The sequence below is a fragment of the Chanodichthys erythropterus genome, chromosome 18 (assembly GCF_024489055.1).
Source record: "Chanodichthys erythropterus isolate Z2021 chromosome 18, ASM2448905v1, whole genome shotgun sequence".
Taxonomy (NCBI): domain Eukaryota; kingdom Metazoa; phylum Chordata; class Actinopteri; order Cypriniformes; family Xenocyprididae; genus Chanodichthys; species Chanodichthys erythropterus.
In genome coordinates this window covers 1,005,153-1,062,262 of record NC_090238.1, presented here as the reverse complement: position 1 = coordinate 1,062,262, position 57,110 = coordinate 1,005,153, and the positions used below count along the sequence as shown (strand labels likewise).

General features: G+C 37.7%; 2 protein-coding genes across 4 annotated transcripts; one reads left to right on the top strand and one right to left on the bottom strand.

Moving 5' to 3' along the window:
* Positions 1–3,510: 3,510 nt before the first annotated feature.
* On the bottom strand, positions 3,511–47,476 carry LOC137006429 (uncharacterized). 3 transcript variants are annotated; one of them, XM_067367189.1, is made up of 25 exons: positions 47,345–47,476; positions 39,350–39,479; positions 39,086–39,244; positions 38,840–38,977; positions 35,607–35,758; positions 35,180–35,283; positions 34,869–35,058; positions 34,559–34,690; positions 34,247–34,390; positions 33,614–33,752; positions 33,175–33,328; positions 31,835–31,971; positions 30,904–31,015; positions 30,185–30,248; positions 28,532–28,738; positions 22,319–22,464; positions 21,616–21,734; positions 21,406–21,530; positions 21,154–21,248; positions 16,195–16,331; positions 8,286–8,410; positions 7,893–8,038; positions 6,843–6,945; positions 5,066–5,139; positions 3,511–4,937 (listed from the first exon to the last, which is right to left on the bottom strand). In XM_067367189.1, the coding sequence occupies exons 1-25, from the start codon at positions 47,354–47,356 to the stop codon at positions 4,814–4,816; spliced, it is 3,168 nt and encodes a 1,055-aa protein (XP_067223290.1). In that variant the 5' UTR covers positions 47,357–47,476; the 3' UTR covers positions 3,511–4,813. The 3 variants fall into 3 exon arrangements, with proteins under 3 accessions (XP_067223290.1, XP_067223288.1, XP_067223291.1); XM_067367187.1 differs by having other exon boundaries at positions 3,512–4,937; positions 5,066–5,208; XM_067367190.1 differs by lacking the exon at positions 3,511–4,937 and having other exon boundaries at positions 5,062–5,208.
* On the top strand, positions 23,387–24,608 carry LOC137006636 (uncharacterized). Its single transcript, XM_067367556.1, has 2 exons — positions 23,387–24,226; positions 24,597–24,608. The coding sequence occupies exons 1-2, from the start codon at positions 23,387–23,389 to the stop codon at positions 24,606–24,608; spliced, it is 852 nt and encodes a 283-aa protein (XP_067223657.1).
* Positions 47,477–57,110: the final 9,634 nt, after the last annotated feature.

The following is a 57,110-nucleotide window of genomic DNA, read 5'->3' as shown; positions in this document are numbered from 1 at the left end:
GTTGAGTAAAAATCAATGTCTTCATCACTGTGATTTGTTCTGGTGATTGGTTTGTAATGATCTAAGCTAATCATATGACTGGTCTTTGACCTGAGCATCCTTAGTCTGCATTTTCTGTACATTTCATGTTGATATATTTCTATCACATTGCATAAAATGGAAATACTCAATAAAGTAGGCTAACTACGTTTCCTCAGATGGTTGAATGGTTGGATTCCACAACTGATAAAATAAAACATATATAAGACAATACAACATTTACTGTACAATTTACTGGTGACTCCCTGTCGCCTCCATTGCCTCTGGGAGTGGATGCTCTGGCTCAGGAAAGGCCCAGGTCCAGATTTTATGCCTTCCCACCGATCTGACTGCTCTCAGCAGTTCTGCTCGGAGTACGGGCGGACAAAGTGAAACGTCTATTGCTGGTGGCCTTGTTCTGGCCCACACAGATGCGGTTTTCAGACCTGGGCAGAGTTTCCCAAAAGCATCGTAAGCTTAAGTTGATCGTAGCTCCATTGAAACCAATGGAGCTACAATCAATGTAGGCTTACAATGCTTTTGGGAAATGCTACCCAGTTCAGTCTACTAGATGGCTCTCCTTGGGGGGTTCCCCTCAGGCACGACCTGTTGACTGCGGGGTATGATTTGGCATCCCCGTCTGGATTTATGGACCCCTGAGCGGAGCACGTTGCTATGTTCTAGTCTCTCAGTTGAGATTACAAACATTATTCTTAACACTAGGGCCCCCTCTATAAGGTGCCTTTATGCTTTTAAGTGCAAGCTTTTTGCCTCTTGGTGCAGGCAGCATGATCTGGACCCAGTTCGTTGCCCTATAGGTTCACAAAGGTGAAAAAAGTACACTTCTATAATGTACTTAAGATTATCTTTTTTTAGAGCACTTTAAGAACATCTAAGTGTACTCAACTGTGCTATTTTGAGACACCATGAAATATGAACTAAAATGTGCTTTTAATATACTATCTCTGTATTTAAAAAATGTATTTAGTTACCACTCGTAGTATACTATGGTTCAAATGTACTATAAGTGGTAACTAAATATTTTTTTTTTAATACAGAGATAGTATATTAAAAGCACATTTATTTCATATTTCATGGTGTCCCAAAATAGCACAGTTAAGTACACTTAGATTTTCTTAAGATTATCTTAAAAAATACTAAAGAAGAATTTTTAGAGCACTTTAAGTACATTATCACCTGTGCAATACTGGGGCAGCCTCTGCCAATCTGGTCCTCTTCGTTTAGGGGTCACACTTGGCTCCTTCACGGTCAAAAATGAAAAATGAAGCCTTGAGATTTTACTTTTTTGTTTTTCATGAAAACCAATGTAATATATTTTTATTTTTATATTTGATATTATATTATATTATTTTTTAAATAATATTTTTTTGATTATTATTTAAAGTTTTGAGGGTATTTTATGATACTATGCAATATGTATACAATTTTTTTTATTTGCTATTTTTTCCTAATTGAAAATAATACACATTTTTTTCTTATATATATATATATATATATATACTTATTTTATACTTATTTTTAATATTTTTTATTGGATTTGGATTTATACTTAAACATTCTCAAAGAATACTTTTTGTCAAGGTTTAGATTTTTGTGTGTGTGTGTGTGTGTGTATGTTTAAAATGTTGATTTGAAGTGTCAGTTTTTGCATTAATTTTACTATAGTCAAACCTGAACACAGAGGAGGGCATTTTGTCACACATAACATCAAAATTCATTAAAAATGTAACAATAATGAACAGGTCTGTTTTATCACAGCTTAATAAATCTGGGTCTGATCTGATTTCAACCTCTTATTTGAGTCTTTTGGTGCAATTTTACCAAATTGTTAAAGCCACACTGGTTCATTTGTGTGTATAATAGTGTGTTGTGTGTGTGTCTGTGAATGTGTGTTTGAGTGTGTGTGTGTTCTGTTTGTACACTCAGTGTTTTAGAGTGTAACCTCTTGCTTGCTGTTCATTTTGTTACTGCTTTGTGGCTGAATTATTGATTTTATTTCACACATTTGAAAAACAAATGCTCTGTGTCATAGTCGTTTTATAAGTGTGGAGGGAAGGGGGTGGATGTGTCTGTTTTGCACTCTTGACATTTTTGAGTGTCACCCCTTTATTGTTGTGCACTTTTTTTCTGAACAGTGGCTGAATTGTAGTTTGTACTATCAAAATATTCTCAGAGTTTTCGTATTTTTTCATATTTCCCATTCATTTCCTATGGCAGTCATTTTTAACAGAGAAGTGTGACTATTTTTTTTTTTTGACCCTTTAATCATCCAAATCATGACCATGATAATTTGTGTTCACATAGCTAATGCGACAAAAGTCACCATGTGTCATCCCATTCCGATGAAGCAAAAAAATTCCAAAACGTAAAATTATTCACCAATGTCTCACATTGAAAGAATGTCTCACTGGGAGATTAAGGCTATCTCTGCGGCCTATGAGGCACGTGGCATGGCTTCACCTCTAAGTGTGTGTGCTCATTCCACCAGAGGAATGGCTTCTTCTCAGGCTCTATCATTAAAGGTTCTTCTTTGGAAGATATATGTTGTGACAGGATGGTCCTCTCCGAACACCTTTATCAAGTTCTACAGTCTGGACGTGAGGATGGCTCCTGGATCCCAGGTTTTATCTGCTTGAGCGGACTCTTTCCTCTGTCTTCCTTTTGGTCTTTTCCTTTCTATCTTCAGGTACATGAAGGCATTATGGTATATCATTCCCATAGCGAAAGTACGCATCATTGAGTGAACCTATGAAAGGAAACGTCTCGGTTAGATATGTAACCTTGGTTCCCTGAATAATAAGGAACGAGATGCTGCATCACCGGCCTTTCCCATACCCATTTTCGTACATAGAAATCTGACGAAATTGCACTTAGCATCCTGACAGAAGCATACATAACGTATTTCTCGGGTGGTGCTCAGTGCTACTGGCCAATAAATTGGTGTGATAGGGCTTCAGACATTTGACGTAACTGAAAGTATACAGCATCTCGTTCCCTATTCAGGGAACCAAGGTTTCATATATAACCGAGACATTTTTAAACAATTTTTCCTTGTGTTTGAAGTTCTGAACCAAATCCTCATCCAAAGCGTAATGGGTTATAGGCAATATTAGCCTTTATAGTGTACATGGATGCACACTTCGAAAATGTACCTGAAATAGTAGACCATCCAGGGACTTTTGGCATACTCTTTTCAACATACTATGCTTTGGGACACTTATTTTAATCCAACATACTATTTAGCATGGATAGTGTGGACATCAAGGAAAGAGTTGTCAGAAGCTGTAATAGTAACGTTGAAACCATGCGACTGTTGCATATTATTTATAGCCTTCATTTAGCTTTTTACTTTTGCCAATTGTATTTAGGCTTCCAAATGAAAATTTTTATGATGAAGAAAACGTGAAAAACGTGAAAAGAATCATAAACATTTGTTGGTCAGAGAGCTTTTTTTTTTGCCAACAGAAAAATCTGGTTTTGGGTTTGATAACTCTTGGGTTAAAAATAAACAAAACAAATAAATGTTGAAATAAAATTATATTTTTATATTTATTGTTATATTTTTTTTTTATTATTTTTAAGTTTTTGTGCATGATTGACAGAGAGGGTTTAAGAGATAATTACATAAATGAATAACCAAAAACAAAGTTTAAAAATCAAAACTTGAAATATGTTGTACAAACAGCATTGAGAGCAGTAAAATATGTTCAAGTGTACTTTTATTAGACCCACAAAATGTTAACAAAATAGAACAGGTCACAGGCTTAAATCTATAATCTATCAGTATTTTTTCAAAATTTGGAAACAAGGCATTATTATAATTTTAGTTTGTTAAAATATAGCTATATACAACCTATTGGTTATAGAAATTTGAACTTTTGTCTTGGAAGACTTAATGCCACGTTATTCATACATAATTATTAGGTCTGTCCAATCACTGCTTGACACTTTCACTTTTACGTTTGCAGTTGATGATGCTGATGTTCACTAAATGTTACCCATATAAGAAGAGACAAAAAAGTAAAGATAGTTTTAACATTACTTGGGCCAGATTTACAAAACTGGGCAAATTAGCGTGAGAGCGCAATTTCAAAAAAGCACAGATGGGAGTGGAAATCTCTGCACATGATCTACTGACGACATGCACATTAAAGATCGCAGACTCAGCTGGATCGTTTCCATTATGACGAATGCAATCTACCAGTTAGGCAGATTGGCTTAAGAAGTGATTTTTTTGGGAGGTAAATAATGGCAGTAACACCAATAAATTGACGAGCGTAAACCTTAGTAAACTACGTCTCACAATAATTTTTTTTTCTCCTCCCATAAATTTTGTGTCTGAAAGCTGGAAACTCCTACAAATGCATACACAATTAGGTCAATAACTGTCCACACCTTTTCAGCACTATTTTATTTTTTTACTGCATGTCTTTAAGTAAATCCTGACAGTAGTTTTTTAACCCCAAAAGAGGGTTTGCGCTGACGCAAGCTGTTAGTAAATCTGGCCCCTTGTGTATTCATATCAACAAGTTAAATCATCTAAAACTTAACATCAAACTTAAATCAACATTTTGAATTACAGACATAGTTAAAATATGTTTCTCATGGTTTAACTCTGACAGTCTAAAGTAAACATAACGCAAGCCTTACATTGAGAAAGCCTGGGATCAAAGGTCCCTTTACGAAAAAAAAACAAAAAAACAACAACATACATTGCTCGCATAATTTGCAAATTTATCATAATTTGGTGCACCTGGGATCAAATGGAACCATCTTAAACTGATGTTTCTTGAATCTGTGACATTCGATATTCCCTGACAGCCTTTCTCATATTCATGTCTCGCTTTAAGTCTGTTCTTCGTAACAGCTTATTTGTCAGTGGATCCTTAGCTCCATGCCTAAAATCAAAATACAAGTCAAACATGTAAAATAAAAATAATTCTGAAACATTTTATTTCCACACGATGCCTTTCACTGTATGGTATGTATACTGTTTCCAACACAAAGATAATTTTGGGTAGCTTACTTCTTGAGATAAGCCTCAATAGCACGGCGTTCATACACCATACCAGCATTGGTTTTCACTGGATCGACAAACAACTTTTTTGACAGAGGACAAATGAGATTAGGGGGGATGACTGTGTTGGATAACTCTGGACCTACATATTTCTAGAAAGAAAGCAAACAGATATGAATGAATATATACTGAATATATATTTCTTATTTTATTATTAAGGGCCAAGCCCCAAAGGTGCTATTGTATCCATTAGTTTTCTTATTATGCTTCCCAAAAGGGAGTCAATAGCAGCCCTATCAAACGGAACATGAGAAAGTGATGAAATTTGGCACAATTGTAGAGATGGTCATGAAAAGTCATTGGACCAAATTTGGAGTCTCTATGACCAACTCTATAGTGCCACCACCAGTTCAAAAATTCACTTTTCTAAAGGTTATAACATTTGAACCATTTGCTCTAGAAAAATGTAATTTAGTACATCTGATTTGTCTCTTCATGCTGATGCTATTCAATATTTTACATTAAGACTCTGCACATTACAGTAGAGGCCTTTTTTTAAAAAAAAAAAAAAAAGTACAGTATTCTATTTTTTCGCTACTCCTCCTTCACATTTTGTCCAAACTTTGATCAGGTGATCTTTGGACTGAGTCGCACAGAAATTACTGAACAGATTTTTATTCATCTTTGTTCAAAAGTTATGATGTCATGAACTTAACAAGGTCGACCCAAAATTGGTTCAGAGGCTGTATCTCAGCCAAGAACCAGGATCTGAGGATCCATGCCAAATCTGGGAACAGTGCCACCTACAGTTCATGAGATCTGAAAAATGCCTATTTTGGCCAAAAACTTTTGAATAGTTTGTCAGAAAATCATGAACTTGATGTCTATGGATTCCTTGGGTCATGCCAATATCAGATGAACCACGAGTCCGCCATTTTGAATTTTGCCATAAATTGCAATATCTTTTAAACAATTTGACATTTGCCACCTAGTGTTCCAGATATATAAGGATTTTTGTAACAACTTTTAAAACATTGTCCAAAATTTGTATTCTTTATGTTGTTTTATTCCCTGGCTTATGCCGATTCTGACAATGTGTCATTTGACATTTGTCATTTTCCTTAAATGTACCTGTCTGCCATATTGAAGTATATGAAATTTTGTCCAAAATTGGCTCAGATGATATTTGGACCATGACGCACAGAAATGACTGAACGGATTTTTGATATTCGCTACCGTTCCTGAGATATTCATCTCTGAATGTGACCTTGCTTGTGTTTGTTGCCTTATGTTAGTTTCCTTAGCATGTTAATTGCTTAGGATGCTAACAAGTTGCCATTATTTCTAATGTGGCTCTTCAGCTATCAGGTTAACCATAAGCTACATTAGCATTAAGTAAGCTTAGCATGGTAATCTGGTTTTATTCATTCCGTGTTCGTTCTCATCTGACCTTCTGTTCATTTTGAGTTCATTCTCATCCATACTTCTGAACCAGCTGTTTTGCATGTACATTCAATTTCTGCAGTTTTTGCTCTTCCTGCTCCGCATTGCGCTACAGCCCCTTCTGGGGCTTGGCCCCGTATTGCTGCATGCAGCTATATTTATTATTATTATTATTATTTTAATAAGGCTTCTAAATATCAAAACAAATTTCAGAGACACAATAGAGAATTTATAGGCCTTTCAGAAAACTTTGGGTAATCAGTTTGAGTTTGTGGTCTTAAAACTGATCAAAGGCATAAAGATTATATTTGGTATGTTCATGGAATTATGTTTTTGCAATTACCTTTTCCAAGTCATCCATGGTGGTATTTGCATACTTTTCTGTGTTTTTCTTAGCTTCTTCTTCATATTTGTCTTTGCTGGACTGGAATTCTTCTGCCAAAATGCTTATAAAAAAGAAAACCCAGTTATTATCAAATATCTCAGAAATGTACATGTTCAATATTGAACTTTAATCATATAAATAGCACTTCTATATAGTGGTGCTGAGATTCACTGAAGTACCTTTGCTAGTATTTTTATTGGGATATAACATATATACATATATATATAACATATAACATATATATATATATATATATATATATATATATATATATATATATATATATATATATATATATATATATATATATATATATATGTGCCCTTGTCCTGTGTTCTGTTTTCTTCATATGGACTCCATTTCCCACAATCCCCCACCTAGGAACCAATCATGCACTCACACCTGTTTCCTTTCCCATCAGTGACCCTTTATAAGCTACACACACACACACACACACACACACACACACACACACACACACACACACACACACACACACACACACACACACACACACACACACACACACACACACACACACACACACACACACACACAGAGCTGAGTATTGTTCAGCCTTTGTTTTTCCTTGTCTCCGTGTTCCTTGTCTTTGCCTAGCCTTGCCTGTGTTTTGACCCTGGACTGTTTCCTTGTTTGATGATCGTTTGCTGCCTGCCTTGACCATTGCCTGTGTTTTTGGATGAGGGGACACTAACAATAGAAAAGGGACTATAGCTAGACAGTGTTTCCAAAATACCTGGATCAGTTCATGTACGTAGATGTAGTTTGAAATTTCTGAGCATCACTAAAACTGACTTAACTTAGCTGAAGGAAGTTGGCTGTGAGGACATATATAGAGACATCATCACTGATAGAGACACATTTCCATTGGCTGTATGTATTCATTCACTAAAGTCAACAATGTTATCAGTTTAAACATAACTTTATTTACCCTTTTGTTTTTGTTTTTTTAACTCCGCTATAACCTATAAAGCCTATTTTGTTTACCTGTCCAATGGATCACTTGGTTCAGGTGCGATCAAGAGTCCAAACACAGCATCCAGAATCTCTCTCATGGTAATGTGGGCTGAGTAATTTCTGTCAAATATGTTGTGACATATTCTTCCCTCACTGTTCACATTGCAGTGGTAAACCTTTATAAAACATTAAGGAATGTAATAAAAAATTAATTGTGAATTAAAAAAATAAGTAATTTGTTTTCAATTAGTGTTATACTTGAATGAACATTTTCATTTTGTGGTGGTGACACTGGGTGGATGTGACCTGTGATCTGTAACTGCTGAAAAAAGACTCTAATGGATCTATTACTTGATCCAGGTCTTGCATGGATTTCCTAAATGTGAGGAGTGCAGGTGAGGCTCAGACATTAAAAAAGGATACAGGAGTGAAGAATCTCATAATAGGTGGTTTCACAGGATAATCGGGTCCAAACTCACAATACAGCTCAAAGACTCCATGTTCATAAGGGGTTTCAGGTGGACCTTTCATGAGAATCTTCCAAAAGGCTAAGAGGAAAAAATATATTGTATTATATAATAGCACACTAGCATTATAATACAGGTATATGAATATTTGTTTGACTTTTAGAAAGCTGTCTCTTTGATGACACATTGCTTCAAAATCTCATTTTTTAATTGTAGTGTTAAATGTTTCTTCCCCTGCGAAATGCAGAAATTCACGAAAGATGAAAGTTCAAGTACTTTGTTCTCCATGTTTAAGTTAAGTGTAGTCTCAGCCTCAGATGGCATGTTCACAGATTGCACAGTACATTTAGTAATCATCTGATGCATATTGCTCACAAAACTGAAGAGAACTTTCTCAGTCTATTACATTCTAATCTTGGATGGCTTGACACAACTTTGAGAGTAACACCACGTCCAAACCAGATGCGCCACGACACATGACAAAAGGTATCTTTTCCATGTTAATTAGAGTTTTTGTCCTAACTAGCCACGACGGCGACATGCGACAATTCTATTTTAGAAACGGTTTCTGTTTTTCTGTGACGTCGCGGCTGAACCAGCAACACAAAGTATGACAATGATAATCTCAGGTACTGTTTATGTACTTTATTTAAAGCTGCAATCCGCGATTTTTCCTTTTTGTCGCCATCTCTTGTTTGAAACCTGCAATTGCAGTCATATGTGGAACAGTTATCTGTACGTGCGTTGTGCCTCGGCACAGCTCGTCAGCGCAGATGAATCTAATGTTTGGTGTCAGTCACCGCACCGGTGTGGATACTGCACCTCAGAATCACAGATTCTACGTCTTGAAAGTATGACCAATATAAGAATTTTCACTGGAAAATATCATCTGAACAAGTAAGTAACATTTCTGCCATTTTTGTTCTGACCAACTGAGGAAAATAGCATTAGGCCTACAATAAATCACGCTGCCAATGATGATTACTAATGATATTACTGTATATTGTTCTCAATTTGTTATTGTTAACAACATCAGCATTGCGTGACTATGTGTATTTAGTGTGTATTAGTGTTACCTGTAGATTTCAATTTCTGTAGCCACTCCACAGTCCAAAGTTTTTTTGCTTTTTGGCTACGGGTGAATCTCCAGTTGTCACTGATGATTGTCATTTGGATCTTTCTGTATTACAATCCACCATCAAAATGATAAGTTTAATTATTTCAGCTGCTGTGAGAAAAGGCTATAAATGTGCCGCTACCAGCAGCATCCTCACATGATATAACTGACTAGCCTCTCGACGGGACTCCTTCCTTTCTGTTTACGGACGTGATGTAATGACGCACAGAGGTGTCCTAATCCACACCCAATAATATACATGATCTTTCAGGCCGTCTCCTAATCCACACCCAATAATATACATGATCTTTCAGGGCGTCTCCTAATCCACACCCAATAATATACCTGATCTTTCAGGCCGTCTCCTAATCCACACCCAATAATATACCTGATCTTCCGGGGGCGTCTCCTAATCCACACCCAATAATATACCTGATCTTCCGGGGCGTCTCCTAATCCACACCCAATAATATACATGATCTTTCAGGGCGTCTCCTAATCCACACCCAATAATATACCTGATCTTCCGGGGGCGTCTCCTAATCCACACCCAATAATATACATGATCTTTCAGGGCGTCTCCTAATCCACACCCAATAATATACCTGATCTTCCGGGGGCGTCTCCTAATCCACACCCAATAATATACATGATCTTTCAGGGCGTCTCCTAATCCACACCCAATAATATACATGATCTTTCAGGGCGTCTCCTAATCCACACCCAATAATATACCTGATCTTCCGGGCGTTCTCCTAATCCACACCCAATAATATACCTGATCTTCCGGGGGCGTCTCCTAATCCACACCCAATAATATACCTGATCTTCCGGGGCGTCTCCTAATCCACACCCAATAATATACCTGATCTTCCGGGGCGTCTCCTAATCCACACCCAATAATATACCTGATCTTCCGGGGCGTCTCCTAATCCACACCCAATAATATACCTGATCTTTCGGGGCGTCTCCTAATCCACACCCACTACTATACCTGATATACCGGGGCTTCTCCTAAACCACACCCAATAATATACCTGATCTTCCGGGGCGTCTCCTAATCCACACCCAATAATATACCTGATCTTCCGGGGCGTCTCCTAATCCACACCCAATAATATACCTGATCTTCCAGGGCGTCTCCTAATCCACACGCAATAATATACCTGATCTTCCGGGGCGTCTCCTAATCCACACCCAATAATATACCTGATCTTCCGGGGCGTCTCCTAATCCACACGCAATAATATACCTGATCTTCCGGGGCGTCTCCTAATCCACACCCAATAATATACCTGATCTTCCGGGGCGTCTCCTAATCCACACCCAATAATATACCTGATCTTCCAGGGGCGTCTCCTAATCCACACCCAATAATATACCTGATCTTCCGGGGGCGTCTCCTAATCCACACCCAATAATATACCTGATCTTCCGGGGGCGTCTCCTAATCCACACCCAATAATATACCTGATCTTCCGGGGCGTCTCCTAATCCACACGCAATAATATACCTGATCTTCCAGGGGCGTCTCCTAATCCACACCCAATAATATACCTGATCTTCCGGGGCGTCTCCTAATCCACACCCAATAATATACCTGATCTTCCAGGGGCGTCTCCTAATCCACACGCAATAATATACCTGATCTTCCGGGGCGTCTCCTAATCCACACCCAATAATATACCTGATCTTCCGGGGGCGTCTCCTAATCCACACCCAATAATATACCTGATCTTCCGGGGGCGTCTCCTAATCCACACCCAATAATATACCTGATCTTCCGGGGCGTCTCCTAATCCACACCCAATAATATACCTGATCTTTCGGGGGCGTCTCCTAATCCACAACCAATAATATACCTGATCTTCCGGGGGCGTCTCCTAATCCACACCCAATAATATACCTGATCTTCCGGGGGCGTCTCCTAATCCACACCCAATAATATACATGATCTTTCAGGGTGTCTCCTAATCCACACCCAATAATATACCTGATCTTCCGGGGGCGTCTCCTAATCCACACCCAATAATATACATGATCTTTCAGGGCGTCTCCTAATCCACACCCAATAATATACCTGATCTTCCGGGGGCGTCTCCTAATCCACACCCAATAATATACATGATCTTTCAGGGCGTCTCCTAATCCACACCCAATAATATACCTGATCTTACGGGGGGTCTCCTAATCCACACCCAATAATATACATTTTCTTTGTGGGTGTCTCCTAATCCACACCCAATAATATACCTGATCTTCCGGGGCGTCTCCTAATCCACACCCAATAATATACATGATCTTTCAGGGCGTCTCCTAATCCACACCCAATAATATACCTGATCTTCCAGGGGCGTCTCCTAATCCACACCCAATAATATACATGATCTTTCAGGGCGTCTCCTAATCCACACCCAATAATATACATGATCTTTCAGGGCGTCTCCTAATCCACACCCAATAATATACCTGATCTTCCGGGCGTTCTCCTAATCCACACCCAATAATATACCTGATCTTCCGGGGGCGTCTCCTAATCCACACCCAATAATATACCTGATCTTCCGGGGCGTCTCCTAATCCACACCCAATAATATACCTGATCTTCCGGGGCGTCTCCTAATCCACACCCAATAATATACCTGATCTTCCGGGGCGTCTCCTAATCCACACCCAATAATATACCTGATCTTTCGGGGGCGTCTCCTAATCCACAACCAATAATATACCTGATCTTCCGGGGGCGTCTCCTAATCCACACCCAATAATATACCTGATCTTCCGGGGGCGTCTCCTAATCCACACCCAATAATATACATGATCTTTTAGGGCGTCTCCTAATCCACACCCAATAATATACCTGATCTTCCAGGGGCGTCTCCTAATCCACACCCAATAATATACATGATCTTTCAGGGCGTCTCCTAATCCACACCCAATAATATACCTGATCTTCCGGGGGCGTCTCCTAATCCACACCCAATAATATACATGATCTTTCAGGGCGTCTCCTAATCCACACCCAATAATATACCTGATCTTCCGGGGGCGTCTCCTAATCCACACCCAATAATATACATGATCTTTCAGGGCGTCTCCTAATCCACACCCAATAATATACATGATCTTTCAGGGCGTCTCCTAATCCACACCCAATAATATACCTGATCTTCCGGGCGTTCTCCTAATCCACACCCAATAATATACCTGATCTTCCGGGGGCATCTCCTAATCCACACCCAATAATATACCTGATCTTCCGGGGCGTCTCCTAATCCACACCCAATAATATACCTGATCTTCCGGGGCGTCTCCTAATCCACACCCAATAATATACCTGATCTTCCGGGGCGTCTCCTAGTCGACACCCAATAATATACCTGATCTTCCGGGGCGTCTCCTAATCCACACCCAATAATATACCTGATCTTCCGGGGCGTCTCCTAATCCACACCCAATAATATACCTGATCTTCCGGGGCGTCTCCTAATCCACACCCAATAATATACCTGATCTTCCGGGGCGTCTCCTAATCCACACCCAATAATATACCTGATCTTCCAGGGCGTCTCCTAATCCACACCCAATAACATACCTGATCTTCCGGGGCGTCTCCTAATCCACACCCAATAATATACCTGATCTTCCGGGGCGTCTCCTAGTCGACACCCAATAATATACCTGATCTTCCGGGGCATCTCCTAATCCACACCCAATAATATACATGATCTTTCAGAGCATCTCCTAATCCACACCCATAATACAATATTTGGAGAAGTTGTGGCCATTTGAAGGTAGGCACTCAAGAAAGCTCTATAGGGAGAAAAACGCCTCTAAAGTTGCAGTTCTCACCTGTTCTCACCTGCTGGGAGTGACAATAGGGCTCATTTACATCTCATTTAGATAAGCCATACCCCCTGTAAAGCTGCATGGACCGCATACTATTAATATTAAAGGATACTAACTGAACTAACAGAGGCCAGAGATCGCTAACTATGGCTATTCAAAACACTTTTCAAGACAATAAATACACGATTGAAATGATGAATGCATGTATTGACTGAATTTGCTTCTGAATAGCGCTGGCTCCGTGGGCGTGGCCGCATTAGCGGATAATGAGCTGAATCACGGGCGTCTGACATGGCTCTCTTTTCATACAGATTACATAAACACAGAAGGTTTGTTTTCGATTTGACTTACACGATTTAAAACTTGACATTTCAACGTTTTTTCAGACATAAGTATAATTTTTTTGTGATTCGTATTCACTAAGTTACAGTTCATTTTCTGAGAACTATCAGATTGGACTGCGTTCAGAGGGAGACGAGAGATCACGCATCATGTTAGTTTTCTTTATTTTTCAAAAAGCACAACATTTTGTTTTTACTCTGAGTGTACACAAATAAAAGAAGACATTCTATAGTTTCAATTGATATATTACTTATGTCTCTATGACAAAAAATGACGGAGTATTTTAAGTCTGTTTTGCTGCAATGTGAAAAAAATCCTGCAAAATGCGCCGGCGCGTTACCCGACTCCAGAGAGGTAATGTCTTATTATGCCGCTTTCATCGTCGCTCAGATCGTCTTCAGAATCAGTGAGCGTTTGTTCATAAGCATCCGGCTTGTCGAAGAAGTACTTCAAAACATTTTCGGTGTAACGGCCACGGTTCTTCATTGAATTTTGATATCAGCTAGAGCCGGCCAGGGCGCTGCATAATAAGTAGCCACGCTTCCCAGTATGGAAATACACACAGACAATAACACGCCCCTACTGCGTGCTAGAATCTCCGAAAAACAAGCCGATTTCAACCTCAAAATGTACGCTTTTAAATATACCAATACTGCTATCTCAAACATGGAAAGGCTTCTTCATGATCTGAACTAACAGATTCTGCAAAAAAACGAAAATCACCAATTTTGAAAAAAAATGCTTCTTTCTCATTTTGCTCGAGAGTTGTGCTGCCGACTTGTGTCCCTGGTTTCCGTGACGGGTCACATATACCTGATCTTCCGGGGCGTCTCCTAATCCACACCCAATAATATACATGATCTTCCGGGGCATCTCCTAATCCACACCCAATAATATACCTGATCTTCCGGGGCATCTCCTAATCCACACCCAATAATATACCTGATCTTCCGGGGCGTCTCCTAATCCACACCCAATAATATACCTGATCTTCCGGGGCATCTCCTAATCCACACCCAATAATATACCTGATCTTCCGGGGCGTCTCCTAATCCACACCCAATAATATACCTGATCTTCCGGGGCATCTCCTAATCCACACCCAATAATATACATGATCTTCCGGGGCGTCTCCTAATCCACACCCAATAATATACCTGATCTTCCGGGGCGTCTCCTAATCCACACCCAATAATATACCTGATCTTCCGGGGCATCTCCTAGTCGACACCCAATAATATACCTGATCTTCCGGGGCATCTCCTAATCCACACCCAGTAATATACATGATCTTTCAGGGCGTCTCCTAATCCACACCCAATAATATACATGATCTTTCAGGGCGTCTCCTAATCCACACCCAATAATATACCTGATCTTCCGGGGCGTCTCCTAATCCACACCCAGTAATATACATGATCTTTCAGGGCGTCTCCTAATCCACACCCAATAATATACATGATCTTTCAGGGCGTCTCCTAATCCACACCCAATAATATACATGATCTTTCAGGGCGTCTCCTAATCCACACTATAATCCACACAATAATATTTTGGTCAATGTCTTGACCCTTTTAAATCGAGTGCTCCCTGACTTTCTGCACAGCAATAACCAGATAGACTCCAGACTATGCCTTAGAATATGCTTTATTCACAGCAGGGGGACCTCATATCAATCAAAGAGAATCCCACCAGCAAGAAGAATACAACAGTTTATATAGGATAGGAGCATGGTAAAGCATTCTACAATATGATTGGTTCTTCATATGTCAAACCCTCATGTTACTAGGTAAAGCAAGATCTGCCCAAATCATGTGTATTAGTTTGTTGGTTACTCAATATCATGGTGCTATTATATTTAGATAGTTGTCTAGCTGTTCCTAAGTTTAATTTTCCCTTTTCCTATATTTGGACATGATTCAGACACACACACTGACTTAGGCCCATGCAAAGTTTGAGAACATTTAGGTTTCAAAAGCATATAAATGTTATTTCTGCAAGAAAAAAGAAATGTTAGTTATGATTAATTAAATTCCATCACAATGACAAAGATTGTTTCAATAACTCAGTAAGTATTTTTAATAATGTTAAAAAGGTGGCGTATTCATGAATTTGGTTATGTATTTGGTTATAATTTTATCATGTCTCACAGTCCTGTCGCGTCTGGTGTGGACAGACAAATTGTTTGATACTGGAATCTTATCGCATCGCGTCTGGTTAGGACACGGGGTGAGGCCACACAGGTGTATTTAATCAGTCTAGACACAATCCACACTCTCAGGAAAAAATAAAAAACGTACAAAAGCAGACAATCAGTGATGGTGCCATGAGGGCTGCAGCACCCAAGAAAAAAAAAGTATGATTTATGAAGAATGAAACAAAACAGGCTCAGCAGAGTGCTATCTGCTTCAGTCTGTATTTGCTTATTTATCTGACATTGCATAATGTAACTGTTAGAGAATGGTGGTAACATGTACTTTCTCAGATGATGGTGAAGTAGACTTGCATGACTTGCATGACATAAATATTAATCTTAGAATTATCCATTCATACTTACTAAAATCTGCCTCAGAGGGCAGCACTGTGCAGAAAGGGTGAGGGTCACAGTGAAGATTCTTGAGTTCTGCCAAAAGTCTTTTGTCCTTCTCCAAAAAGTGCCCTGTCTTGGATTCCATGATTCTCTTTTTCAAAGCACTGCAAGGAATTTTGTATACATCAGACTCAAGTCACAAGTGTCAACTGCCACTGACATGTAACTGAACAACTGCATTGCTATTCTATGTTTATTTTTAATATACTTAATATACTTAATGTAAATATTGTTTAAACTATGCATATCTTAAAGACCTTCCTAAACTGTACAGAAATGGCAATCATAGCTCTGTTTAAATGTTATTAATTGATAAATTATTTCAAATGAATATATTTTTAGTAAGTTTAATGAATATAATGCCTCTTGCTGGAAATTGAATACTAAAGGTCCAAAATACTTCAAACAAAGTTCTTTCTCATTCTTCATTTGGGGGCAAAAAGAGGTTTGAAAAGGCTGAGCGACAGTATACTGTTTTTAAAACATTTCGACACATCCATGCTGCTGGAGGCAGATTGAGTATGTAAATTTGTTTCACACGTATCCAAGGCAAGCATCCCCTAAACACAACAAATATAGCAGCAGTGAGAGAAGAACAGTTACATCTGGCAGTAGCATTGATCTATTCAATGGCAAAGAAAAAGAACAAGCAATGTAGGTGGTGTGTGTGTCCACTTAACGAAGCACAGATGAGGAAGTGCATTTTTCATACTTCAGAATGTGCGCCTCACAATTTGACGTTCTCTTGAAAAGGGTATCACCATATGTGAAACTTGCTCAAACACACAGGATACCGATTTCCACTACGGAGAGACTGGCCTTGACACTCCGCATACTAGCATGTGGAGCTTCGTTGCAATTTCTTTCCAGGAATGAAATGCCTTCTCCGAATCTTTAAAGTCTCTCTGCATGCGATCGTACAGGTGCTGATACATGTATCAGCTCAGCTATTCTACGCTCCAATGTATTCATGTTCAGTACTGTTGCAAGGGCTGTGTCAACTGTGTGACCGCACAGGGCCTAGCGGCTTGCGCCACAGTAAAGTGACAGCTGACTTGATGATGAAAAGCCAATAGAAAAGTTCATGTTTTTGCCCTTCGAAATACTATAATACTATAAATGACATAGTTAAAAGTGAGACTATGGCCCCTATCATACACCTGGCACAATGCGGCTTCAGGCGCGATGCAAGTGTTTTTTGCTAGTTTCATCCCAACACAGTTATCATTTTCACATCCAGCTCCACATTGTTTGAATGGCAAATGCATTTGCTGATCTGAAAACGAGGTGAGCACACAAACATGCCAAATATTAAAAATAAAAGGATTACAATGTAAAAGATTATTAATGTGTGCATAAAGATAAAAATGCTTTGGTGGAATTCGGCTTGTCTCGTAGATGGTCTGTTCACACGCTTTAACCTCGTACACGAGCAGATCTGTTTCCTCGCTAGAGAAGCATTCAGTTTTTCCACTTAAATTCCACCATGTAAATAGCGAATCCGCAACTGGCTTTTAAAGGGAATGGGAGATGAGACTCTGATTGGTTTATTGCATGTTACACCCAAAACACACCCATTACTCATTAAGAGACTAGGTACAACCCTTTTGGACCATACGCCTGGAGCGCCGACCATTTTTCCGGTCGCTAAACTAGTGCTAGAGTGCTCTGTGTGCAAAGATTATTAAAATAGGGGCCTATGTGTATCGTGACTGTATTATTCTGTTTGTTAAAAAGTGTATTATGCAGTAACTTACAATATTGCTCTGTGCGCGTGACATTTGGTGTGTTTCAATCAGCTCCCTAGCTCATGAATCAGTATATCGTGTACACAAATTTGGTCACTGGTGAGGACAGTAAAGGATGCTGGTTCACTGCACATTGGAATGACACTGACGACTCTGTTTCCGGTGATGTAACATTGACATAAATATTTTGCTTGTTACATAAACGTGCAACATTTCAGCCATAAATTAATTATAAATGTTAGCTAATTGTGTTCGAATTACCTGTCCAACAATGTATGTAAATATAATAAAATAAAAATATGTTTTAAAAACATATATCGCAAGTCGTTATCAGTTGTTATGTGTAGTGAGTTGGCTCACATGATTTACGCTTCAGAACTTCTGTTAAGGGAGCATAGTGCAACCCTGGGTTTTGTGGTGCATTGTGGGATTTTTTAGGGAGCTAACGATCCAGTGAACTGGAAGGATTCTGCAATTGTGGCTGAATCCCAAATGACACTCTAAACCCTCACAATCTTCGGCTGCATCCAAAAACTGGAAAATGCTGCCTTAGGAGGACACATTTTAAGGAAAGAAGGTATCAAGGCATGTCCGAATCCAATGTTAGCTTCACTTCCTATTTCCTAAGATACCTTCATTTGATTGATTTTTGAAGGCAGCAGAGATGTATCCTTCATTGATTTTGATATCCCACAATGCATTCCATTCTGTGACAGTTGAGCTAGAAAAATAAAGATGGCGTCCAAAAGTTGCTCCTGGGCTGCACTGACGGGCTGTGGGACAGCTTCCTCTGAGGCGGGCTCTCGGCAATGGCCTCCATGGCCATAATTGGCTGAATGAGAGCCTCTGGAATGACCTTCGTGGTCAAAACAATGAGAGCATGGTGCTTGGGGACAACGTCTATGGGCGTAACATGACTAGCAGGATAAATCTTTGTGGGCATGGCATGACTGTCAGGAATGGCATCGGTGGATGCAACTAGACAAGCAGGCAGATTGGAAATGGCCCCCGTGGCCTTATTGGACAGATTAGAGCACTCAGGAAAGGTCTCCGTGGCCACAACAGGAACGGTCTCTGGAGAAATAACATGACTGACAAGATCGGCTCCTGTGGGCCTAACATGACTGACTGGAATCTCAGGGATGGCCTCTGTGGCCATAACAGGCAGATTAGGATGCTCTGAAATGGCCTCCTTGGCCAGAACAAGAACAGGCTCTGAGAACATAACATGACTGGCATGATCGTCCTCCTTGGGCGTGACAGGATTAACAGGCGGTTCTGGTAAAGTTACAGTGAACATCACAGATTCCTTCACCAGGGCAAAGACTACTGGTGAAGTGGGCAGCTTTGGATGTGGTTACAACAGACTACATGCTTCTGGGACCTGCAAAAAAGATTGGGAGAAACTGCCCAAAAATAGGTGTGCCAAGCTTGTAGCATCATACTCAAAAATACTTGAGTCTGTAATTGGTGCCAAAGGTGCTTCAAATATGGGAAAATGTGAAGCACTGTGAATACTTTCCAGATGCACTGTAGATACTGCATGAGCCCTTATATCAGAATACCCTGAATATGAGGCACCTGTTTTGAATTCCTGTCATTGTGGTGTTCAACTAGGTCCAGTAGGTCCAGTCCACTATCAGTGTCATGATCATTACTGGGAGTGCCCTTGTCTGCCACTAGAGGGCACTCCAACCTGGACTCTTGTTTTCACCCCTTGGACTTCATTTCCCATAACCCACTTCCCGGACTCATTATCCCGTTCATTGCACCCAGCTGTTTTGTGTTTCATCATTAGTGTCTGTCTATTTATTCCTGGTTTGTTTTCTGCTTTGGTTATGGTGTTTTCATGCATGGATGTTCCTGGTTTCTCTGTTTTGGTTTTCTTTGTGTTTTTCTTGTTTTTTGTACGGACTGTTTCTGTGGATTTTGACCCTTGCCTGTTTCTGGATTTGCGCTTTGGATTGCCCCATTAAAATGCTGCACATGGATCTTACCTTCTTGTCTTTGTGCATCCGTGACAATCAGTATGGGTCTTTTGTATTAGTGGGACGTAACTATCGTTCAAAAAATGTCCTGCTCAACTTAAACTAAACAGCGTTTTCCTGTTGTGAAGCACTTTATGTGGGACATTAGCTTGGTTTACGCTAAGGAACCCTTCACAGTGTCACCGTGGGACTTTATATATTCCCCAAAAGCGTCTTCCGACGCAATGTCAAAGTGACTGAAATCGAAAGGGAATGTCTCTGGTTACTAGCCTCAGGGAATCTGAGGGAACCAAAGTTACATTATTGATCCATGAAAATGTTGATTTTGCTGCTGTAAAACATGCTTTAACGCTTCTTGATGGCGCAATTTTTTAATTTGAATTCATCATAACGAGCATAGGATTTGATGTTTACGGTCTCTGCTGAGAATCACGCCAAACAAACTAAATATTACAAAAGGGTTAAATGATTACAGAAATGTTATTCATAAGTTTTTAAAGTCTTGTTTAACATTGTTTAATCCTCAGAAACGAGTTTGCAGCACAAGTCACAAACAGAGTGAAATGTTATGATTTCATATTAAGTAGATGAGTAAACCGCATTTTTTAAATGTGGCTGAAAACGTCATTGATATGACAATGAAATACAATAGAATCAAAATATTAAAGCAATGATTTTAATATTCATAAATAGGACTATGTACAAATTTGCACGTCAGTTAAGTTGTTCATACTCAAATAATTTACATTTTAGTGCTGTCAAAACATCAATATTTTACTTTTTAGTGCTGTCAATATGTCAATATTGTATGTTTGTGTGTATGAAAACATAAGTAAATGTACGTGGTACTACTACACTTGACATAAAAATACAATCTCATTCATGTGAGATCACATTGTTAGTGCAGTGGAACAGTGTTAATTTCGTTGACTAAATATTTTCGTCATTATTTTCATCACAAACATATTTTTGCGGACGAAAACAAAACGAAAACTAAAAAAGAAGTCACTGATGGAGACCAAAACTATGGCCACTGAGTGGAACCAAAGCAACAGATTAGGCAAGTGGCCAGGCCAAAATCCAGCAAAGAGCTGGCCAGCAGAGACTAAGGGTGACAATTGCTATTACATCTTGAATTATAATGTATAGGCCTAGTATATTTTAATTCAGGGTTTAATGCTAATACTTACTTCTCTGTCATTGTCACTTTGTTGTGTATCTGTGGAGGTAATTTCACCTCAGGTCTGACATCATAGCCACATGTCGCAAAAATGTTTAGGTTAGCCTGTCAAATACATGAGTAAAACAATTAGTGATAAACTTAAGATTCCACTGTTTATTTGCAATTACAGTAAAAAGGACATTTTAAGCCCATTGTGATTTTTAGTACATTTTTGCAAACATTATAATGCATGAAATGTGAGTTGTCCTATATGTTATACCACTGTTTTAATTGCTGATATATCAAAGTTTTTCTTTTCCTTCCTTTGTTCCATTGACAAGACTGTTTCCATCTCAAAGAGTTGCAAGGCAGCTTTGGCTGTTTCAGGCTTAAAACAGCAACCACCTAAAAAATAAAGAATTCAACATTAATAATTAACTAATGAAAACAATATGAAATGCAGTTAAGAAGCCTCAAATGAAAAAGTTACCTGTAACATTGCTGATCCCATGCAACACAGTATTCTCCACTTTACCAATTAGCACAGCATCAACAACAATATTTGAAGCCATCAATGTGGTCGCAGTGTCAACTGGATTCGATTTTGATCTGGTTTTTTATTAGAAGGAAATAATATTGTCATGAACCCGAATGCAGATGAAACTAAACATTTATTAATAGATGCAAAAACACAAAGAATCCCCACAGGGCAAAAACAGTCCAAAACAGGTGGAGGACAAAAGCAGCGTGGCTGGACCTTTCATAGGGTTAGGGCAGCTGAACCAAAGCAACAGACTAGGTAAGTTGGTCAGGCCAAAGTCCAGCAAAGGGCCGGCCAGCAGAGGAGAGTCAAGGTGACAGCAGGATATCCAGAAGTGTCAGGAAGAAAGCTAGAAGTGATGAGAAGCCAGAAAGCAAGTCCACCAGGAAAATGACAAGCAAAACTGTCAAAGGCCATGTTGAGCCAAGACCACCAAAAATACTTATTCACTGTGCAAATAGATTAATATAATTACAATGAACAGCCACAAGACAGAACACACAGGAAGAATAAATAACTGTTTTGCTTTCATTTCCCCCCATAGACAAGCTATATATGGCTATAGGTGCCATAGCAAGGTGGTTAACACAATTTGTTTTACTATATTTTTTTAGAAACTAAAACTGGTATTGGAGAGTGACTAAAAACACACCCAACATCATTTCCATCTGTCAAGCATATAATGCGACATTTGCAATCTGGAAATCTCTCTCTGATATGTTTGAGTTCTTGGCATCCATGATTTAATGCATCATATAAAACAGTCCTTCCATTTGCCTGAAGTCCATGAACATACTCCTAAACAAGGAAATAATGAAGTGAATTCTAAAGTAATAAATGCAATGAACCCCCCCCCCCCCCTCCTCCCCCCTCCCCTCCTTTAAACTATCCCTTTAAACTATCCCTTTAAATTAATTAATTTAAAGGGATAGTTCACCCAAAAATGAAAAATTGATGTTTATCTGCTTACCCCTTACATCCAAGATGTAGGTGACTTTGTTTCTTCAGTAGAACACAAATGATGATTTTAACTCAACACAATCTATGAGAGTTAAATAAACATGCACAGACAAATCCAAATTTAACCATGCAGCTCGTGACAACACATTGATGTCCTAAGACATGAAACGATCGGTTTGTGTGAGAAACTGAACAGTATTTATATCATTTTTTACCTTTAAAACACCACTATGTCCAGCTGCCTTGAGCATCTGGTGTGTGAGGTCTGAAAACGCGCTCTGATGCCGGATGTGATCGTCAGTGAGTGCAAGCGATCACTTCTGGCATCAGAGCGCGTTTTTTGGCAAAACTGTCAAAGGCCATGTTGAGCCAAGACCACCAGAAATACTTATTCACTGTGCAAATAGATTAATATAATTACAATGAACAGCCACAAGACAGAACACACAGCCTTGAGCCTTGCTCCTGGGATCGATTGCTCCTGTCTGCCTCTGCCTCGCTGCTGGTGTTTGCGTCTCCGTATAGCTTTGTTTTCTCTTACTTTTATTGAATCTCTTACTTTTATTCATTGTTGCTTATATTATTATTATTGCCTACCACATTAATCTGACGTCGCTAGCCTGTAATCTTTGAATCTAAATCGCTGTTACAACGCGTTTGCATCTCGCTTGTTAACTTGTCATCAGTCTCGCGCGCTCCTTTTCAACGCGTTCATCAAACAGCTGTGGTAACTCGGATCAGTCTACAAACACGGTGAGTCATGTCATCCTTTCCCACTGTTATCACGTGTTCAGTTTGTCACATGTTCAGTATAGCTCTCTCTGTCAGCGACGAGGGATTTACATATCATAAATGTAGGGAAATAGTCAGGCTGACAGAGAGAATCTCAGAATTAGAGACACGCATCCAAACTTTAATCGAGGATAGTAAGAATGCAGGGGCTTCAGATACTGTTTTGGATGCGACTAGCTTAGTGAACTCTGTACATTGTTCGGTTCTGGCTGTAGAGCCTGCGCAGCAGGGCACTTGGGTAACGGTGAGGCGGCCTAGCCGCGGAAAACACCACTCTTCCCTTCCATTAAGAACATCAAACAGGTTCTCCCCACTCAGTGACGCACCCACTGAGAATCCTGTTGAAAGTGCTCTAGTTATTGGCGATTCTATTACACGGAACGTGAAAATAGAGACACCAGCCACCATAGTCACATGTTTGCCGGGAGCCAGAGCACCTGACATCAAAGCAAATTTAAAAGTGCTGGCTAATGCTAATCGTAAATACTCTAAAATTATTATTCATGTCGGCACAAATGATGTTCGACTTCGCCAATCGGAGATCACTAAAATTAACATTAAAGAGGTGTGTGAACTCACAAGCACAATGTCAGGAGAAGTAATTTGTTCTGGCCCTCTTCCTGTTCGTCGGAGTGATGAGATAGTTAGCAGATTATCATCACTCAATGGCTGGCTGTCTAAGTGGTGTCCGCAGAATAATATAGGTTTCATAGACAATTGGAAAAGCTTTTGGGGCAGACCTGACCTGTTGAAAAGAGATGGTATTCATCCATCCCGGGATGGTGCTGCTCTTCTGTCTAGTAATATGGCACATAGTTTTAGAGCTGAAACATGACAAACTGGGGCCCAGGACAGGAAGCAGACAAACTGGCTAAACCGACCGTCTGCTAGCTGCCTCACGTTACAGAAGTCAGATAATTCCCAACACATAGAAACTCTTGCACCTAGATATTATCACATAGAGACTGTGTCTGTACCCCGAATTAGTAAAAACAAAAAACTTCCAAACCCATTAAATGGTAAAAATTTAATTGATGTTCAACAAATAAAAAATAGAGATAATAATGATAAACAAATGATAAAGCTTGGGTTGTTAAATATTAGATCACTTTCTTCAAAAGCACTTATTGTAAACGATATTATTACAGACAATAATCTTGATGTGCTGTGTTTGACAGAAACCTGGCTAAAACCGGACGATTACATTACTTTAAATGAGTCTAGTCCTCAAGATTATGATTATCGACACAATCCTCGACAGAAAGGCAAAGGGGGAGGTGTTGCTGTAATTTATAGTAATATTTACAGTATCAGCCAGAAGTCTTTCAAATATAATTCCTTCGAAGTGATGGTGCTTTACGTAACATTATGTAAGTTGACATTTGTGCTGGCTACTGTATACAGACCACCAGGACACCATACAGACTTTATCAAAGAGATTGCCGATTTTCTATCAGAATTAGTACTAGCTGCAGATAAAGTCCTTGTTGTTGGTGATTTTAATATCCATGTAGATAATAAAAAAGACTCATTGGGATTGGCATTTACAGACATTCTAAACTCTATTGGTGTTAGACAACACGTGTCAGGACCCACTCATTGTCGTAATCATACTTTAGATCTAATATTGTCACATGGAATCGATATTGATGCCGTTGAAATTCTGCAGCAGAGTGACGACATCTCAGATCATTATCTAGTCTCGTGTATACTACATTTAGTCAAAGAGGCTAAACTGCCTCTCTGCCATAAATATGGTAGAACCATCACTTCTACCACTAAAGATTGCTTTATAAATAATCTTCCTGATCAGTTTCATCGCTTTAGCATACCAGACAGCTTAGAAGACCTCGATATTGCAACAGAAACTATTGCCTCTGTCTTTTCCAGCACATTAGACTCAGTTGCTCCTTTGCGTTTAAAAAAGATTAAGGAAATTAATCCAACACCATGGTACAATGAGCACACTCGGGCCCTAAAAACAGCAGTTAGAAAAATGGAGCGCAGCTGGAAGAAAACAAAACTAGAAGTATTTCGCATTTCGTGGAGAGAGAAAATGACTGAGTACAGAAAGGCCTTAAAAACCGCTAGATCTGCCTATTTTTCAAAACTTTTAGAAGAACATAAACACAACCCTAGGTATTTATTTGACACAGTGGCTAAATTAACAAGAAATAAAGCTTCAACTTCTGATGTTTCCAAAGAGCACAGCAGTAATGACTTTATGAACTTCTTTACTTGCAAAATTGATAATATTAGAGAAAAAATTATAACCATGCAACCGTCTACTTCAGTCTTGTGTCAGACAGTGCATTGTAGTGTCCCTGAAGAAAAATTCAATTCATTTACTGCTTTAGGAGAGGAAGAATTGTCTAAACTTGTTAAATCATCAAAATCATCCACATGTATGTTAGACCCTATACCGACTAAGCTATTGAAAGAGATGCTTCCAGAGGTCATAGATCCTCTTCTTAATATTGTTAATTCATCTTTATCACTAGGATACGTACCAAAAACCTTTAAGCTGGCTGTTATTAAACCTCTTATTAAAAAACCACAACTTGATCCTAGAGAATTAGTCAATTACAGGCCGATCTCAAATCTCACTTTTCTGTCAAAAATACTAGAAAAGGCAGTTTCATCACAACTATGTTCCTTTTTAGAAAGAAATAGTATCTGTGAAGATTTCCAGTCAGGATTTAGACCATACCATAGTACTGAGACTCTCTATTAGTGTTACTGGATCTTAGTGCTGCATTTGACACTATTGATCACAATATTCTTCTAAACAGACTCGAAAATTATGTTGGCATTAGTGGAATTGCATTGGCATGGTTCAAATCATACTTATCTGACCGTTATCAGTTTGTAGTAGTAAACGATGAGATGTCATATCAATCACAAGTTCAATATGGAGTACCACAAGGCTCAGTACTAGGACCGTTGCTTTTCACTCTGTACATGCTACCGTTGGGAGATATCATTAGGAAGCATGGCGTTAGTTTTCATTGTTACGCTGATGATACTCAGCTCTATATTTCTTCACGCCCTGACGAAACTTACTAATTCGCTAAATTAACAGAATGTATAGCTGATATAAAAAACTGGATGACCAGTAATTTCCTACTACTAAATTCAGGAAAAACAGAGATTCTAATTTTTGGACCAAAAACTTCTTCACGTAATAACCTAGAATACTGTCTAACACTTGATGGCTGCTCTGTTAAGTCTTCGTCGTCAGTTAGGAACCTGGGTGTGCTCTTTGATACCAATCTTTCATTTGAAGGCCATGTTACTAGCATCTGTGAAACCACATTCTTCCATCTGAAAAATATATCTAAACTACGACATATGCTCTCAATGAAGAATGCAGAACAGTTAGTTCATGCGTTTATGACCTCAAGGCTAGACTACTGTAACGCTCTACTGGGTGGTTGTTCTGCTCGCTTGATAAATAAACTACAGCTCGTACAAAATGTAGCAGCTAGAGTTCTTACTAGAACTAGGAAGTATGACCATATTAGCCCAGTTCTGTCATCACTGCATTGGCTTCCTGTTAAACATCGTATAGACTTTAAAATCTTGCTAATTACTTACAAAGCACTAAATGGTTTAGCTCCCCAGTACCTAAGCGAGCTCTTAACGCATTATAGTCCTTCACGTTTATTGCGATCTCAGAATTCAGGCCAGCTGATAATACCTAGAATATCAAAATCAACCACAGGCGGTAGATCCTTCTCCTATTTGGCACCTAAACTCTGGAACAATCTTCCTAGCATTGTTCGGGATGCAGACACACTCTGTCAGTTTAAATCTAGACTAAAAACGCATCTCTTTAACCTGGCATACACATAACACATTATCAGTTTATATTTTCAAATCCGTTAAAGGATTATTAGGCTGCATAAATTAGGTCAGCTGGAACCGGGAACACTTCCTATAACAACAGATGTACTCGTTACATCAGAAGAAGAATGGCATCTACGCTAATGTTAGTCTTTCTGTTTATCCCGAGGTTTATCATAGTCAACCGGATCTGGGCCGTATCCAGCTGAGACCAAGGACCGTATCCAGCTGAGACCAAGGACCGGTGCCATGACACGACCACAACGCAGCCCTGAAGTATCAGCAGAGATCGAGTCAACTAGATCATCCATTGTGAAGACATCATCAACACTACAGCCAGTGCCACAGCTCCTCAACAGACCGTCCATACCGGCGTGATGAATACGATCCTCAACTGGATGGAACTGAAATAAATACTTTGATTGTTGTGATCCTATCAGACTTATGATAGCAACCTGATTCGTAACAAAGCACTGTTCGCCAGAGGAGAACTGGCCCCCCGACTAAGCCTGGTTTCTCCCAAGGTTTTTTTTCTCCATTTTAACACCTATTTGCCACTTGTTTGCCACCTGATGTCACCTGATGGAGTTTGGGTTCCTTGCCGCTGTCGCCTTTGGCTTGCTTAGTTGGGGACACTTGACATTCAACAGTATTCTTGACATTTATTCAACAGTGCTTCTGATCTGCCTGACACTATTATTTAAGAGCTGCTGTGCAGCCAAATTATGTACCAGTTATCAATGTAAAGCTGCTTTGACACAATTTGCATTGTAAAAAGCGCTATATAAATAAAGGTGACTTGACTTGACTTGAGCATCTGGTGTGTGAGGTCAAAAAACGCGCTCTGATGCCATATGTGATCGTCAGTGAGTGCAAGCGATCACTTCTGGCATCAGAGCGCGTTTTTTGACCTCACACACCAGATGCTCAAGGCAGTTGAACATAGTGGTGTTTTAGAAGTAAAAATACTATTCGGTTTCTCGTTCAAACCGATCATTTCGTGTCTTAGGACATCAATGTGTCGTCACGAGCCACAGGGTTTAATTTGGATTTGTCTGTGCATGTTTTTTTTTATAGATGAAGTTCCCATTGACATGCATTATTAGACTGCAACGGTTGGAGTTAAAAATCATCATTTGTGTTCTACTGAATAAACAAAGTCACCATCTTGGATGCGCTGGGGGTAAGCAGATAAACATCACATTTTCATTTTTGGGTGAACTATCCCTTTAAAAAAAGCTAAAATGATACAAGTCTCTTAACTTACCTTAAAGGTTTCCACTGTTTCTGTGAATGTGTGAAGCGTTTTTACAACAGAGTCAAATTTGACAAGGCAAATAACTTGGTCAAAATTATAAGCCATGCATCTGTTTGAAAAGCTGTCGAATATTTCTTTGAGGGCTTCAATTCGCTTCATTTTGCAGTCTTCGTCAAAACATTCCTCACCCATGGAGGAACTTGAATCAAAGAGGACCTTTAAAAAAAAAAGACAAATTTATATATATATATATATATATATATATATATATATATATATATATATATATATATATATACAGTTGCAAGTAAAAGTTTGTGAACCACTTGCAGAATCTTTGAAAATATGAATAATTTTAACACAATAAGAGATCATACAAAATGCGTGATATTATTATTTTTTTAGTACTGTCCTGAGTAAGATATTTTACATACAATATGTTTGCATTTAGTTCACAAGACAAAAAATGAGTATGTGAAGCATTGATTCTCAATACTGTGTGTGGTTACCTGATGATCCACGACTGTTTTTATGTTTTGTGATGGTTGTTCATGAGTCTCTTGTTTGTCCTGAGCAGTTAAACTGAGCTCTGTTCTTCAGAAAAATCCTCCAGATCCTGCAGATTCATCAGTTTTCAAGCATTTTTGCATAATTGAACCCTTTCCAGCAGTGACTGAATGATTTTGAGATCCATCTTTTCACACTGAGGACAACTGAGGGACTCAAACTCAACTATTAAAAAAGGTTCAAACATTCACTGATGCTCCAGAAGGAAACACGATGCATTAAGAGACGGGGTGTGAAAACTTTTGAACAGGATGAAGATGTCACAATTTTTCTTATTTTGTTTAAATATCATTGTTTTTCATTTAGTACTGCCCTTCAGAAGCAACAGAAGATACTTGCATGTTTCCTGGAAGACAAATTAAATACAATTTACCTTGATATTTGAATTCAAAAGTTTTCACCCCCGACTCTTAATGTGCCGTGTTTTCTTCTGGAGCATCAGTGAATGTTTGAACCTTTTTTAAAGGTGCTCTAAGCGATGTCAAGCGTTTTTAGGCCAAAACATTTTTTGTTACATACAGCAAACATCTCCTCACTATCCGCTAGCTGCCTGTCCCCTGAACACACTGTAAAAAAAACATTGTCCTCCGTGTGAAAAGATGGATCTCAAAATCATTCAGTCACTGCTGGAAAGGGTTCAATTATGCAAAAATGCTTGAAAACTGATGAATCTGCAGGATCTGGAGGATTTTTCTGAAGAACAGAGCTCAGTTTAACTGCTCAGGACAAACAAGATACTCATGAACAACCATCACAAAACACACAAACAGTCGTGGATCATCAGGTGGCCACACACAGTACTGAGAATCAATGCTTCACATACTTATGAATGGGGTTATTTTTTTGTCTTATGGATTATATGTAAACATCTTTTATGTAAAATATCTTACTCAGGACAGTACTAAAAAAAAATAATATCATGCATTTGGTATGATCTCTCTTATTGTGTTCATATTATTCACATTTTCACAGATTCTGCAAGTGCTTCACAAACTTTTTCTTGCAACAAAATACAATACAAATATATATACAATAATATATATAATATTAGTACAATAATTGATATTAGAAATTTCTGTATAACAGTAAACCTACCACAATAGCTTCTTTAGGAGTCTTAGTGACTTTTAGAGTTAGATCATCTCTGACATCTCTCAGCCTAGGAAGTCATTTAAAGTACAATCTGTCACAGGCTGTTTGTAAAGCTTACATATTAATAAAACATTGTCCTGTGATTATATTTTACAGTATGCTCATCAATTTAAACATTGGTTTACAAATTTCTTGGTGCTACTTTTTCAATACAGTAGTCATTGGTAAAATATAAATAAAACTCTACTTTGTTTACTTCATTTAAATATAATAAAATAACAAAATCATTAAAAGTTTATAAATATTTTCTTTGCCTGAGCAGTGTTGCTGCTGTCCTAAATATTTAAAGTGTAACTAAAAAGGTAATAGGCTAAATACTGCAAGAATTCAGTTATTTTTCATGGCCAGCTTCACTTGATGAATAAAACGTGCCAATAACTTCCAGCACTGATATTTACATTCCACCACATGAAATAGCAAAATCTCTAGTAATATTCATTTTATATTGCTACCACAATATAGATCTTTATACCACCCAGTCCTAAAAGTAAATGCTAATCAAACATTGAAAGTAAAGATACATGCAGATATACCACATTAGGCTAGCAAATAAGATTTGTATTATAATAAGGTGTTAAAAATATGACAGAACAAGATAAGATTGTAATCCATCATTTTGATGAAGTTGATTAGATAGATGAACAAAGAAAACATTCACTTACATGTGAGCCAGTTCAAATACATTCACTGTGACGTTTTTTCCAGCAAGAGGGTCAAAAACAATCATGTTTAGAGGTGTTGCTTTATCTTTATTAATGAACACACCAACTTTTTCTGTAATAGTAAAATATTTGTTAATAGCCCTGAATAATACTAGTGATGATCTACTAGTAATACAGTGTATAATAATATCAGTGTTAAAGGATTAGTTCACTTTCAAATAAAAATTTCCTGATAATTTACTCTCCTCCATGTCATCCAAGATGTTCATGTCTTTCTTTCTTCAGTGGAAAAGAAATTAAGAGGAAAACTCTTCTCCATATAGTGAACTTCACTGGGGTTCAACGGGTTGAAGGTCCAAATGTCAGTTTCAGTGCAGCTTCAAAGAGCTCTACATGATCCCAGACGAGGAATAAGAGTCTTATCTAGAGAAACCATCGCTCATTTTCTAAAAAAATACAACTGTATATGCTTTATAAACACAAAATATCGCCTTGAACGTACTTCTGGTTTCCGTATTCTTCAAAAAGCTTACGCTGTATGTTCTACGCCTTCCCTATTCTACTTACGGAATGAACGCAGCGCCAGTTCTGTTTTTTCCATAAATAGGGAAGGATTTTGTTTATATAAAGCATATACATTTACATTTTTTTTAGAAAATGTCCGATGGTTTCTCTAGATAAGACTCTTATTCCTCGTCTGGGATCATGTAGAGCTCTTTGAAGCTGCACTGAAACTGACATTTGGACCTTCAACCCGTTGAACCCCAGTGAAGTTCACTATATGGAGAAGAGTTTTCCTCTTAATTTCTTTTCCACTGAAGAAAGAAAGACATGAACATCTTGGATGACATGGGGGTGAGTAAACTATCAGGAAAATTTTATTTGAAAGTGAACTAATCCTTTAACACTATTTATAATGGACACAATTTACCATGACTGAGATGAATCAGGCGTGGTCCTTCAATTCCGATATCCTTTAGATGTAGCGGTGGAGTTATCATCAGATGAGGATACTTTTCCACTTCCTTTTTCATTTGGAGAAATGTTTTCTCTGAATTGATGTTGAAACTAAAAGAGTACATTGTCATCAGGATTAGCATTATGGATAAATGTTATAATTCATATGATTATTATTCATGTGATTATTTATTGTTTATGATAACATCAAAAAATAATTTTTAACAACACAAAAAACTCATTTTTATGGGTTAAATCAGGTAAAATGGCTCTTTAATGTCCTCTTCCAATTAGTAATTGCATTACACTGTTGTTGTTTTTAATATTATTAATTAACCAAAATATTTTAACCTTTGTATAATATAATCAGACAAAAAACAAATAACTTTTCTGGTGTAGTAAATTTGCCTAATAGCTGGAGAAGGGTCTGTCTGTAAACCATGCAAACTCCACACAGAAAGGACTCAAGGGATCAAACCAGGGACCTTCTCGCTGTGAGGAACAGTGCTACACTGAGCCACTCTTTCTCATTTGTTGGCCATATATGCTTATTTTAATTTAAGAGCAGATGTGCCCATTTTTAACTTCAGTGGCTTCTCGTGTCAGGCACTTCCTATTATTTTTATTTTATTTTGTGTTTTGCACCTTGATGTTGAAAACTTGTATTTGTTATCATATTATTTTAAATTGTAATCTTAAACACAGTGGTTTGTTGAGCAAAGAGTTTTGTTTATTGCCCTTTGTTTTTCTTCTAGTTAGGCTATTTAACTAAAGTAGCTTTGCACATAAAAAAAAAAAAGCTTACTTCCACTTGTAAAAGGTGTTTGCATTTCAAAAAAGCCCCCAAAAAAGTGACCTGCATTCTGCAAGACCGCAAATTTATATGAAGTGTGCCATGTAGGACACTTACGATGTGGAGTGCTCTGGTACTAGACCCATGAAACACTCTCAGCGTAAGTGCTCAAACATTTGTACAAGTGGCTGCTTCAGTAAATCTGCATTTTTTTTCTTTTTCAAGTTTTGCTTATTTTTTCACTTAATTTTATGGTAAGATTTAGTGTATTATTTTCTAAAGCAATGAGCATTATTTTTTCAGTGCCAATTACTGGGCATTTCATTTTCAAACTATATGTGATACGTGCAAGTAACGTAAACTGTTAAACGTAATAAGATATTTTCACATGCATATTCATTTTAGAAAATATAGATGCATAATTTATATAATGTTTCATTCTATGTTAATTATAACTATGTACAAAAAGTCAGAAAGTTTAAAAAAGAGAGAGAAAACCAATGAAAAGATTTGTCCTATACCTGGAACCAAGTGTAGTACCATCATAGCCAGTCCATTGAAGGTAGTAATGCATAAATGGAGGGAGACTGAGCAAAACCTTTTCAACATCAGTTGCTTTTTTAATTGATGTTTCTTTAAGGTTCAGCTCACTGCAGTTAGGAATTTTTTCACCCTCTTTAAAAACATAATGAGAAGAAAAAGAAGAAGAAGGCGGCGAAATGTTTAAGACATAAATTTTATCCTTGTCTGACATTAATAATGAACTTTGCTTGATTAAATATCGATTTGTTTCCTTAAAATTATTTATATCAATATTATCAATATTTCTGGAAATACTAACAGATAACACGTACATACAGTAGACATACAGTACATGCTGTTATGCCGGGATAATCAAAATAACTGCAAAATATATAACCTGCCATACAACACAAACAATCAAAAGGACGAGACATTTACCTCTAATTTTACTCAGCACATACATCCTTTCAAAAACCTCAGGCACACCTGGTACACGCACCGGCTCAGAGAATCGCAGATTTGTTGACTGCGCCTTCATGCACATTGAGGCGTATATTTCACGCTCTGTGCTTTCATCCTGCAGAGATTTTTTTTTTTTTTTTAAATGACTGAATCATTAGGAGTGGTTGTTAACTGTCATTGTTTTGTTGGTATGACTCTTAAAGTGCTAGTGTTAAACATCAGTAAGGTGAAAACATGTAAAGTGGAACACATATGACATGCCCCCAGAAATAATGACAGAACAAAGAGAGCAATTTTATTTAATCTTATAGGATGAACTTAATACTACTTTTTAATCATCGATTCATATGCATGTATAAGATTAATTAACCTTAAGTGTCTCACAGTTCTTCCACTTTACCTGTATTCAGACTACAAACTCTTTTATTTATTTATTTTTTATTTTTTTAACTTGTGTCTGCTTCTCATTAGTTTTAATTCTCAATATGAGCTGTTCATATTAATTTGAAATAAATGGGTTAAATTCCCTGTATAAAAAACAATAGCAATTTATACCAATTAAACAATTCTGAGACGTTTATAAATGTGCATTAATTAATGCAATTATACCTCTGATTGAGACATAAGGTAGGCCCAGCAAACTGGGGCATACTCAAAAACATCAATGTCCTCAATTATCCGGTCATCAGATCTTTTGGTAAGGCTGGGTAACAACTCCCTGAAGAGATAGTAAAGTCCTTCAACAATGGCTATCTGAAACACAATACAACAAAATTATCATTATATCTTTTTATCTATCTATCTATCTATCTATCTATCTATCTATCTATCTATCTATCTATCTATCTATCTATAACATCATTATAAATAAATGTTTCTATTGATTCTATTTGATTCTATTTAAGAGCAACATATACTCACCTTCTGGATGCGTGTACCAGCCTCGTTTCGGCAAAAAGTCTGATACAAGCTCTGGGCTAAGGCATTGCATCCACTTATTTTTCGAATATATGCAATCACTTTCTTGAACCCATCTCCACGATTTTTCATTCTCTAGAAATTCAGAGTAGGTGATTGATTTGATTAATCACCCCCAAAATTTATTTCATAGAAACACACAGAACTTTTACAGTATGGCTTGAAATAAAACATCTTGTGACATCACTATTTTGCATGTTAAGATAATTATTTTAATAATAAAAGAAGATAAAGATCAGAAAGGGAAAATTACAATGGCAGTCAAAGTTGAGAAAAAAATGCTGAGACCCTTCTCGGTTTGTTTCACAGATGGTTTGATATCACTGCAGAATTCAATCATCTGTGGTGTTTCATCATGAAATGAAGACAGAGAGAAATCCAGAAATGTGTCTTCATTAATCCCAAGATTAAACAGCGGTTCACTGACATTCCATTCATAGTCTCTATAAAGAAGGGCAACATTAAATATTGACAATTAACCCATAGACACAAGTACCAATTTCCAGGGATGTATTTGTTACAGTTTAGTACTTTGTATAGTATGTCAAAAAATATATATATTACTTCAAGAGAAGCAAATGTGATGGTATTCCACTCTCGAGTGAAAGCCGTCCTCTCAACTGAGCCAGTGTGTCATGTGCCAAGTCTACATGGATTTCATATCTGCCCTGTTTATTAAAAATAAATAAATAAATAAAAGTGTATAAATAAATTATATGCTCTGGCATATATTGAATAATTTACATAGAACACTAAGATTACAATTTTATCACCTTATAAAGTATCAAAATTAATGTATTTTCAAAAGACAGGTGTAAAAGTTAATAACAAAAGAAGCGTATCTACACAGCTTTTGACATGTAACCAATTCATTACTTAAATGCAAATAATTTTCCAGAGACATATTTCCTTATGGTTCTGGCAATAAGAATTTTCTTTTTTTTTTTTTTTTTTTTTTTTTTTTGTAGCAAAAACATTTTAGGCTTGATACTTTTAGCATCACTTGACAGAAGACAGTGTCTTCGCCTTCATTTCTTATGTTGTTTTGCAGGGTTTGGCTGGGAGATTCTCTTAAATTTTCTTTTGGTGTAAATATGGCATACAATTCACTTCCATTTTCAATGTGCCTGTCTTTCAAGGACCCTGTGAGAACAGACAAAAAATTATTCTGAGTACAATCAGTGAGAAAGTAACATTATCATTAGACAGTAATCATTGTTAATAGACAATCATTTAGACCAGGGTTCCTCAAAACCAGTCCTGGAGGTCTACTGCTCTACAGAGTTTTACTTCAACCCTAATCAAATACACCTGAACAAGCTAATAAAGGTCTTTAGGTTACTATAAAATTACAGGTAAGTGGGTTTGATCAGTGTTGGAGCTAAACACTGCAGCATAGTGGACCTCCAGGGCCAGATGTGAGGAACTGTGATTTAGACTGTAGCATTAAATAGAGAAAAAAAATATTTTGCTGAAAATTGTAATTTTGAAACAGATTGCGTTCTGATCATGGTATTATTATGACAAATATATTAAAGTGCACCATTAATAGAATTGCTGTGTTTAAAATACTTTGAATCAAATACTTCCCTACTATAGTATGTGAAAAACAGTACACCAACAGAGTAGTATGTCTGAATACATATTTGAAAAACAGGAGGCAAAAAGTACCTGGATGACCTCTTACTATAGCAAGATTCTGACATGTGCATTCAATGGACACTTTAGTACTCCATGATGCCACATGACAATGCCAACCCTGTGCATGTACACTGTAAAAGACTGTGCTGTAAATTTACAGCCCTCCTTTTTTACAGTATGTTACCATAATACTACCATGGAAATGAACTAATTTCATTTGGGAAACCGATTGCTTCAAACAGTTCAAGTTTAAAAACTTTATACAGCGTTAGTACTGTGAAATTATTTAATTTGAGTCAACTGAAAATTAATATTTCTTAACTGTGAAAACAACGTATCATAGTGAAATAATTAAGAACATGACTTTAACTCAAATCTTTGCAGTTTGTCTAAGCTAATAATAACACACATATATGTGTTTAAGTGCTTAGAAAGCAGTTTATTACTACATCAGTAACCACGCAGTAATGCCTTTAAATAAAGCAAAATGCAGCATAACATCAGTGTTTCTTAGCTCATCGTTGACTGAAGCACAGGTTCTATTCTCCAGCATAATGAATAAATTAAAATGAATGAATTAAACTAAAAGATCACTCCTATATAAACACATACAACACTTCAGTTCAATATTTACTCTCCTTATCAGTTATTGACTTTGCATAACTTTTTCTATTAACTTTCACTAATATTTCAGCAAAATTAACTTGTTTCGTTCAGAAAATCTGACTGTTATGTTTTACAGAATATTACAGTTTTTTCCTCCATTTTATAGCAGGGTTGGCAGTAAATTGCTGTTTTTCTACAATTTGTTGCCGTAAATTAATTTACAGTATATTCCCTTGATTTTATGGTAATCTACTGGCAGCTGTGGTTGTCCACACTACAGAGTGTTAGAGTAACACTGAAGCAGTGTTGAAGTTGATGAGATAATTAAGTGATTAATCAAGTGATAATTGAGAATTAGTGATGAACACCTGCTGTTAACAAACAGAATCACTGAGGGAAAAGAAACAACACAAACAGAAAAAAAGACAAGCAGAAACACAATAACTACAACAGACTTCCAGCCACAGCCTTAGATGAAATCGACTGAAGACAAAAGACATTAAATATCTCAAGATCTCAGCAAAGGAGGATTAAACAACCAAAACAGCATTACAGCTTCACTAACCAGATTGACTTTATTTCTGTCAGACGTCTACAGAAGTTCTTATTGAGAATTAACAGAGCTTCAGATGTTTTGTTTCGTTTGACGTTACCATGAGGGAGGTCAGAGTTTACTTTAGGTGGGCTCTTGACCCTTGACTTTTTAACATTAGTTTTTTTGGTGTGTTTAAGACATTTGATGTTGCTGAAAAGACAATAAAAATTGTGTTCAGGTGGTGTTACAACATAATTTATTCATGCCACAATACATGCTGGGAGTCATAGAAGATTTTTGTACCCAGCATGCATTGCAACATGAAGCTTTTGATTGTCACCATTGTTCAAGACAATTGTTGATGTCTGTATGACTCTGAGTCATTCAGTAGTTCAAAATGATTTGCAAACAAATTGTTTTCAAAATTCTTCATATTATCGAGTCACAACACTGATGGATCTCATGCTGGAGAATCACATGGATTCCATAATCAAAAATATAAAACAATGTAGTATAGATAATTAATTAGATAATGATTTTGACCATTATTAATTAGCTAACCTCATCCGGTCACATTTTATTTTGCCTTTTTTTCACCACAACAAATATGTTTTAAAGACACAGTTACAGCATGTGGGTCAAGAGCCCGACTAAAGCGAGCACTGATCTCTATCATAGTAACGTCAAATGAAACAATAAAACATCTTAATCTCTGTTAGTTCTCAATAAGAACTTCTGTAGACGTATGACAGAAAGTGAAGCTGGTAAGAAAGTGAAGCTGGTAATGCTGTTAATGCTGTGGAGTTGTTTAATAAGATCCTGAGAAATTTAATATCTTCTTTAATCTTCAGTTGATTTCATCTTTTTTCTGTTCTTCTTGTTTCTCTTTCCTTCTTGATTCTCCTTGTTAGCAGCAGGTGTTCATCAGTGTCTGAATTCACACACGTTTTTATTCACTCTGTCAAATGGACTCTATTAGTGAACTAATTAGGATATAGGGTGTGATTTAGAACACAGCCTCAGAGTGGAAAACAGCATGTTACTGTCAAAATTTGGCAGGTTTTTTTTGTTTTGTTTTGTTTTTTACAGCAATTTTTAACCATGTAGTATTTTTAAAATAGCTAAATAGCTAGGTGCATGCTTTTTGAAAAGAAAAAGTTGATGGTGTAGTTTCAAAAATGATCTATCAACCGAACTTCAGTGTTGGCATCATTGAACTGGAGTGCAAAACTCAGTTCCTGAAGGGCCACAGTTTCAGTTTCCTAATTAAAATGCACCTAATCCAGGCAACCGAGCCCTTTAGGCTTATTTGAAAACTGCTATGTGTGTTATAGCAGGTTTGGGATTGAAGTCTGCAGGACTGTGGCCCTCCAGGAAGATTTTCACTCCTGCTCTAAGGCATTAAATGCTCAGAAAGTGCTTATAATATAAATGAAACTAACATGTATTGAAAAATGGATCATCTGTCAAAGGCATTCCATCACCAGTGAACAGGCACACACTCATTTGGTTACTGATGTTCTCAAAAACTCCAATCCTCAGAATAAGATCCTCCATTGTGTTTTGGTTTGGGTCCATATCTGTGCAAAACACACAAAGTCATAATATGATGATTTCCATTTTGGAAACATCACATAAACAAATCATTATTTTCATTCAAAGTTAGACTTAATACTAGTACTACTTACCAAGTATTTCTCTTTGCTCTGGGCATTTTGGAAATGAATAATACAGGCAATATGCCTCCAGTGATTTTGTTGTTGATCCTTTTTGGAGAGGACCTGCACCAAGTTTCTGAATGTCCCTTATCATGTTTTTAAATCTATTCTTCTGAACCTTGGTAAAATCTTAGAAGACACCAAAATAATTTAATGTAATAATGTAAAAATTATTGTATTTTTATAAGAAAAGGTAGTAACTTTTTCAGAAAAAAATTTATTCACAAATCTTACTCATGTTGTCCAAGTCTTCATCAGTTACACCGTCAATGAAATCTTGCACAGTCACAATCCCAAGTTCAACAAATTGGTTATAGAACCCTTGTAGTTTGTTGTTTTCTAAAAGCTTGTATATTTTCTCCATCTGGAAAGAAAAACACATTGTTTTTAAATAACCAAGTGGATTTTCACTACTTACCAACAGGGCTTAATAAAATCAAGTCAGTACAACATCTCAGGTTATGACTGTAACCATAGTTCCCATAGTTCCCTTCTGTCAACTAGTCCAATGGCGAGACGAAACATCGAGAGCGGGTGACATTATGACCAGGAAAGCATAAAAGCACATGTGGAATGACCGGCTTTAACTTCAATTAGCTGAAGCAAGTCCATCACAGGGATGAAGGAAGTATGGCAGGGACACTTAGGAAACTATGAATACAGTCGTAACCTGAGACGTTCCCATTCGATGGAACTTGCACTGCATTGATGATGCTTTGGGAACGATAATGCCTAAACACCAAGCTTACAAGTGCCTGTCTGTGTGAATACTGAGAGCACAACTAACACATGAGCACCTGTGAACCTGGGGCAGTGCCCAGGTCCAGGTTGTTAAACCTTACAAATGTGAGAGGAGAGGACCAGCACGCCTTCTATTACAGCACACTATATACATGGGTTTCAAAGACGTCACTTCCGCTATGCCCGCCGCCATATTTGTGTCCGGTCACAGCTGCGCACCCTGTTTAAGTCTATGGTGACAGCAGCTACAACTACCAGAGGAAGGCCAACGAAACGCTCTCAGAAGGTTCACAACAAGTTTACAATATATCTGGGATATGTGGTGCTGTTAGCCGTTTCAACAGTCGTCAGAACTACAAATTTATTTGAAAATATTGTGAATTCTAGTTGCTGTGTTTCGGCGTGTTGTTACAGGATGAACAAATTCACGACACCAGCTGACTACATTACTTAGTTCAAGTACATGCGTGCATGATTCTGTGCAAATATAAGTTGTAATTTTATGTATATCTTGTATAAATATGAATTACCCTATATAGGATGTGTCCCGTTGAGTTAATTAACCTTCTAGCAAAGCGCTTCAGTTTACGGGTGTTCATTCAGCGCGCGCAGCTCAAATAATACTGTTATCAAAATGAGATGATTTGAGAAAAAAAAATCTGTTATTGTTCATGATCCTTATTATTAATCAAACTATGTGTTGATGAAAATAATACTAGAACAATATAAGAGCTAGTTATTAAAAATAATGCATTCATTTTCTAAAAGAAATATTAAAGTTTTAATATTACTGTGTAGTAACGTTAAACATTTTAATGACTTAATCATTGCTGTTTGAGCTGCGCACGCTGAAGCTGAAGAGAATAAAAAACCCATAAACTGAAAGTTAATTAACTCAACGGAACACATCCTATATAAAATAATCCAGATATTAATACAAAATAAAAATATTACACTAGTATTTGCACAAAATCACGCACAGATGAACTTGAAGTAATGTCATTGAAACTCCGAAACACAGCAAATAAGCCCAAATAATTCACAACGTTATTTTACAAGTATATACGATTATAATATCATGTATAAGAAGAAGACAGTCCCAATCATATTAATGTTTTGTCCTACTTTTTGAGCGCTCGCGCTGAAGCTATAGATGATCATCAGCTCTGTGGGTTATTTATCTCAACGAAACACATCCTTTATGAGAATAATCAGATATTTATACTTAATAAAATTAATAAGTTTTATCTGTACAAAATGACACGAATGCACAAGTGAAGTTTGAACAAGTTATGTAATCAATGTAATCAAACTCAGTCGACGCGCTCTTCCCACAACAACACGCTGAAACAACAACACAGAGAATTCACAACATTTTATTACAATAGTGTTCTCGTTACAATGTTATGTAAATGACAGTCCCAGCAGTTATTAATGTTGTGCGTTGCTGTTTGGCTGCCAGTGGTGTGGTCCCTTCTGAATAATTCTGCCGATCTAACTACTTTGGGATCAAATAAATCTGTAGTTCTGACGACTGTTGAAACGGCTAACAGCACCACATATCCAAGATATATTATAAACTTGTTGTGAACCTTCTGAGAGCGTTTCGTTGGCCTTCCTCTGGTAGTTGTAGCTGCTGTCACCATAGACTTTAACAGGGCGCGCAGCTGTGACCGGACACAAATATGGCGGCGATAGAATACAGTGACGTCACATGAAACCCATGTATAGTTTAACAGAGTTTTTACTTTCTGTTCCAGTACCAGAGCCTGCTTGGGGCCCAAGGTCTTCTAAGAGGTCTTCATACTATAACCCTTTAACTACCATTTTGAGTCACTATATTTCATTGAGAGGAGTACCTAAATTAACTCAAGCTGATTGAGCCATCTCTACCATCTGGTTGAGGTATGTTATGCCAAAAAAATCCACTAGATGTCAGAGTTTCAATCAACAGCACTTGTCACAACACTTCCTCTAACGCCTGTTTCACACATTATCCGTCTGCAGTGCGTATGCGTTGCGTATTTTTTTACGCACCCATGTTAACGTATTAGAGCGTTCACACTGCACGCGGTTGCGGTCCGTCATTGCGTTCCAGGAGCGGTGCGTCTGCAGCAGTGCAGCGATCGTTTACGTACCGAGTCTATTTTTGTGTGTGGGCAAAATGAACATGGATTGACCTGAAATTGTAAAAAAAAAAAGAAATTATGCACATTTAAACTACTTTGTATATTTAGTACATTACATAAAGGATTTTTTTTTTTTTTTTTTTTTTTTGATTTAACGCCATGCCAGCAACAAGCTATATTCATGCCAAAAGGAAACATTTCAATTGAACATGGATTGTTGGATACACAGTTCAGTTGTATCATTTCAAAACAATAATTTTATTTTTAAAAAAATGAACAGTGTTTACTTGCATAATGCGATCAGATATGTTTTTCCCCATCGTTGGAGGGAAACTCGCATCCCAGCAGGCAATGACGTGACTTGGGTAAAGTTGGTTTTATATTCACACATTCGGACATCCGTATTCAGTAGCCTTGTTAATCACACTACATTGGACATTCAGTGGACATTCACAAGTAAATATGCCATTAAAACAATACTTGACTATTTTGATCGACTGTGAAAAAATGTTGTAAGTTGACAATCGTTGGTTGTCAATATCATGTCGCTGCTTAAAATTCGCAAACATTTAATTTATTGCACATTTATTGGAAAGTCTGAATTTATCAGAAGTCCGAATGTGCGAATATAAAACCAACTTTACCCAAGTACGTGACAGGCGGACCTAAACCAACCTATTCAAAAACAAGGTGACATGGATGACACTCGTCTCATCGTTGAGGTGGAAAAACATAAAATTCTGTGTGACCCGCAGAATGTATTGTATAAATATTTGAATGCGAAGGAAAAGGCTTGGGAAGCAGTTTCGTTGACTGTTGGTGTCGACAGTAAGTTTTCAAATCTTTGTGTCATGTTTACGTGTACTAAACTACTCCAGCAACTGTCAATATATAAGCGTAATGAATATAACTTTACGCACTGCAAACGTGTGCTGTGTGAAAGCACAATGGCCGCTTCCTGCTTCAGCAACACATACGCACTGCATACGGACCGCACATGCACTGCAGACGGATTATGTGTGAAACAGGCGTAACACGTATGTCAGAAACAAAGAAATCACTCCTGCCATGTGAACTGTTCTTGGTGAAAATTTGCAAGGTAAGCCAATTTTTTTGACATATTACACTGTAAGAGCCCTAACTTTACAAAATTATGTTACTTGGTGCCATGAAAAAACTTTAGTATGTTTTTAATAATTTTTCAAAAACATGCTCAACCAAACGGTTGATTTGTCACTTAAAGGTAAATGCAGAATAGCTAAGGTACTCTTTTCAGATCATCCATTTCTGCAGTCAGAATGGACTATTTGCTGAGAAATCACCCCGTTCGAGAAGAGAAATGTTCATATGTCTAAAAAAAGAAAAATTCTGTTGCACTACCACACTTGATGGTGTTTCCTGAATCATAAAAGCCTAAAATGCCATTATATTACTATCTTTTGCTATTTTGTTTTTAGTTTTTGAATGCAGAAAGAATGTAATGTCTTTAGTTTTGTTACTTTTAGTTATTTGTGTTATTTATTTTTGTTTATTGTTAAAAAAAACAAGAAAACATGTAATTTCCTGTCATACAATGAAAATCTGAAATATTTTATGGAATATTTCAATAAATAAACAAGATTCAATATATAAAACTATTTTATTTTGATTATGTTTAAATAAATAAGTATTATAGTTCATATTTTCTGATTTTCATAATATGTGTATGAATTTATTTATTTTACCTTTAAGTGCCATATGTATTGAATGTATTGGATGTATTGAAAAAAAAAATACATTGTGGTACAGAGTGAGGTAACTAGTGACATAATGAGATAAAAAAAAATGCAAACAAAAAAATTTTCAAATGCCTTTTTCTTGGTGGGGCAGTTAAAGGGATAAGAAAATCCTGTAAGTTTTAGAACTGAAAACGTCCTTGTTAGTCCAATTAAATCTTATATTGACACCAAACCCAGAGAACGACTGATCCTGAGGGCTGTTTCATAAAAGATGCTAAGAAAAGCGAGGATTAAACTCCAAAACCTGACTTGAATTAACCTAACAAATGAGTTGGGGCTAAAACGGTTTCATAAAAGGTAACTGAAGTTCACGCAGTCCCGCTAATTCGATCCAGGTTCATCTAGTCAAGATAATTTTGCGTGCACGCTTTTCTTAAGCAGCCCTAGAGGTCGATCATGGATCAAATCGATCCACCATAGGAAACGGCATACATTTTGTGCTATTTTATGCGTTTGAGACATGGTGTTTTCCTCAGTGCATAACTTACTTTTCACAAGTTTATTCTCCATCTGTAAATGTTATAAAGTCATGCAAATATTTCCATTTTGCTGCTAAACCTCATATTGAACGAGCGCTGCTGCGCGCATGCGCGCTAAACAGACGGAATGCAATAGAAGCAATAATTCTAAAATAGACATTTCGCTAAAATATTTGATGTTGGACATTAAATGTGCCTTATGTACACATTTAAATCTACAAGTAAGTGTATTTTTATGATCGTAACTGTAATGGACTAATGTAATGGGGTAAATCAATATACTTTGGGCCAATTACTGAGTTTAGATTCATCTTACCAATTAAAATTTAGTCTGTGCATATTTATTTGAATTTTTAATTTTGTGATTTTAATTTCTGCTCTTCTAATAATAAAGGTACTACAGCTGCCAAACAAAACCAGAGAGAAACGTATTCATATCTATATATATAAAATTCAGGTTGATTGGGACACTTTTTGCTATTGAAATGACTGAGAAAAAGTGTCCCAATCAACCTGAATTATATATATATATATATATATATATATATATATATATATAAAGAACAGAGTATAGATTAAATATGGGCCTTGACTACAGTGGGTTGTTCCAGTGTGGACAACATCCATGCATGTCACTTCTTCAGGCTTCATCTTACTCTGTCACTCTTTTCATAGCTTTTGCTGGCTCTGAAACACTCACTTGGTATTTCTCCTGCTCTTTGTCTAGCAAAAAAAAAAAAAAAAAAAAAAAAATCACTCATCACTCAATAAAAGATTAAAAATGAAGGCCTGATTGTTTCAGTGGCCTTGTCACAGGTCTATTGACTTTGAATTTCTGTGTTACTTTTGCTATATTTTCACAATTCCTGACAGTTCTCTCCCAAGTGCTTCCATTGTTGTCAGTATTAGTCTGAGAATGATTCAGTGGGCTATATAACACTTAATTTTTAAGAAATTACTTCTCTTTAAATGTTTTGGTTCATCATACTTACCTTTTAATAAAAAAATGCCTTAAAGTTACACCATTTTTTTTAAATTTATTTATTTATATGTTAATAAAGTCAAATTATTGTATGTGAGAGAGTCAGCTGTAATATCATTGCGTTGCTATTGGTCAGTGTTAGAGAAGCTCAGCTTAGCCTGACAGTTAGCCTGCTCCAGACCAGGCTAGTTTCCCAGCATAAGTTGCCAGAGTAACTGAGTTTGAACTAATTTAAGTTTGTTTTATGAAACAGAATTTGCTGACAACAAGTCTGACTAAGTAAATTAAGCCTGGCTTGTTTTCTAATCTTGTTTTATGAAACAGCCCTCTGGAATGTGCCTATCTATGTAGGTGAAAGAAATAAATGCCCACTTCATCATTGTCACAGATCCCTTGTCTCCCGGACTCTATTTCCCATCATCCTCCTGTTTCCACACCTGCACTCACTTCCCTCGTCTTCTCCCCTTCATCACGGATTACCTGCACCTGGACTTTCTCATCAGCACTGCCTTTATAATGGACTCACTCCCTTCACTCCCTGTCCGTTCTGAATGTTAGTTTATGTATGTTGGTAGTATCTGTCTTCTTGTAAGAATAAATACTGTTGTATTGTGGATATCCTTGTACTGCCTCGTCTCTACACCAGCACTCGTAACAATCATGTACTGTCACGCTTTGTCAATTTAATTTAGTCCATAACAGCATAACGATTAAAAAAAAAAAAGTCTAAAAATTTGAATGATGATGGTCAAGCACCCCAAATGAGCCAACAATGTAATGGCTCTCCAAACTGTAGTGTGAGATTGGGTCCATAACTTCAAAATGGTACAGTAACCAACAATGCAAGGGTTCTTTCAGTTCAACGCATTTTAATTCACATTCACTTGTATAGCGCTTTTCACTATACATATTTTAAAAGAAGCTTTATAGAAAATTCATGTTTATATGTGACAAAAACACAATGGTCTTCTTTTATGAGATGATATCAGAACATACATTTGCAAGATATACAAATTGTAGTATTTACTACTTTTAAGCAAAAGTAGTGTGCATGCAAAGCAATGATAACATGATCATTTTGTATAATCATCCATGTTTGATGTTCTGAAGTCCTTCATCTGAAGTCTTCATAAGAGGCTGGATCCAAGTGGGAGCTGGAACTGGTATAGTCTCGACCTTGTGATACTGAAATCTGTAATATTTGCTTTATTATTTTTAATTCAATTGATTCATTAATGCATGACGTGCGATGACGTGCAAAAAGAATGATGTAATTGTTTTTATATACCTTTGTAATTTTACAGTTTTCACTGATATTTCGGTGTTATTTACATTTCAGAATAGTTAATTTTTTTTCCTGAAAATAGACAATAATAACATAAAAAGCGTGAATAAGAGAAAAACCACACGGTCCTTCAAGTTGAGCTGAATAAGAAGCTACAAACGCGGAAGCGTCGCGTCTTTTAAGGTGGACTGGATAGCGTCAATAAGAAGCTGCGAATAAGAAGCTGGATTCAGCCTCGTCCTTTATTGCTCGTTGGTGTGGATGCAAATATAGTTATCATTACCTTTATAGTCATTGTTCTTGGTGTGAACAGGCCTTCAGAGCGTCTAGCATTATAATTGCATGCTTCTTGTGGAAGAAGCTCCTTGGGAAGCTAATAATAATGATATTTCAACTATCTAGTCACATCAAATCTGCTATTCCATGACATTCAATGACATGTTTGATATATAGTCAAAAAACTTTGCACCTTGAACATGGATACAGAAATACTGCTTTCTGAATTCACTGTATCAACAATGTACGTATGCGGAAACAAATTTGCCCCAAAACAGAAAGAGAAACTACTTTTAAAAACTACTCTGAGAAATTAAGATTTTCCAGTGATACTATATCATATCACTACTCTATAAAGTTAAAGTTTCAGTAAGGATATTACTTTCTAAAATACAATTACTTAGCAAATGCAGCAAATAATGAGATTTTTGTTTTTAGTATGAGATTCTTACATTCAGTTTTTGCTTTAAAATTATATCTATAATCATGTAATTTTACTGGAATTGTTACTGACAATTTTTTTTTAATTATACTTAAAATATATACAGTATTTGCCTACCTCATTTGCCATCTTAATGTTGTCACTTGGAGAGACGCATTAGCTATGAACGCATTTGTAATTGTGAGTTTCTGTTTCATTTCTCAGGTGAGTTATGGTTTCTTTTAAAAGGAGGAGCAAACTGAAATTTTTGTATAGGGTAAAATGCAAGTGGGTGGTTAAAGCTTAATACTCAATGGGTGGTTAAACCCATTTCTAACTTGTAAGGTTGTTCACTAAAATTAAGCAAAATTATTGTGACAGTTCCTGTTTTATTTGTTACTGAAGTTAACAGGAAATAAAATGCAAAGAATAAAATTTGTTTGTTTTCTTGTAAGGTGTTTCAATATTGTTTGCCCACTTTGGCTGAATGTGCCAGTAGGATTCAGGTAAAGTGGCCAACTTTTTAACCTTCATTAAATATCCTAAAATTATAAATTAAAATTTACTATTATTACAGTAAAAAAAAAAAAAAAAGTCAGGAAATTTAAGTCAGATATGGAAGAGAGGAAAGAAAGAGCAGAGAGGAAGGCAAGGCCTGAAGTCCAGTCTTTGAAGTGAAAGGATGAGAGGAGTAAAATTTAGATGCATAGTATATGGACATAGTTAAAGTTCATTTAAAGTGTTTAGAGAAAACATCTCAGCTTACGCATGTAACAGGGAACAGGGAACGAGACGCTACGTCAAAACGCTATGGGGAACACCTCCACGTGAACCGGTGTCTGAAACACTTATCTAATCACACCAATATCATATTGACCGGCAACAGCACCATGACAACATTTCGGTGCGACCGAAAGTATATAAGGGGCACCTGGATTACAACATCTGCTTATCGTCTGAAGGGACTGTATGCAGGCGGGTCCCTATGCGTAGCTAAAAGATGCAGCATCTCGTTCCCTGTTCTCAGGGAACCATGGTTAAGCGCGAGTTCTTTGGGGAAGGGAATTCGCCTTCAGAGGGGCCCACTAAGGCCAAACACCTCAATGGCCAACATACATGGGCTGAATGTAGTCATTGCTAGCTGCCAAGCACCTATTTATTGGGGGCTGGGCCACAGGGAGGCCTGCTAATACACAGGGGGGGCCTAGTAAGGCCAACTACCTGATAACAAGAGTAGCTAGCTGTCCAAAACCCTGCAACACTGGGGTTCACCCACAGGGAGGCCTGCTAATACATAGGAAGACCTGCTAAGGCCACCTGATAGCAAACTAGCTAGCTGACCAAAGCCTACATAGCTGCCAGGTACCCACATTGCTGGGGATTCACCCTCAGAGAGGCCTGCTAAGGCCTACTATCTGAAGCAAATTTATGCGTGTCTACCACAGTACCCATTACTACTGGTGACTAGCCCCCAGGGTGGCCCACTAGGGCCAGCTGCCTGGTAGCCAGTTCTAAATGGCTAAATGCAGCACCCACGGCCTGCTAAGGCCATCTATCTGATAGCACGTCGTAGCTAGGTGCAGAGTACCCAAATACTGGGGATTTGCCCATAGGGAGGTCTGCTAAGGCCTACTACCCAACAGAAAATCTTCTGGCTACCAGTACCCAACCAGATGGGGACTCGCTCGCAGGGGGCCTGCTAAGGTCACAACCAAAGGCAAGTCTTGCTGCTAACCACACTATTGGGAACTCACTTGCAAAGAGGCCTGCTAAGGCCTACTTATCTAATAGCAAGTCATTGCTAGCTGCTAAAACCCCCCACAAGCTGGGGGCTAGCTCACAGGGAGGCCTACCAGGGCCTGACTACCTGCCAACAAATATCTGCTAGCTGTCACAAAACCCAAAGTGTTGGTGACTTGCTCACAGGGAGGCCTGCTAAGACCAGCTACCCGGAGCATGTCAGCTACAACATCTTCATTAATTGGGGCTACTGTCTGATGGCAGAAATACTAGCTATCAGAAACCCATTACTGGGGGCTGCTCACAGGGAGGCTTGTCAATGCCAGCTACCTGACAACGCATCTGCTGGCTGCTTAGAGCCCAAAGTGGTGGGGGCTCACTCTAAAGGGAGGCCTGCTAAGCCAACTACATTATAGTGAGTCTAGTAGCAGAGATATACTGTTTACATAGCGCCTAAGCTTGGGACCTATCACATTGCCGACAAGCAGTGTACTCAGTAAAAGCACTTTGAGTACCCTTGTTCAAAGGGTAAAAACTTACTCCAACATGCCCCGGAGGAGGCCCCACCTGGGCCTACTACTCCAGACGAACACAGGCGTCAGCTCGTGGCAATGCTCGGGCTTCAAGGGGACATGCTAAATAACCAGACCGAAGTGAAGGTCAAAATAGCGCTCAACCTGAGTCACGATGGTGAAAGTAAGATTAAAAAAATAGAGCTATAAGTGAAGCACTGAGATAACACCATGTATTAACAAGGGAGTACAATCCGCACGGCCTAACATAGACACTCGGTCACAACAGAAATGATATCTGTGCTCAGTCCTAGGGGAATGGAGGCCTTTCATTGAAAAAGCCACCCTTAATCAACCCAACGCTTGAACGTTCATTCAGGGAGCTTAGGAAAGTCTAGCTAGGGCCTATCAGTAACTAGCTTTTAAAATGCGGTGCCACAGCAAAGAGCATACTATTTGTAAAGTGAAAGAGGTCTAAACCGCCTTTTCTGCCTATACACCAACCTTCATTATCCCCAATGCAGGAAGGGGCGGGCCTTGGCCGGACGACTCGCTTTTCAGAGGAGGCCAGCACTAGGAATGCAAAAGGAAACCTACACTCACTAATGGGTGGTCAGGGGCAGGAATGCTTTGCAGACCGCCTCCAAAATCCCTTGCGGTTAGCCTAGACCAGAGGTAGGCAAGTTTGGTCCTAGAGAGCCGCTGTCCTGCAGGGTTTAGCTTCAACCTTTTTTTTTCAGGGTTAAACTCTGCAGGACTAAGTCACTCAGCAGGTCATCCTGGTATGCCTGCAACACAGCTATGTGCAGAGCAGCACCAGCCTGACCCGCTGCCATGTATGCCCTGCCATTTAAGTGAGATGTCACTTTAAGTGGCTTAGTTGACAGAGTCAGAGCTTTCAAGTGTCAATGTCCGCCCAGAAAATGAGACACATACCCATATTCCTTCCACAACTCTACAAAGGGAATAGTGGTCAACAAAGAAAATACTTTAATATTTAATTATTAGTAACAGAGAAATAAATTATTAATTTATTAACAGAGACTTAAAAAAGTTCAACCTGCGGCCACAGGGTGGCGACCTACCACCATGGAAAACCTGTGGTCTAAACCTGAAAGGGCTTCTTTTTTTTTGCTGCAGAATATGGGTTCTTCCATGCTCCCTTAACCTCAGTATGCAGGTCAGGAAGGAACGGAAGGCTCACTGGAGCTGTCGGACTATGGCCAGAGAGAAACCGATCATCATTCTTTTCTACCGTATGCGGACTCTCTCTTAACCACTAACAGCTCAGCATACGCAGGGTAGTGTGGTTGAGAGGATTCAGTCAACTCACCCTCTCTATCCTCCTCAGCCATCTCCTGCTCGGCTGGAAGAGCACTGGCCATTGGACCTGAGGATGCAGATGACAAACTGTTCGGCGAGCTCCATCTTAGAGCCCTGTGATCTGAGTCTCCGCTCTGCGTCAGCATGAGTGGGACCAGAACCACTAGGCCCAGATGCTGAACTCTCTTCCCTCAAAAAGAGGGCCAGATGAGAACGGAGCGTTCTCAATGGAAAACACTCACAATTTGCCCAGGCAGCTCCTTCAAGAACTTCCTATGCGTGCTCTTCCCCGAGACAGAGAATGCACAGCTTGTGTGTCATCTAGTGTCAGATATCTCAGACACAGATCCACACACTTAGTAAACCTTCTTGATTTCTCTGCACATTTCATTGCCAGATAGTGCTTCACACATAACAGTCCCTGAAGACAAAAAGAGAATGACATTATCCAGGCGCCCCTTATATACTTTGGGTCGCACTATTATGATGTCATGGGCTGGTGCTGGTCAATATGATATTGCCATGATTTGATAAGTGTTTCAGACACCGGTTCACGTAGAGGCATTCCCCTAGCATTTTGATGCTGTGTGAGTTCCCTTTCAAAAGAGAACAGACAAAATGTTTTGATTAATTTTACACAAGCATTGTGTAAAAATGTATACATTTTACTCATAGCCTAGGCTGTATGTTTTTGGATTTGTAAAATAAGTTGAATATGTTTGTTTGATGATATGTGTTAATATATCATGTGGATTTAATTAAGATACAGGATATTTTTAATAAAAACAAATATGGATGTTCACTTTAGCAAACCAGCTGGCCCAGTTTACATGAAAGGAAATTTGTCTGGAGTGCTTGATCTCAAAATGTTTATTGGTATATGCAAATAACACATTACATGAACTGGGGGTATTCCAGAATGCAAGGATATCTTACCATCAAACACACCATGCACTCTCGGTTGATTAACCCAAACCTCGCTTACTTGAGGTATGCTGATTCCAAAGAGAGTAAGTTCAGCTAACTCAGAGGCTGTGTCCGAAAACTTAGGCAGCTTACTTGCTGCCTTATCAGGCAATGACTTATTAGGCAGATTTTTCGTATGAATTTACATCGTGAAACTGTTATCACAGACTTCTGAGGCAGCATAATACTTTAATGATCTACAACAAAAGAGAGAGCTTTGGTGACAACAAAGTGTTAATTACTAATAGTATTGGAGTTTAATTACTCCAATACTACAGTACAGTTTCTTGCTAGGAATGTCATCAGAAGTTTAATCAAAATATACATTGGTCAAAATGTACATTTTACACACACTGACCACCAACCTCATATTACAGACATCTTTATTTTTTAGCTTAAATAGCAGGAAAGGTTGTTTTGAACACTTTTCTCAGACACAAGCCTTTTATTTCAGCTTTTTCTTTCTTTTTCTTCTTTTTCTTTCTATTTTCACATGATTAAGTTAGCCGTTACACTTTCTCCAATGGTAAGAGATACAGACCCTCTCATCTCCCTATAATATACAATTTCTGTTTGCATCACTTTAGATCAATGACGTCATTGATGACATTCGAAGCCTTACTTCCACCTGACTGGTTCAGGAAGCGGTTTCAATCTTGGCACAACATTTTGACAGATATATAAACCCATAGGATCCCCTAAAAATGTGTGGTTTTAGAATAATAATGTCACCCCTCCTGCCAAAAAGTTGTTTTACACACATTTGATAGTCCCAGGGCATTTCCAGGGCATTACAAATGCACAAGAAGGGATTCATACAATATGGAAGTTTATCAATGCCAAAAGTGTTTGAAATAAAAAAGCTTGTTGGGTTGCACTAAATGGAAAAAAAAAATGCATTGCATTAACCTTGTTTACATTTTAATACTTTGTATTTTTAGGGCTTGCATCAATTTTGAAGATTCTATATATTCACCTTTCAGATTTCACTTCCAACATATTTGGTCTGTTTAAAAATACAACCTAAAATATTCAACAGGAAATTTTCGGTCCATTTTATTTCACTTTACAAATTCACTTTCACAAATTAAGTGGTTCAAATTCGACAGAAGATTCAACATTGCACATCCGGGTAGAGGTCGAGTGATTTTAATTAATTAACATTTTTTAATTAATCGGCATCGGCCAATTTTGCTGCAAATTAGGCCGGTTAATAGGCAGGCGCGATTGCCATTCCGCCGGCATAAAGGCCCGGTTATACTTCATTTTCCGCATTCCACTGCATCTCGCGCACAGTTGAGCACGCAAGACTTTCAAAGTACTCTTTTGGCCACGAGCGCTCAAGTCTCTCACACATGCCTTGTTGTACAGGTGCGGATCGTCCTGCACGTGGACGGGGTCTGCGAGCCTTCAACCAGCTGTAGTTTAGGCTACAGGTAGGCATGGGAAACAGAACCTGGTAATGAGCCCAGCGGCTAAATTAATATAGTAGCCTGCATTTGTAAAGATAAGTTTCAACGTTATCAATTCTGTTTCTGTACTTTACTGGAGAACGTATGGCTGCGTGTGAGAAGGAGCAACTCTGCAGCCATGCCTCGTTCACACACAGCTTCAGCTAACGATGGCAGGGGAAAACAGATTGCTTTAAAAGCGTAATTACATTGTAGCCCACTAGAATTGATGCCGGCCATGATTATCAAAGTGCAACAAGTCATTTGCACGTGAAAGTAGAAACGTGCAATTCAGACGGAACTTGTGTCTAAAATGTGGACGTTAACTTTCCTCTTCAAATGTGTCTGTGGGTCCGACGCATAGCCTCCACAATGTCATCGCTCATGGCCAGTTATGAGCAGCAGGCTGTGTAATATGGGCAAAGAATATACACTAACAAGAAGCGACACTCAATAGAAGGTTCCATTGAAACACCGGCGCCCAGCAGCAGCCCTGCGTTTCCTCCATTTTGTGGTGAAAGCGACTTGGCAGTCCACTAGTTTCTATGGTAATATCAGCTGCTTTGTTAAAAAAATGTACATTAAAGCTGAAATACATCCTGAATGATGACAACACAGAATAAAATACTATCACTAGTGATCATCAAATCCTTTTAACAGTTTATTTTACACACTTTGTGTTTAAGTCTTCCACTTTTTTCACAAACCTTTGCTCTCTAGAAACCCAGTCAGTTTGGGTTAAAATTCTTTAAAAGGCTTATAAACACTGAATTATTACCAACATATGAAATTAAATTAAGGACATGCATCAGAAAAATTGGGAATGTCGGACAATAAATATATGAATATAACAGCTCGATTTTGCAGTGTTGTCTAATGTCTGTTAAAGCAAAAGTGTCCAAAAGTGTGAATTATGTGATAACGGACACAGCAATGCATCATGTGTTATAAGATCATTATGTTTGTAGTGTGATCCATTAAAACGTACAATATAGCTTATTTCAATTCAGACCTAGATATTATTATTATTATTTCTCCACTAGGTCTGAAATATATTGTTCGCTGCAAACATGATGATCTTAAATGTATTAATTATTAATTTACTATTAATAAATGTGTAAAGTTGCATAAAATGGAACTACTCAATAAAGTAGGCTAACTACGTTACCTCAGATGGGTGAATGGTTGGATTCCACAACTGGTAAAATAAAACATATATAAGACAATACAACATTTACTTTAGGATCATACAATTTACTGGTGACTTAATTTAAAAAACTGTTCTACTGCGCTTCTGATTTGGCAGTGAAATTCACTGATTTTGGGAGAGTAAGATGTGAAGGATTCAATGGTCCAGTTAGTATTTTCATCCCATAATGGCGGCCACGCTACCGGAGCGCCACCTAGTGGCTGTTAGCCAAAAAGTATCAAAGTGTCGCCTCTTGTGTTCTGAGCTCTTTGTTATGGGTGAACTCTTTTATTTTTGTTTTCACTTAGATTATGGCCATTTGACTTAAAGTATAGAAATGTCTGTCAACAAACATAAACAAAAAGCATGCTGCAGAATCGTTCTGAGAAGGTGATTACAAAGTTGAGCCATGTATTATTACTATGAATTAGGCTACTACTAAGTTTATTTGACAGTCTAGATTTTTGATTATCTGTTTTATAATATTTAATGTATTCATTATTTTTAGTGCACTCATTGGAGAGGTTTGTGTTGTTCTATAAATGTTTAATTTAAGCAATTTTCTTTATCACTTCTTATTACTTAACTATTAAGTTTTATGAGATGAAGGGGGGAAAAAGAAAATCGGCCAAACATATCGGGCAAAAAAAAATCAGTATCATATATCGGCTATTGGCTGCCCTGATTTCTAAATATCAGCATCGGCCAGAAAAACCCATATCGGTTCACCTCTACATCCGGGAACTGCAGGAATAGCAGTAGATTGCCGATGCATAATCTCCATCTGCTGTTCAGGAAGACCAGAGCAACGGCTACAGTAAGCCATCAATGGATTTACAGAAATAGAGCAAGCTGTAAGTGTGATTATCAGGGCCAGAATGTGGAAAAGCTGATAAAGACACAAAAGATGTGTTTACGTTTAATTCAATGTCTTCACGATTACTTTCCCTGTGTACAGACTGCATGTAAGATGCTTTCTCTACCGTGAATGAGATTATAACGCTTTTGCTGACATAAGTTAGCCTATGACAATCATTACATCTGAGGAATGCTAAAGAATTACATCTTGGTTGCTTCATTTCCTTAACTTTTATCATAGCTTGTGCGAGCTGTGCTGTAATACTGGTGTTGCCCTCATACGTCATACCAGAATTCCCCAATAACATGAAACGTGAAAACATGAAATGTGAAAACATACATCTTGTACCTTATTAATGTACAATATACACAACACTATATATACTATATACAACAAGCAGATGAGAAAGTGCTTTGCCATTAAAAAATCATGCAACAGGTTACAATGCAAGCTAATCATTTTCTTTATGAAATGGGAGAAAACCGCTTTGTACATTGCGTTAATATTCTGGGCTCATATGCTTAACTGTACATAGTACATACCGAATTTTTATTTTATCATCACAATAAACAGCATTAACTGAAACTGCATCGATAGCCGTTAATTTGGGGAACGTCTCAAAAGTTACAAACAACATTGGTATACACGTTTCATTTGAAGAGAATGACTTCATAAAAGTCATAAAACCAACTACAGTGTGTTCATGTAATTGTCAGTCATGATGCACACCTTTAGATTTTTGATATTTATTAAAATAAATAAGGCTCAAAACTAACAATATTTACACATGATTTGACAGTTTATTTCTATTAAATATCAAAAATCTAAAAGGTGTGCATCATACCTGACACCTACATAAACACACCTACATTTTTTTGACTGTACGTCATTCTCTTCAATTGATACTGAGCTTTAAATGATGGTATATTGTAAGTGCTGTTGTCTGTATGATATGCTTGCAGTTTAACATATACGGGTTTGTTTTATTATTCATACCACCACAACACTAAATAAGTGTGCCTTAATATATAATATTATTTATCATATATTTACTATAATATTATAGTATTATCTTAAAAGAGGTATGCCTATTTTAAAATTGTCTCCGTTTTAAATATATTAGACAGCAATGTATTTAATCATGACTGCCAACTTGACAAATAAGTTTTCAATATTATAGGGATTTATAAATGTTGAATGAACATAAGCATTTCATTGAGTAGCTGTGCATGTTTGGGGCCATCCAGTTTGGTTCTCCAGACACTTTTAGGGCAGAAAAGAATAATCGGTGAAATATACAAAAACTGTTCCAGTACATTTGATTCTTGGAACACAGATTGGTGGAGAATTGTCAGGAGACTGGTGCAGGAGGATTACCAAATCATTATTTTAAGCAAAAGTAATACAGAAAATCAAAAAGAATAGACTTGAGACAAGATTGCTGAAATAATAGACCTTCACTTTAAGCTTTCATTTCATGATGAGTGTTTTTTGCAAAGAAAAGAGCAGGAGAAATGCCAAGCAAGCGTCTCATCAGAGCTGGCAAATCCTCCGTTTCATCTCACACAGTAAGATTTAACCTGAAATGCATGGCTCTTTATCCACAGAGGAACTACAGGTGTGGACAATGAAACAGAAACATCTGGTTTTAGACCACAATAATTTATTATTATGGTGTAGGCTTCCTTTTGTGGCCAATTCAGCATCAGTCAATCTTGGGAATGGCAGAAGTCCTTCACAGTGGCCAGAGGGATTGAGTCGTTCCTCTTCCAGAGCAGTGTCCAGGTCACTATGTGATGCTGGTGGAGGAAAACGCTTCCTGACTCGCTCCTCCAAAATACCCCAAAGCGGCTCAAAAATATTC

What these genes read in the sequence shown, in the direction of transcription:
- LOC137006429 (XM_067367187.1), bottom strand. An exon ending in TGAAGACTTGGACAACATGA is followed by an intron (nt 39,245 to 39,349) that starts GTAAGATTTGTG and finishes GTGTCTTCTAAG; the next exon opens with ATTTTACCAAGGTTCAGAAG. An exon ending in AGAGCAAAGAGAAATACTTG is followed by an intron (nt 38,978 to 39,085) that starts GTAAGTAGTACT and finishes TGTTTTGCACAG; the next exon opens with ATATGGACCCAAACCAAAAC.
- LOC137006636 (XM_067367556.1), top strand. Translation starts at nt 23,387, where the DNA reads ATGTCATCCTTTCCCACTGTTATCACGTGTTCAGTTTGTCACATGTTC.